The sequence below is a fragment of the Neltuma alba genome, unplaced genomic scaffold (genome assembly GCF_004799145.2).
Source record: "Neltuma alba isolate B1F8T4 unplaced genomic scaffold, ASM479914v2 tig00010541_pilon, whole genome shotgun sequence".
Lineage (NCBI taxonomy): Eukaryota > Viridiplantae > Streptophyta > Magnoliopsida > Fabales > Fabaceae > Neltuma > Neltuma alba.
The window spans coordinates 9,449-80,985 of record NW_021635411.1 but is presented as its reverse complement, the minus strand read 5'-3'; the positions used below and the strand labels follow the sequence as shown (position 1 = coordinate 80,985).

Below are 71,537 nucleotides of genomic sequence, written 5' to 3'. Positions count from 1 at the left end.
GAGAAGGGAGATTAGATCTTAGTCGTTGGATCAAACTTGTTTCATAAGTTCCTCCGAATTTACTTGGCCCACGTTTCTCTGGCTTTCTTTATGACCTTTTGGAGCTTAGAAAATTCTTCTGTTTGCTCCATAAATTCCCTTTAATTCTAGAGAATATCTATGAATTTTCTTAGGCCATAACACTTCTTTTAAGCCTTGCGTAAAAATTCATTTACTAAAATGGGTAAAACTGGCTTTTAATTTATTAAAGCCACTCCACTGGCCTTTTGGTTGCGGAACTAGTTTTATAAATAGTACAACCTTTCAATCATTTATCCTCATTTTTGTATGTATTTTTGAGGTCTCTTGCTATTTTAAATAATTACTCAAACGGTATGCTTTTTACCGGTCATAACCATAAATTCCATTTAAGCTGCCTCAGGGGTATTTTCATCTTTTCTCTTCACAAAAGAGCCTTAGAATATTATTTCCCATTTTCTGGGATTTTCTTGGAATTCTCTGTATACTGGTCCATTTTTACCCCTGTTGCTCATAACTTTCTGAATTTACGATTTAGTCCCTACTTAGACTTAGCTTCATAATCCTCTCTTTGAGGTTTCTAACTTAACCTTTGGCCTCTATCTAGCCTCTTTTCTCTCTCTAGGCCTTCGAGACTTTACTGGAGCCTCTAACTTGATTATACTTGAGCCCCTGAAAACTTTCACTTTACAGTTTAGTCCCTGAAACTACTTTGACTTCCTTTCTCATCTTTGGGACTTCTGCTCAAAAGGAGTCTAGTAGCCTATCCAATTCAGGCTATTTCTAGTACTTTTAGGCCCAAAAGTTTGGATGTTACACCTAATCGAGGGGATTTGAACTTGCCAAGTGTCACTCCTCAAATAGAGAGGATCTTGACTTTTGGTAATTATTTCATTTAGATTTTGTTAATTATGAAAGATTAAGTAACACTTGACACATGGCATAGTATTAAAGGGTATGTCATAGCATTAATGGATGGTAGTTGGGATATTTTGGCTTGAAGAGAAAGCTATTCCTCCTCCTAATTCATATTCATTTCGTCCAAGAGGGAAAAGGAGAGAAAGAGTGATCTTCAAGTGTAAACAAGAGAAAGCTTGTACCTTTGACCATACTACCAAAGATTCAAGGTTAGTTCTTGGTTCTAGATGGGATCTTGCTTGGTTTTCTTTCTTTCTATGGCTGAAAAATATGTTTCTTCTCTCCTTTGGTGGCTGGCCAAACTAGATGTTTAGAGGGGAAGGAAGTTTTGTTCATCACACTTGCTAAGACACATCAAAACATGTTAGTCCCTAGTGTTTGCAAGTAGTTATAGGTTGTTTTAAAGCATTTTTCATGGTTGTTTCTTTGAGTATTCTTTTCGGCCAAGTTGATGACTAAACCCTAGGATGAGTTTTTCAATGTTTTAAGGCTTCCATGATGCTTAAAATGAGCAATGGTGTAGAGTAAACCAAAAGGAACAAGTGTTGGAAGCTTTAAAACAAAGTTGTAAATTTTTGGGTCAAAACCCTCTTTGGTTTGGTCAAGGGTAGCTGAAAGAAGGAGATTTATTTTCCTAGATCTAAGCACATATTTGGAATCTACATGAAAAACCATATAGAAATAAGTCAAGAAGTGATTTTTAGGGTTAAAGAGAAACAAGTCCAAAAATGATGAACAAAGGAGGGAGCTTTATGGATCAAGAATCATTTTTTATTTATGTTCTTGTTTTTTCTTGGTTGGTTAATGATTCTTGCTGCCCTTTTTGATGGATTGCATTGTTAGGGTTTGATATTTGTTAAGGAAAAGAGGAGAAGGAAAGAAAGCTAAAACTTTTGGAGCAAGGTAGCAAGTTAAACCTAGCTACTAATACTAACTTAGCATTATTGATTATTGCATGATTAATTGCCATTATGTGGTTGGACTTTCTTGATTATAATGTGGCTGCTCTTTGTACTTTCTTGCTTTGGCCTTTGCATGTCTGAGTTTGCCAAATGATAAGCATGCTAGTTCACCAATAGTAGTTAATATAATTATGCATGTTGATGATGCTTGTTGGTGTTATAGTTGGTTAATTTGCTATTGGGATTTCAATGAAATCTCATTTCCCAAATGCAATCTAACATTTTAGGGCCTGAATTCTCTAAGGGAAAGCTGCAGATTGAAGGTTAAATTTGTGTGAAATCATTTTGGTTATGTACATATTATACTAACAGTGCTGTAAGCACACTAATACTGTCTAGTTCACAGGACTTTTTGATTAGCTCCCAAACGTTTTTAGTCACGAAATTTGGCATGATGAAAGATAACGTCCTGAGCTTCAATTTTATAGCTAATACGTTAAAAATGGATGAGTATACGATTTTTAATGATTTTCGAAGTTAAAGATCAGAATCTGGGAAAAAGGGTTTTTGGCAAATGGACAGTGTTGCATTTCTCAAAAAGCCTGACACTTTTTCATAAGGAATTGGATAATGAGATTATTTTTCCTTGAAAGAGGACTTAAATATATTTAAGTAGAATTTTGAACCACCCCAATTGAATTTTTGTGGAATAAGTTATGAATTTTTGAAGTTGGGCCAGAAAAACTGAATTTTTACCCTATGAACAGTAAAAACCCAAAATTTAGCGTTTTTGTGGTAAAAAGTGAGCCCAAGACCATCCAATGTGGTCTAAAATGGTTTTAAAAGGAACCTAAGTCAATATAATAGTAAGGTGTGACATGCTTCAACCTCTAACCATTAACTTGAAATTTCTCCCCATCTTTTCCTTTTAGCTCCACTACTCCATGACCATAAACTCCCATGACGGTAAATAGACCAGACCATCTAGATTTTAGCTTCCCAAGAAAGAGTCTTAGCTTGGAATTGTGCAATAGAACTTGTTGACCTGACTGCAAAGCTGTGATAAGGATTTTCTTATCATGAAGCCTCTTGGTCTTCTCTTTATAGAGTCTTGAACTTTCATAGGCATTAAATTAGAATTCTTTAAGTTCATTTAGCTATAAGAGTCACTTCTCACCAATAGCCTTATCATTAAAATTCATCTTTTTGATAGCCTAATAATCACTATGTTTGAGTTTAATAGGGAAATTGCATGCTTTTTTGAAGATCAGTCTGTATGGTGACATACCAATAGGTGTTTTGCATGTCATTTGGCATGCCTATAAAACGTCATAAAGCTTAGTAGACTAATCCTTTCTTGTGTGTCCTACTGTTTTTCCAATATCTTTTTGTTTTCTCTATTAGAGATCTCCACTTATTCGTTGGTTTGAGGATGATAAGCAAAGCAATCTTATATTTAACACAATACATCTTTAATAGAGCTCTGAATTTATTGTTGCAAAAATGGCTTCCCCATCACTGATTATGGCTCTTGGGGTTCCAAACCAAGTGAAAATATTCTTTTTCAAAATTTGACAACCACCTTTACATTATTAGTTAGGGAGACAATGGCTTCAACTCACTTTGACACATAATCTACTGCCATTAAAATGTATTGATTATTGAAGAACTTAGGGAATGGTCCTATGAAGTCAATCCCCTAAACATCGAATAATTCCACTTCAAGCATATTATTTAGGGGCATCTCATTTCATCTCGATATATTGCCCACTTGTTGACAATGGTCACAAGTTAACACAAACTCATAGGTATCTTTAAACAACATAGGCTAGAAAAATCCAAATTGCGAGACCTTTACAGTAGTCTTGTTACCCCCAAAGTAACCTCCATATTCAGACAGATGGTAATATCTCAAAATTTCTTCTTGTTCACATTTTAAAACATAGCTTCTCAGTAGTTGGTCAGCACAATGATGAAACAAAAATAGTTCTTCCCAATGGTAGAGCTTGACATCATATAGGAATTTTCTCCCCTAATAGTGATTTAAATCTTGGGGAATAATGCCACAAATAATAAAAATGACAATCTTAGCATACCAAGGCACTGCAATGTCAATTATGGCAAAGAGTTACTAGCAAGGAAAGTCTCATTAGTCACTTAGTTAGTTTTATTTTAGCATCTGTACTCAATCGTGAGAGATGGTTAGCTACTTGATTTTTAGTGCCCTTTCATCAACAATTTCAAGATCAAATTCTTGCAAGAGAAGCACCCATCTAATCAACCGTGCTTTAGACTCCTTCTTGCTAAAAAGATACTTTAGTGCTGCATGATCAGTGTAAACAATCACTTTAGCTCCCACCAAGTAAGAGCAAAACTTGTTAAAGGCAAAAACCACTGCAAGTAATTCTTTTTTAGTAGTGGTGTAGTTCTCTTGAGCATCATCAAGTGTTCTACTTGCGTAATAAATAGGGTGAAAGACCTTATCTTTTTTCTATCCAAGAATAGCCCCACCACATAGTCACTAGCATCACACATAACAATAAATGACAAACTCCAATTAGGGGCCATCATAATAGGGGTAGTGATAAGCCTTCTCTTTAACTCTTCAAAAGCCTCACAACAAGTATCATCAAACTTCAATTCCATATCTTTCTCAAGTAAAGCACGTAGTGGCTTGGTGATTTTGGAGAAGCCCTTGATGAAGCAGCAATAACAACCAGCGTGTCTTAGGAAGCTTCTCACGCCCTTAACATTTGTAGGTTGAGGAAGTTGTTCAATTACAAAAATCTTTGCTTTGTCAACTTCTAATCCATTCTTGGACAATTGGTGGCCTAACACAATACCCTCTTTCACCATCAAGTGACATTTTTCTCAATTGAGGACAAGGTTGGTTTATTCACACTGCTTTAAGATACTTACGAGATTAGTTAGACATTCATCAAATGAATAACTAAAAATTGTGAAGTCATCCATAAGGACTTTCATAATGTGCTCAATCATATCGGCAAAAATGGCTATTATATAACGTTGAAAGGTAGTTGGTGTGTTAAACAAGCCAAACGTATACATTTGAAAGCAAAAGTCCCATAGGGACAAGTGAAAGTTGTCTTCTCCTGATCTTTTGGAGCAATGGCAATCTGATTATAGTCAGAATACCTATCAAGAAAGCAAAAGAATTCCCTTCTAACAAGCTTATCTAACATCTGATCAATAAATGAAAGGGGAAAGTGATCTTTCCTAGTTGTAGCATTTAATTTCCAGTTATCTATACATACCCTCCATCCAGTAACAGTGCGAGTAGGAATTAGCTCATTACAAGTGTTAGCCACTACAGTCATACCACCCTTTTTAGGGATGTATTGGATTGGGCTCACCCAAGAGCTGTCTGAGATAGGATAAATGATTCTCACATCAAGCCACTTGAGAATTTCCTTCTTTACCACTTCCTTCATAATTTGATTGAGTCTTCTTTAGTGTTCAATAGAGGCTTTACAATTGTCTTCTTACAAAATCTTATGCATACAAGCAGAGGACTAATACCCTTGATATCTACAATTGTTTATCCAGTGGCCTTTTTATAAGCCTTAAGAACTTCGGCTAATTGCTTTTCTTGTTGAATAGTAAGATCTAAAGAGACAATCACCGATAGAGTGTTGTTAGAGCCCAAGTAGACATACTACGAATGAGAAGGTGGAGCTTTAAGCTCAAGAGTCAAAGGCTGTTCAGGAGATAGTACCAAAGTTGGCCTATCTAAGGCAGATAGGTCCAAATACTCAAAATGTGCCCAGCTCTTAGGGTAAGAAGACGAAGCATTTATTAATGCCAATATCTCTACTACTTCTATATCTTCTATATCAAGACCCCATAGTATAGTGTTAAGGGCATCCTTGAACATTGACTTGTTAAAGTCATCTTGCACAATTTGATCAATAATGTCTATGTCTATAAGGAACACTGTTCATGTTGGCTTGGGGCTTTCAGTAAGTGGTGCATGTTGAATCTCACATGCTCATCATTAACCCTCAAGTTTAATTCTCCTTTTTTGACATTGATAAGGATTATAGTGGTTGCTAAAAATGGTCTCCTAAGCAGTAAAGGCATTTCCTTATCAGCTTCAAAGTCAATAACAATAAAGTCAGTAGGGAATATGAATTTGTTAACCTTAACCAATACATTCTCAATGATTCCCTAAGGGTAGGACATGCTCTTATCAGCCAATTGTAATATAACAATGGTAGTTCTAGCTTCACCCAACTCTAACTTGTTAAAAACTGAGAGTGGCATCAGATTCACACTAGCTCCAAGATCATATAAAGCTTGCCCCAAAAACCTATTTCCAATGTGACAAGAAATAGAGAAACTACCAGGATCTTTCAACTTAGGAGGGATTTGCTTCATAACATTAGTGAAACTCTAAGTGATAGCTACTGCTTCATACTCAGTAAACCTCCTCTTCTTTGAAAGCATATATTTCATAAATTTAGCATACTTTGGCATTTGTTCTAATGCTTCCACCAAAGGTATGTTAAGGTGCAGTTGCTTGAATATTTTGAGGAATTTCTTGAATTGACTATCCTCTTATTGCTTCTTAAGTCTTTGAGGGAAAGGTCATAGTGGCACATATTTGGGAGGAGAGGTATGAGTTTTCCTCTTCTTTTCCTTTGCTATATCAAAGGTCACATGCTTGTCTTTAACCATATCTGTTATGTCCTCTTCAGCTTGCTTTCTCTTCTTGTTGTCATCTTCAACAATGTGTTCTTCATTCCTTTCTTCACCCATGTCAAGATTAATCATTACCTCATTCCTAACTTCTTTGTTAGCTCGCTAGAACTAAGCATGTCAAGTAAGACCTTTCCACTTCTCAAAGTGATTGCTTTCTTCTTTGCCATCCCTCTTAAGATTAGGAATGGTGTCATTTGGAAGGCTATTCCTTGCAAGAAAATTCATCTGTGATGCTAACTGACCCATTTGAACTTTAAGATTATTAATAGTGGTTTCATCAAGAGAAAATATGGCTTTGTTCTCATCCATTGCAGACTCTTGATTAGCCAACAACTGAGCAAATATTTTCTTAATTTTAGACTCTTCTTTGTGATGCTATTGTTACTATGGTTGTTGCTAGCCAAAAAAACTTGTATTAAACTTGTATTAACTCAAATTGTCTTGGTCCATTTAGGTTAGAAAGCTAATCAATAATTTATTTCATTGTTTAGCAAATTATTTAATTTAATTAATTTCATTCACCAGCTTATAAGAGGGCAGTTCAGTTTAAGATTGAGTCACCAAAACCTAACAGGTCTCAAAAATAATACTCATTAGTTTCAGCCTTTTAGAGGGAGCTTCTTTGTGTTTGGTAGTTATGTTTAGATTCTTCCTCTCCGTCACCATCTTCTTCATCTTCTTCTTGGTTAACAATGTCGAAGGAAACCCTCATAATTACAGAGAAGCATTGGAAAAGTCACTATTGTTTTTTCCAGGTCAGGAGGCTACCCTATAAACTAGCAAATCACTTGGCACTCCAACTCTGGTCTCTCTGATGGTTGCCTTGCCCATGTATGTTTTTTTTTGGGGGTAATTAATTTGGAAGTCCTTATAGTTTTATTCAATTTTGAATTAAGTCCTTGAGTTTCTTTTTCTTTTTATTGGGTCCTTTAAGTTTGTTCTGTATTAAGTATGTTAATCCCTACTGTTAAAAAAAAACTAAACTGTTAAAACTTTCGTTAAAAAGCACCGCAAGCATCTTCTCCATCTAAAACAACTCGTTCTATCTCCTTCCTCGATAACCTTTTCTCTCCTCTCTCTACATTTGCCTACCTTATTAAGCTGATCCCTTCTCACACCCCAACACATACACATATACATTAGTACCCCGTATTGTCCATCATTGAATATGACAACCCCCATCCTTCCCCTCTCTCCCCTCTCTTGTGCCCATAGTCTCCCTTTGCCATGTCCTCATCTCTCTATTTCCTCTTTTCTCTTTCCTATCTCTCTTATCTTCCATCTGTTGCTGAGCTTTCTTGACATAACCTCAAAAGCCAGCAACGACTTCTCCTTGCTTGATGACATAGAATGTCGACCAAGTGACCTTTCTCTCTCAACTTTAAATTTTCCATTTTTGATGAGGTGACCCCACCCCTGGCTACTCCTGTTCAACTTTGCCTTCTAGAATCCTCAAGATTTCCAACACATTTGGTCGGAGGCTAGGATGTGATTAAGTACATTGTAAAGACGCAAGACTTTCACCTATAAGGGTTCAACTTGCAGCTGATCAAAAACTAGCCAATGTGATAAAAGCATTAAAGAATGATAGAGTAATTTATTGGTAAAAGTTATCTTAAGAGAAAACTGAAGCAAATTATCAGCTTAGCTTTCATCATGGGGAACAAATAAAAGTTGATTGATAAGAGGATAATATGGCCGAAGAGGAGGGATGTTTAAATTCGAGTGAGAAGGATGTTATCAGGGGACATCAGCTTAATACGTAGACAAATGCAGAGAGAGAATAAAGGTTACTGGGGAAGGAGATAGAAAGAGTTGTTTCAGATGGGGAAGACGTTTGTAGTGCCTTTTAACTGAAGTTTTGACATCGCTTTTTTATTTAACAGGGATTAATGCATGTAACAGAACAAACTTAAAGGACCCAATAAAAATAAAAAAAAGCTCAAGGCCTTGATTCCAAATTGAATAAAACTAGAAGGACCTCCAAATTAATTATCTTTTTTTTTTTTTGCCAGCAATCCATGTATGTTATTCTTTCCTATATATGTTTTTCAAAATTAATTTGGGTTATATGCATATTGTATGGGTCAACTGGTCAAACTAATGAATCAATTATTTAGTCCTAGATTAGTGTGATCAAGAGTTTTAAATGGGTCAAATAATAGATTGAATTTTATATTTTTCTTTTGCTTTATTAAGCTTAGAATACTCATCAAGTGATGAGCACCAAGTGCTCAGCATTCATTACTTGATGAACAATCTAAATAGTCTAGATTTGATCTGAACATTTCAAATTTAATATTTTTCATTAATTATTTTTAAATAAAAAATTATTTTGTTTTAAAAAAATGACATCTGAGATATTATCTTTATTTTTTATTCTATACCGATTAAAATAATTATTTTAAAAAAGTAAAAATAAAAAAGAAAATAAATCTGAACCATTCGGATCAAATTTGGATGATCCAAATCTAATGAGTTTGAAGTGCTCATCACTTTTTATAAGCACCCAAACTCATTCCGTAAAATCAGTACTATAACATTCTTATTAACTAAAGAACAAGTTTTATGTTTAATAATTGTATATTTTTAAAATAAAATACACCAACTTTTGAAAGCATTGCTGAACTTGTACTATTATTTTTATTCTTATCAAAATGCGCACAAATGTTTCCTCACAAAAAAAGGAAAATTACATTGACCAATTTTGCTGAAATTATATAACTTTTTTGGAACAGTTTTGAGGTATTTTTGTTATTCTGTATATTTACTCATTTGGGAGAAAATATGCATTCAGAATAGAGCAGCTTTCCTCGTTTTTATGCCTTCCACTTTTTGATTGGCTATGAATATTTTGAATAAAATAGCTAAACTAAACAGTCAACAGACTAATGGGCATGTTGGCCAGAGGTCATTCATTTACCCGTTAAAGGAGACAAACCGAGGACAAAGCAATGCAGTAACAAGGATAAAATAATAACAATAACAATGTATATATTGTGATATTTTTCGTGGTATATTAATTAGAAAAAAATTGCTAAAAAAATCCCCTATTTGAATTATTTATAACTTAAAGGTATCTAAGTTTGAAATTTGTTTAATGACACATAAGCAACTCATTTTCATACTCAGTAAGCACAACTCTTCTTCAGTTGTATATAATATATCCTCAACCATGTACAAAACAGAAAAGTCAAAATATTTTCATACAACTAAAGATTTGCATACAATTAAAAAAAAAAAAGTTACACCTAATGAAGATGAGTTATATCCGTTCAATTCAAGTCATTTTTACATAAGCAAAATTCAAGTAGGGACTTTTCCTCAATCTTCCATTTAATTGATTGAATTTTTCCATAAACAAGTAATAGGGGTATTTGGGTAGAAACAAAACCATTATTTTAAAAGCGCTTTTATGATATACGAAATAAATATATAGAAGAGTTTGTCTCGATTTGTGAAAAATGCTTCTGAGAAGTACTTTTTGATTACCTAAACACCCCCTAAGTCTCATGTCCTTTTCCTCTTGTCAATAGACATCTCATGTCTTTGCCTGCGTTGTTAAATTGTTCTGCTTTCACATATACTTTCTTTCATTAGAAAAGTAATTCTTAAATCTGTATAGTTTTACTACCTCCTATCTTTAATATAAAAGTTAGTTTGACATTCAGTTTATTCCTAAATATAAGACCCCAATCCATTTTGTCTCTCATATTATCCATTTTTTCAAAATAGTCTTTGTAGTAGTTGTACATGTTGTTTTATCAAATAGTAATTATAACTGACATACATGATTAGCAAGGGTATTTTAGGAAAGACAATACATATTTATTACAAATAACTAACTTAATTAATTTTATTAATATACTCAAATTAGTTAACTAGCTATTGTATTAAAGATTGGAGGTATTATATAATTTCAATCACATTTTAATATCTTTTTCTATTTATTTGTTCTCACAGTTTTCTTAATTATAAACATTAGTCCATATTCTCATAATGTGTTAATTAAAATTGATGTGAAATGTTAATTAAGTGACATATAAGTTATCATAAAAATACAAAGTAAAAAAGAAATTTTTAAAAAAAATAAAATTATTAAATAAAATTTATTTATTATTGACATAAAACCCTCTCTTGCATCTAGTTGACTTTGATTTTATTTAGATCCATATAGAAAAAATTAATTTAGGTATATATTAAGTGAAAATCTCGTCATCAACTACTGTAGTCCTTTATCTTACAAATTAATAAATTATTAGTATAGAGACTAATATCTATAATTGAAGAAACTATAAGACCTAATAATTAAAAAAAAATACAGGGGCTCAATTAAAATTAGATAAAATTATAAGGACTAATTAATTAATTTTTCTTAATAAATATTACTGTTAATTTAATTTTAAGCCTTTTATACTCTTCATGAATTTGACATTAAAATAGAATGAAGGGCAGAATAATTTGATTCATGTAATTTTAATGAAATTAAAATAAATATAATTAATTTCCTCTAAATCAAACAAGAAAATTAAGAAACTTGTAAGTGAACAAAACAATACTTTGATATTTGGTAGGTGGATTTAACAGGTATGATGTTGGAAATAATGGACTCGTTTGGAATGACTTATAAGTAATTTTTTAATCGTGATTTATGGTATGCAAGGTAAACATGTGAAAAAAATTTTGTTTTGACTTACATAAAATCTATTTATAAATAATTTTAATCATGATCTTAAACAAGGGCAACGTCAAATTCAACTTTCCAATGGCATTCACGGCTACCATGTTATCAGGGAGCACAATTAAACACGGCTGGAGAATGGGCTCCCAAATACAAGAGGCCACTGACTACCTCCTAAAGTGTGCCACTGCTCCTGCTCCTGGTGGACTCCACATAGGCGTCGGTCACCGGAATGGACCACAAATGTCGGGAAAGGCTTGAAGATATGAACAAGGTTCGAACCGTGTATTGGGTCTGGCATGTGATAAACCGGGTTTAGAGGCGGCCAGGGAAACCGGCTGATCCAACATATTCAAAGATTTTATTTAGGACCGCCAAAAAAGTGTTCAAATTTGCTTTGAGATATCAAGGTTCTTATAATAGTTCACTTGGATCTGCTGTTTGCCCATTTTATTGCTCATATAATGGTTACAAGATAATTAATTAATTAATACTGTTCCAATAATTATGTTTTCCAGATTCTAATATTTTCAGATATTTTCAAAGAAAAATGAGTGTTTCTTTTATATGCCATGTTTCACGTTTATCCTCTTTAGAGAATTGTTTACCATGTTAAACTTGATGGTCCTCGTAAATTAATGAATGAAAAAAAGTTGTACAGTTAACATCACATAATGCCTTATTTAATGTACATTGTAATTTGGTCTGAAAGTTTTTTCGGCTAACAAATAAGTTTTGCAAAGAGTATGATTTTTAATATTTTTCTTTTTGATTTACGATGAGCTATTGTGGGGGAGTTGCATCGCTTTTTAGGACAACAAATGCTATTTATTATAATAAATTAATTAAGAATTTTGGAGCTGATGACTATCTTGAACCAGATATCTTTAGTTAGGACAACAAGTATGCTGGTGCACATTGCTTCTCTCAAGGGTAAATATTTTTAGTCAAGAGTAATATAGTATACTCCTTCCTGTAAAATATGGTAGAAAGTTTTTTTTAACATGTTTCTATTTATAATTGAAAAGACATTAATTAATAGCCTATTCGAATTTTTGTAATACTTCCTCTAATACTAAATGTAAGAGTTAGTAGATGGATTTATTTTAATCCTAATTATAAAATCTCAATTCATTTTATCTTCCAAATTTATAATTTTTTTCCTTAAGCTCGCCCCGTTAATTATACATATTAAGGAGAATTTTCATCAACAGAGTAACAATTTCCATGCAAATGATCAGAAGTGATACTTTAAGAAAACTAACAAACAGTTTATTTATAAATAACTAACTTAGTTAATTTTCTTAATCCTTACAAATTTATTAACTAGTTTTATATTTAGTATTGGAGGGACTATCATTTTTTATTTTTACCTTTATTAATTATGGGTAATCTCAGTGTATTAATTATGGGTTTGCTCATTCTTTCTCTCACTCTCTCTCCATGAAAATTTTTTTAAAAAAAATAATTTATATATTTTTATATACTTATTGTTTTAAAACAATTTTAACCCACTTTTTAGTATTCCCTCCTGTCCTTTTTATAAAATCCTATTAACTAAATTATGCTGTTTAAAAAAGTGTTAAAATTAGTTAAAAGTAACAAATATGTAAAAATTAATCCTTGCTCTTTTTTCAAGTATGTCCTTATTTAATGAGGGAGCATATAAGAGAGAGAAATACCAGTAATGACATAAAGGATGAAAGAGAATCAAATATGAGAAAAAGATTAGGAGAGAGAATAGAAAATTAATTATAGATAAAATTGATAAAAACACATTTAATGTTCAAACAATCTTTAATAAGATTTTATAAAAAGAAACAAAAAAAAATTCAAATTTTGAGATCTTATAAATAAGACCGGAGGGAGTATAGGTAATTCAGTTGTTTAATTTGTATCATACAAAGGAGTAATTTTTCAATGATGAATGTATTTGTATAACATATATGCCTTGGTTTATGTGAGTTACTAGTTTTAAATGTTAATGCAGAGAGCAATGTTAAATCATGATGAGAACTTTGATCAATACTGGCTAGAAGCTGAGAATTTTGTGTGCAAGATTTTGCCCAACTCTCCCAATTCAACCACCCAATATACAAAAGGTAAGGACAAAATTTACAAGAAGATGTATTAGAAAACTAATAAATGACTTGAATGCTTCTTTATTTATTTTGTACCTTGGTGAAATTGTAATTAATTAAAGATACATTTGGTGTTGGGGAGGAGGGCTAATGTTTCAAGCTTCCTCAGAGCAATCTTCAATATGTGGCATCTCTAACATTCTTGCTCACAACCTATTCCAAGTACATGTCATTCGAAAAGCATATGTTTGAGTATCTCTTGGACACTCCAAACACCTTAAGAAGTCTGGCAAAGAGACAAGGAAGTTCTTGATTTCAAATTTCATATAGTTGGAAGAGAATTTAGTCTCATCCAATCCAAGACTCAAAAAGAGTATAGTAGAAATCGTTTGAAATGGATATTGTTGAGATTTTTGACTCTTATTTACTACCTCTGATCCCTAATACATGAGCTAATTAAAAATTAAATTTGATTCTAAATATAAGATCCAATTCACTTTGTCTCAAGGATTTATCCATTTTGTCTCCAAGTAATCCCTATAATGACTATATGTACTCTTCCGGTTCTTAATATAAGACCTATTTAACTAATTTGATTAGATTAAGGAAGTTAGGTAAATTAGTTAATTAGAACAAATGTGACATATTTTTCTTAAAATACCATAATCATCTTTCTTAATACCCCCTCTTCCTCTTCTACTTGATTATGGTTGAGGGAGTATCCCTAGGGTAATTTAGAGAAAATTGATAAATATGAGAAATGGGTCTTATATTTAGGACCAAAACTAACTCAACAATTAGGTCCTATATTAAGGACCCGAGGAGTATATATGTTAAGGAGTTTTCATTAAAGGGTACTTTCAATGCACATGATTAATAAGAGTATTTTAGGAAAAACAATATTTATCTATTACAAATAACTAGCTTAACTAATTTTTTTAATATCCTCAAATTTCACTTAATTTCACTTTCTTAACACAATTTTTGTTAAATATTTGTAGGTGGACTACATTTTGGGAGACAATCCTTTGAGGATGTCCTATATGGTAGGGTATGGTCCTTATTTTCCAATGAGGATTCACCATAGAGGATCTTCATTGCCTTCTCTAGCAACTCACCCTAAAAAATTAGGATGTAAAGGTGGCTTTCGACCATTCTTCTACTCATGAACTCTAACCCTAACATATTGGTTTAGATCAAAGCACCAATTCTTTGATGATCGCAAAGATTATAATCACTCAGAACCTACTGTACTTGCACTAATGGTACTATTGTTGGACCTCTTACATACTTTGCCATTGCAAATTTGTAGCTAAGTCTAGACATACCTTCATTAGAAGTTGGCCTATATGTGCCAACCCACCTAAGAAAAACAATGGGAGGAACTAAACCCCTCGTCCGTGGGTTCAACTAGCGAAGGGATTGGACTCTCTCACCAAAAGGAAGGGGTTCGATCTTGGGGAGTCCCACTTTGTTGTGGCTCCAATCGCGAAGCTGGGGGAGGCATCACCACAGCATAGTGAAGCTGGGAGATTCCTACTTATTGAGCCAAAAAAAAAGGGCTTGCTTATCAATCTTCTGTGCCCATAGGGACAGGCCCTAGTGGATCAAGCGTTAGATGCTCTGCCCTGGATTATGGGTGAGCCCAACCCCTTTCCTAAAATTTTGTTATAAAGAAAAAGAATGGGAGGAACTAAATTTAATTGGGTGTTTGAGTTTGCAATTTATAGTATATTCATGAGCTACAACCCAAATATAAGTCTTGGACAAGTCATAAAACCTCAATCCTGAACTCTAAGACTTGTAGTTTATCTTAGTTTGAAAGATCTGAGTTTGGTTCTTGATGAACTCTCAACTCAATCATTGATATAGGCTATGTTTGGATTGTCATCAGAGAAGCTAAAAGCACCTAGGAAAGGGTGTAACTGAGGTTGCTGGCTTATTTAAGTAAAAATGATTGTTTGGATGTGTTGCTTTTGGAACTAACTTATAAGCAAAAGTTGCTTATTTTCAGACGCTACCTGCTCCAGCTTTTCCATCGTTCAAAATGAAATTTACCGTTAAATGAACATTAATAGGTATTTAATTTCTCTCACCTATCATTTCTACCAACCCTCTTCGAAGTCTCAGAACATTCAACCGAGCAACAGGGAGGCTCCTCTTGCTCTACATTCGGCCTTCTATCCATCACTCTCGGTACTCTCTCGCCGTCTCCATCCGTGGGTCTCCGTCTATCGCTGTTGCTTGTGTCTCCATCCGTTACTCTCTCTGGTGTCTCCATCCGTAGGTCTCAGTGGCTGTTCTCCCTCTATCACTGTTGCGACAGATCTGTGTCATTTTCCTTACCATCATCGCGTGTGTGTGCAAAGAATCGCCGCTGTCTTCCTCCGCCGCTCAAGGTACCGTGGTTGCTTTTCTTTTCTTTTCCCTGTTTGACTTTAGATCCTCCATTCTCCTTGTCTGTGCTGACTGTGGCTGAAGGAGGCGAGGTTTTTTTTTTCCTTTCTCCTCTAGTTATAGCTACTGTTGTGTGTGCAAAGAATCATCTTCTGTTTTTTTTCCTTCTCCTGCGGACGTTCTATTTTGACCAAAGCATATGATAGTTTGGCAAGTGCTGGTGTGCCCTTATCGAAGTGAACCAGTAAAGTGCATGACTTCTCCATTTCTGATCTCCAATTTTTACGCGCAATTCAGATACTTGCTTTCACTCATTGATATATCTTGAACTCATTTCAATCTACTGCTTCTCCTCTCGATTGCATCTGAGAATTCTCAAACAATAATTAGGGAAGAAAGTGAAGGAATTAAAATGAGTGTGCCATGTTCTGAACTTTGGGGGGGAATACAAAGATGGTAATCAAGGATATGTGGATATATTTAGCTAGGATATGTGGATGTATTCCGGCTTGGTTGAAGCTTTTGATTCACACGGTTATATTTGGATATGTGGATATATTTAGCATGTATGAACAATCTGAATATTGAAAAAAGAAATCATTCACATGATTGATTATACTGCTTGATTATATTGAAAGTTTGGCAAATCTATTGTGTTTTGTGATTCTGTGTTTTCTGTTATCCGTACTCAGTCATGACCAATTTTAATTTTTTTATGGTTTTTCCAGCTACATTGAGCATTGAGTTTGAAATTTTGATCCAAACATGAATTTAGAGCTCTGCCAATTTTTAGTGACGTTTATTCCGTTTCAATCCATCGCCTATGTTGAGTTGAATCTGTTATGGTCTTGTTTAAGCTGAAAATTCTAGTATTAAGGTTAGCATACCCCAAGTTTGCTTGAATTAAGGCAGTTTTGGTGATAAATTGATTTACATATATTGTGGGTTTATACTGCTTGATTATACTGTTTGATTCTTGGCTAATTATGGGTTTGATATATATGTAATTTCAACAAGAACTATAAGTAATGATAAAGGCAAAGCACATTGGGACATGAGCACCACAGGTGTTTTTCTCAAAATATGTGTTGACCAGATTTATAGCAAACTTTGTCAAAGATCTTCATTTACAAAACAAGGTTGGGACAACATTCATAAAACTTTCAATGAAAAGATAAGGAGAGGATATGAAAGAAAGCAACTGAAAAATAGGTTAGATAACTTGAGAAAAGAGTGGAAGACATTTAATAAACTAATTGCTAAGGAGACCAGTATAGGGTGGGACCCTGAAAGGAACACAGTGGTGGCATCTGATGAGTGGTGGGACAGGAAATTATGGGTATGAACTAGCTTGTGTTAATTTAGAAGCAGTATTATACTTTTGGAATATATTTAACTTTGGTTTACTTTTAAGTTTGCAGGAAAATCCAGCATATGAAAAGTTTAGGCACCATTGGTTAAGGTTTCGCACTAAATTGGAAACTATATTCAAGGACATTATGCCATCAGGAGATGATATGTAGGCACCATCTTGGACCGGGCCTGAGCCACAGAGGGCTGATTAGCCAAATGACTACCAACCAACAATGGATTGGCAAGAAGGTTTAGGGGATAGTGAAGACGACACTTCTACGCCGTGTAGGAGTTTCAGACTATTTGGATGGCATCAATTTAACTACAAACACATCGAACATTGCACCCACTGTACCTAGTGCTTTAGGGAGTCAAGGAAAGAGGAAGAGAGGTGAAGGGTTGGACAAGTACAAGAAGCAAAAAATGCCAGCGACAAGAAGAATAGCAAATTCAGTGAGTTCAATTGAGAAGGCTTCAATTAGTTAAGCAGAGGAAATAAACAAAATCTCCAACAATGATAACACTACTGAGCTTACCACTGATCTACTGAGTATGCCTAAAATTGTCAGTGACACTCATCTATGTGTCGTCTGTTGTAATCTGCTGGCAAACAAGACATTCAGGGACATATATGCTGGTTTAAGAGAAAATCGGGAGGTATTAGTAGCTTGGTTGAAGCACAATGCTGCAAACCCGCTGCCATATGCTGTACCCAAGAATCCTTGAGTTGTGCCTAGTGACTTATTATGATTTTTGTTTATCTATCTTAATGTATTTGGTTATTGTGTTTCATGACAATGTGTTTAATGATTATGTGTGTTTCATGACTTTGTTTAATGTTGTGTGTTTCATGACTACGTTTAATGTTGTGTTTCATGACTATGTATAATTATTATGTTACAATTTAATGGCTATTTATCACTTATCTTTTCTCTTCTTTTTTTGTGAAAATAGTACTCACATTTAGTATTTAACTACTCACAGGTAACATAATCCATGTCTAATTCAACGAATGGTTGGGGCGAAGGTTGGGACGACGAACGGTCTCAATTACTTCCCACCTTACATGAACACACAACAAAATTATCACAATTAAGTGTGTTAATGGGTCAGTATGTGACACCTTTTCTATGCAAACAGCCATGCAAAACTAGTGAACAAACAGGTTATTTATGGGTTCAAGAACTTTTGGACGAGCATGAAGGATGGTCTAAGGAAATGTTTCGAATGGAAACAAAGATATTCCATCGGTTATGTTCTAAATTGGTTGAACATGGGTTGAAAAATTCTAAGTACATAGGTGTCCAGGAATCTGTTTCCATGTTCTTGAATACAATTGCGTATGGTCAGTGTAATAGGATGATTTAAGAAAGGTTCAGCGTTTAGGAGAAACTGTTAGTCGGCATTTTCATAGAGTGTTGGATGCTTGCCTCAATTTATCTTCAGAAAATATCAAGCCTATTGATCCTGCATTCTCCTATTGCCACCCAAAAATAGCAAATGATCCATGATACTTCCCATTTTTTAAGGATGCAATCGGCGCAATTGATGGCACCCATATAAAATGTCAAGTTAGTCAAGCTAGGCAAGACAAATATATTGGGAGGAAGGGATTTCCAAGTCAAAATGTCATGGCCGTATGTGATTGGGATATGTGCTTCACGTTTGTGTTGGCGGGTTGGGAAGGTAGTGCACATGATACTCGTGTCTTTTAATCTGCTATTTCAACTCCATCCATGAATTTCCCTCATCAACCTGAAGGTATATTTTTGTAAATTTCAAATCAATTATTTTAAAATTAAGCTTCAATTGCATTATTTTCACCTCAACATAATTGAGTCATGATTTTCTAGGCAAATTTTATTTGGTTGATGCCGGTTGTTCATCACAAGTGAGATACCTTGGCCTGTACAGACGTGAGCACTATCACCTTCTAGACTTTAATCGTCAGCCAAGATTTAGAAATGAGAATGAGGCCTTCAATTATCATCATTCAAGTTTGAGATGCATTATTGAAAGAACTTTTGGGGTTTGGAAGAATAGGGTTGCAATCTTAAGAGACATGCCCAGATTCAAGTTTCAAGCACAAGTTCGCCTAGTTTGTGCAACAATGGTTGTCCATAATTTTATCAGGCAAAATTCTCCAACTAATGACCGCTTTATACAAGCTGAACATGGAAGTATAATAGATGAAGACCAAGGTTCAAAAAACCGGACCAGACCGGCCGGTTTAGACCGAAAACCGGTGAATCGGTTCCTGGTCCAGTCTGGTTTAGCTTATGAACCATTCTTGCAATCAACCAGAAAGAACTGGGATGGACCGGAAAAAATCGGTACAAACCAGGAAAATCGTTAGGTCAGATGGGTCGCCAGTTCCTTTTTTTCTATCACTTCTTTTCCACTCTCACCAATCGCTGGAGAAGCCATGAAGCGTCTGATGTTGGTCGAAGAAGCTGTAAATACTAAATACTGGACACTGCTGAGATACATGGTAAGAGCAGAGAAAATCATGGAGAGAGACTCAGAAATTTGTTTTGAAGTCTGCTGTGTGCATGCTTCTTTGATTCTACCCGTGGGAGACTATGAAGAGGAAGCCGGAAGACAATGGAGGGGGATGAGATATGTATAAAGAAAGAAAAATGACACCGGAAAAGAGCATGAGAGAGGCAGAAAGCAATTGAGAAAGAGGAGTAATGATGAGTGTTTTCAAGAAGCAAGTCTGCCATGTCCATTGTTGAAGGAGAAGAGAGAGAAGGAAAGAAAAAGCTGACTTGTTATGACTTATGCGTGTTATGGTGGGAAATGGCAGTAGTATCACGTGGGAAAGAGAAGAAAGGGATAAAATAATTTTAAAAAAAGGATTTTAATAGGTAAAGAGAAAAGAAGAAAAGATAAAATAGAATAAAAAAATATAAAAAATTTCATATATTTTTATTCATTTTAATTAAATTATACTATTTTAATAATTACCGATCTGATCCCGATTAAACCCGATCTAACCCACTAACCCTCAAACCACTACATTAACTGGTTTAGTGTCTGGTCCGGTTTTTTGTTCCTTGATGAAGACAATAATCATCTAGCCGGTGAGGCATCCTTGTCAAGTTTAACATCTACTACACAAATGAATCGTGTTCGTGACTCAATTAGAGACCAAATTATGCAAAGCTTACAATCTAATTAGTTATGTCATTTTATTTACTTTAATTAGAGACCAAATGAATTTTAATTTGATTTATTTACATGTTTGTCCATTAAGTACGATCTAATTACTTATGTAATTTTATTTACTCTAATTAGAGACGAAATGAATTTTAAGTTATGCTCATGTTTGTCCATTATATATATTTAATTAATTATCTATAATGTGTTTTTAAATTTTTCTTGGTAACATATATTTTTATTTTATAATCTCACAAATCAATTATTTTTATTTTATCTTAATAATTTTAGATTTTTTTTAACAATTATCATATTAAAAATATCAAACACTACTATTCAATATAGTATATGCCCTTTTCAGTCATTTTACAACTGAACTAACTTTTCTATTCATCCAAACAACTTTTACCTTTTTCAACTGACTTTTTAAAAGCATCTATCCAAACATACCATAACTAACTTCAGTTAGAAAAGTCAGTTAGACTATAAGTCAGTTTTTCCCAACGCCAATCCAGACATACCCATAATGTTCTTCTTACTTGTAATTAAGGATCATGTAACGATCAAGTCAATTACCTCATGTTTGCTACTCCCAATAAAATTCACTGACAACTATGAAATCTTATGCCAGTATAAGCACCAGTATAGAAAGACATTTTTACACCAATTAAAAAGATTTTCTAACACTGGCTGTATAAACCAGTATGGATACAACTAATATAGAAAGTATTGGACTTTTTAAACTGGTTCTACAACCAATGTAGAAAATCACAATTGTACACTGGTTGTTATCACAATCGGTGTGGAAATCTGTTAATATTTTTTAAAAAAATTATTCTAAGACTAATAATAAATTTTAATTTATTAGTAAGAAGGATGCTCTATACTAGTCTCTTAAATCCTTATTACAAAGCTATTGGTTTTTCCGTAATTAACAAATCCAAGTATTCCAAAGGCCCTTATATATCCCTATATCAACCCTTTGTGATATGTGGATTTGTTGTAAAAGGCTAATAATTTGACGATGGGTGGTTTGGAGATCACTTCAACATACTTCTTACTAAATTATGATTTTTCTTCCAGTTTCAGGAAAGATAACAATTTTAATTTTTTTGAAAAAATAATTGTTAGGTAATAACAATATATATATTGGTTGCTGTTTATAATTATGCTCAAAATAAGTTGAAACATTCTAATAGTTGGACATACATTTATTGAATAAAAACTTTTCGATCGATCATCATCCTCTTCTACAATATAGATAACAAACCAATTAAAATTAATACACACACACTAACAACAGAACAAAATTAACCCCAACATATTAATCAGTATAGTATATATACAGTATCAATAGGGAAAGAGGCCTAAAAAAATGCTTGACTGATCGAGTAGTTGTTAAATATATATTGTTGATTCTTTCACACATTTTGGCATATCTGTGCTCTAAGGTATATGATGTTTGGCTTGTTGCAACCTAGGAAAGCGATATAACTTGTACTCCTGAGTGGGCATATGTATATGCCCGAAAGGTTGAGGAATGACCCGTTATGATCCTCCACGTTACAAGCGTGCACACAAAGTACTACCTCTTTTTAATATAAAATTTACTTAATTAATTTGGAGAGATTAAGAAAATTAGTTTAGTTAATTATTTGTAATAAATAGATGTTGTTTTTCCTAAAATATCATTGCTAATAATATGTATTAGTTAAAACTACCATTTGATAAAATCTTTAACATGTACAAGTATTAAAAGGACTACTTTTAAAAAAAAATATAAAAGACAAAAAAAGATTAGGGGTTTTATATTTAGAAGTAAATTATATTAAGTATCATAGCAACAACATTTCCTAACAAGCCACAAAGAAACAAACTATGTACGTATCACCAATATATGTCTAAACATATCAGAGCAGCAAACACATATACATCCAAGCCAATTTTGAGGAAACTTGTTATTGGGGAAAATGACAAAAAAAAAGTTAGTAATTGCAATATTACAATTAGGTACCTAAGAGGTCAAAATCTCAAGAGAAGAAGCTATACTTGATCTGATATTTTGTAAATATAGTCAAATGACTAAAATATCCTTATATCTTTTTTCAAAAACAAAAACAAAAGCTATCAAACTTGTTATTTCCGGTACATTTCTTGGCATTTGTTATTCAACACTTATCTTTGCCAGTTCACAATTTATTAATAAATAATTCATCATTGCCAATACACTTTTTTTTTATTCAACACTTGTCATTGCTAATTCACAACTTATTAATAAACCCTTTGATATAAGGGTATTTTTGTTATTTAACTATATTTACAAAATAACATATCAAACATCACTTCCTTTCCTAAAATTTTGATATCTTAACTGCCTAAATTAGAATATTGTAATTTTTAACTTCTTTTTATGTCATTTTTTCTTACTATTGTTATTTAGGAGTTTGTCTCTTAATAATCATGTTCGGCAAAATCTGTTCTTTTCTAATATGGGTAGCTTGTGAATATTCTATTAAAATTTTTTATCTATAATTAAATAAGTCTATCTCTTTTCTATTGTAGATAAGTTGTGGTGATTTCATTTATTTTCTTTAATTATGATATGTGTGTTAGAAGTTTAAGGTTTGCTCTTTCTATCATAGTTATTAATTAGTGCTATATACTTCAACAAGAGCACATTTGATGCTTATCACAATGATGAGCATAGAGTTCTCATCTTAATGTGAATTATTCAGATTGATTTTGAATGCTCCATATTGAATTTAGATTTTTTTATATATTTTAAATAATTTTTATTTTAATATATATATAATTCAAAATAAAGATTATCTTAATGCCATTAGGTGACGAGGCCTTTGCCTCTATAATACTCAATTGATTATATTATTTGAAAAAGCTAAGTTTTCTGCATATAATTAGCAAGTAACAATATGGAAGGCAAGAGAAAATTTTAAAATAAAAGTTTTTATTTATATTTTAATTTGCATGAGATAATAAATTCTTTTTTGGAGGGGAAAGGTTTAGGTGAGTTGGGTTCTAGGGCTCACCAGGGTCAAAGCATACCTTCAGGTTCAAAGAATACTTACAAAGGTACTTACAAATTAACTACCAATAAAGTCTTTATATTGGCAACAGGATTCAAACTCATAATCTTATGGGTTATAAACTAACTCCTTATCAACTGGACCAACTCTTATTTTTATGAGATAATAAATTCTAAGTATAAACTGTAGTCCTCTTCTTCTTCCCCCTATTTTTCTACAATTGGAGAGGTTTCTATTCTGTTTTGAAAACTTCTATTTTAATCCAATTTTCCATTAACATTCTTAGAAATATTTGTTTGATAAAATTGGGGATAAATCCCCATTTGAAAAATTAATTGTAGAATGGGACCTAAACTTTTAAGGTCCTTTTATAGAATTAAAAAGGAAAAGAAAAACTACAATACCATTAATAAAATACAATTAGAATCAAACATATGCAACTGAAAATAAAAAATGTGCAATTGGAGATTAAGGATATACAATTAGGATGACTAATATGAAATTTGGTTCTATATACAACTTGGCATATGCAATATGTAATTAGGATCAAACATATGTAATTGGAGATCAAAGACATGTAATTAGGATCAATGATATACAATTAGATCTTATATGTAACTAGGCATATGCAATATGCAATTAGGATTAAACATATGCAACTAGGGCTCAAGGATATGCAATTAGGATGAGTGATATACCATTAGGTCTATGTAATATGCAATTAGGATCAAGCATAAACAACTGAAAATTAAGAATATGCAATTAGGTCCTATATGTAATTAGGCATCATCAATATGTGATTATGATCAAGTATATGTAACTTAGAATCAAGGATATGTAATTATGATCAGTGATATGCATTAGGGATCAATGATATGCAATTAAATCCTATATGTAATGAGGCATATGCAATATACAATAAGAATAGCATATGCAACTGGGGTTCAAGGATATACAATTAGGATGAGTGATATATAATTAGGTCCTATATGTAACTAGGCATATGCAATATGCAATTAAGATTAAGTATATGCAACTGGAGACTAAGAATATGCAATTAGTTCCTATATGTAACTAGGCATATATACAATATGCAATTAGGATTAAGCATATGCAACTGGAGATTTAGAATATGCAATTAGGATTAGTAATATGTAATTAGGATCAATAATATGTAATTAGGTCTTATATACAACGAGACATATGCAATATACAATTAGGATCAAGCATATACAATTGGGGTTCAAGGGTATGCAATTAGTTTCTATATGCAACTAGGCATATGAATATGTAATTAGGATCTAGCATATGCAATTGAAAATCCAGGATATGCAATTAGGATTAGTAATATGCAATTAGATTTTATATGCAACTAAGCACATGCTACATGCAATTATAATCAAATATATGCAACTTGGAATTAAGGATATGCAATTCAGGTTATTTGGTCTTTTACCCCCAAACTCATTGTCATCTAAGATTAGGTCTCATTCTATAATTAACTTTTCAAATAGGAATTTATCCCCAATTTTTCCTATTTGTTTTGTCACAATGAATATATTTTTAAGTAAAGTACAATATCTCTATCTTTAGATGGAAGGAAAAAAAATAGGGAAAATATAAGAAAAGGAATAAGTTTTCTCTTATTTGGATAGGAGGGAAGAGTGAGGCAAGGAGGAGCGAGAGAGAAAATAATCGAATAATCTCATATTCTACTTTTGATTCAAGTTTTTTTTTAATTTTATTTATTGCTACTTTATAATTCTTTTGCATTTGGAATTTCCAATATGTCACATCCTAGATTTTGGGCCTAGAAATACTGAAATTAGGCTGAATTGGGAGGCTACTAAATCCCTTATGGCAGGAGTCCCAGAGATTCCCTAGAAGGATAGAGGGATTTCTAGAGACTAGATCGCAAAGAGAAAGCATTCTAGGACTGAGAAAATAGAAAGTTAGAGACTCAAAAGAAGTCTCGAGGCCCAAGAATAAGAAATAGATATGAATATAGACCAATAGTTATGTTGGAGGCCTCAATGAGGTGAATTTTAAGGTTAAGCCAACTAGGGGCAAAACTGTAATTTCGTAAAGTTTTAGGCTAGTAAGGGCAAAAATAGAAATTATGCCCGAAAATCTTAGAAAAATCCTAGAAAATGGGAAATGATAGGTTAAGGTCCGAACACTTCAGAAAAATTCCAAAAAATAGGAATAAGGTTCAGAAGCTTGTATGAGGCTAAAAATGACGAAAATGCCCCTAGAAGGAATTTGTGGAATTCCCTGGGTTTTGACTGATTTTGAATATTATTGAAAATGAATTATTTAAAGTATAGGGAGGCCTCAGATAATTGGAAGAAAATGGGGGGGGGAATACTTGAGGAATTATCACAGGTTTTAAAAATAATTCCGTCCCCAGAAAGAGAAGAGATTGGCTTTAATGGAATTTAAAGCTTATTTACATACTGTCCAGGAAAAGTCAAAGTCAAATGTTTAAAGGTTGACTTTTGACTTAAGAAAAATTAGAGGAATTCCATGTAATGAATAAATAGTATTGGTATCCAGAGATAGATTCTCGGAGTTGTGAACTGGTAGAAAGAATTCGGTCAAAATCACTTCGACATAAATATCATTAATTATTTTAATTATTTTAATGGAAGAACAAGGAAAGAGCATCACTCTATCTTTAGGCATGTTATATAATGCCATGTGCATTTATTTGAGGAAAGAAAATAGTACCAGAACATGTCCTAGTGATCCCGGGTAAGTCAGGGCCAAAAAAAGTACCTTATACGGTACAGAATGGCAAGATAGGTGGAGGAATACCTAAGGGTTGTATTTTGCATGAATTTATATCAAATTTCTCCCTATTTTAATGCCTTAATGATAAAAGAAAATGGAAGAGACAAGTATACGGTTTGGTGGGAAAAGAAGGTTTTGCGTGTACAGTCGGATGCAAGACACGTGTATAGTTGGATTAAAAGCATATGGATTGATGATGTAAGCATGATGTCATTTTGATGAGGTAAACATGATGTCATAAGACACTTGTCACCATAAGATTAAGCCACACATTTTTTTGCGGCGAATATAATTATTGCCGGTTATTGGTGATTAATTAATTAATTTTTTTTGCCATCAACTAATTAATTTAGTTAATTATTTTTTCCATCGATTAATTGATTAACTAAATTTATAAGAAATGTCGTGCGTTGGTCAATGACAATACTTTAGAATTGGAAAATACTTTAGAATTTTGTCTCCATCTCTTATCGAAATAACTTCAACAAATTCCTTTACAATAATTCAGTAAGGACAATTTAAGCTTGCGTGTACGTATCCCGTTCCACCCATCGCAATGATTCTCTAAATTATTCAAAGATAATAAAAATGCAAGAATGAAAAAAGCAAGAAAAAGTGTTCTATATTCAGTAGAATAAGAAAAAAGGCACCTTTCTTCAATTTTTTAAAAAACCTTGTTTGACACTTTAAAATGTGTATAGAATTTTATGATTATTTAATATATTGTTTTATTGAATGGACCTGATATATTAATCGAATTATTTACTCATAATTAGCTCAAGCGTGTAAAAATTACTCATGTAAAAATATTAAAATATTCATTGTCATGGACATATCCTCTTCTCATAATGAGATAATAAACTAATTAGTAATAAGAGTGAAATGAACCATCTAAAATTGGCCAGGGGATTAAAAAATGCGGACTGTTAATACTTATTTTATTAGATCAGCATGAATAAGTGGCAATAATTTTGCTTAAAAAATCTTTTTGATTAATTCTACACAAATCCTTAATATAAGAGCGGGTTTGATTTTGATACTAGATATAATATCTCAATCAGCTTTGTCTCTTAAATTTATAATATGTTTTCATAGTATCCTTATTGATTACATATATTAATAAGATTTTTATCCAACAATAGTCATCATAAAAGCACAACATAATATTAATTATTATTTTTTCAGGGAATTAATTATTACTTCCTACATCTCTTATTATAAGAAATAACTATCAACATTACACGGTTTAGTTAAATTTAGTTAAAAGCATTAAATTTGTAACATATATACTATCTCCCATCCTTAATATAAGAACTAGTTTGACACTCAATTTGATCCAAACATAAGACTTCAATTTGCTTTATCTTTCATATTTATCTATATTTTTTCAAAATAATCCTTGTAGTAGTTGCATATGTTAAATATTTTATCAAATGGTAGTTTTAGCTAATACACATTATTAGCAAGGACATTTTAGGGAAGACAAAAATTATTTATTAGCACTAACTAATTTAACTAATTTGTTTAATTTCCTCAAAATTAGTTAGTAAGTTCTTATATTAATGACCGAAAGTAGTACATATTTTTCTAATTATATCATTGTTTGTAAAGACAGTATATGAGAGATGATAAGTAAAGAATACAAAGAGATAATAAATGATGTATATTTAATGTGGGTAAAAGTGAGAAGACAAGATTAAAATTTCATACAAAGAAAATTTGTTTCTTATTTAAGGACATCATTATTATAGGATTGTTAATACCTAATTTTATTGTAGAATTGTTAATACCTAATTTTATTAGATCCGCATGAATAAGTCACAATAATTTTACTAAAAAAATAATTTTGATTAATTCTACATCAAATCCTTAATATAAAAGCGAGGTTTGAATTTGGTTCTTTTCTATCAGATATGGCAGGACTGGTTGTAGGGGAGTGCTAAAAGATAAAGAAGGATGATGGATCATGGGTTTTAGTTGTAAACTGATTGTCGTATCTCTAGCGATTGCAAAGCTGATCGGATTCATCCATGGTCTCAACTTTTGCTGGACGAAAGGTTACAAATAGTTTGTTCTACATATAGACAGTGTTGGAGCCCTTTTCCTTTTGCATAGAGGCAGTGAGGCAGCTCATCCTTTCAAGGACATCATTGATAAAGCCAAGCTTTTGGGTCATAGGGACTGGTTAATTGTTCCATCTCATGTATCGAGGGAATCTTTGGTTATTGCTGACCAATTAGCAAAACGGTCTCATTCTTTAGAGGGTAATTTTTGTATCTTAAATTATCCTCCTCTCGATCTAGAGGGGATGGCTGATAGAGGAAACTAGGGTTGGGGTCGGGTCATTTAGTTGTGGTTGTTTTCAGTTTCTATTAAAAAAAATTACATATATTAAGAGGGTTTCTATCCAAGAATAGTCATGATAAAATATGGTATTTTAAGAAAATTAATTCATATTTGTTATAAATAACTAAATCAATTTTTTAAATTTATTTAAAATAATTAAGTAACTCTTATATTAAGAATCAGAGGAAGCATGGATCATTTGTGTGGGCAAAAAAAAAAAAGAGTAATTTGTAGCTAAAATGTACCCCCTTTGTTTCTTTTGAGTAAAAACTGAATACCATTAACACAACAAGAAAGAAAAAAACTACAATACTACAACAAATAAGGATTAGCTTCCTTTATCACCATTCGTCTCAACTAGAGGAAAGATGAAGTGTTATCAGAGATGCAATAATTTCTTGGAGGAATTACAATCAAGTCCCGTAAAAGAGAAATAATTATCAAAAGGTCCCAATAACAATTTCAACAGCCTATAATGACAAGTCTTACAGTGAGAATGACAACCTTTGTGATTTGTTTTTCAATTATTTTCCTTGCTTAGAATCTCATTTTAATTCTCCCTAATTTCTTTCAAGACCATGGGACATGTTGGCAAGATGGTCCGTAATAGAGTTGTCAACTCTAGGGGTATAATTTAGGAAAAATTACAAATAAAGACCCCTCAATATATAAAATGGCAATAAGGGACTCTGAATTTGAAAAATTGCTGCAAAGGACTCGGTCCCAATTTGCGATTATGAAATGTTGATTAAAAGACAAAAATACCCACCGGCTTCACATATCCTCTTATGCTCCGTCCTCACAAACCCATATCCTTCTCTCCTCTCTTCTGCTTTGTCCTTCTCTTTCAACTAAGCATTTGAAGTAATACATCAAATAGATTTCATTTGTGTTTGTGCTGAGTTGTGGGAGGGTAGGATGTTTTTTTTTTTAGCTCTTTCAATCAAGCAAGCGAAGCACCCGCCTGGGTCCCAACGTTTTTTATCTTTAAAGTTAGAAAGGGATGAACAAATAATCAATCAGCCCAACGAGAAGCATAAAAGTTGAAATGCAAGCCTTTCGAGTATAAGCTAAAAACTCTTAACATCCTTGTTGCAGGGTTTGAAGAGGATGCATTTTGAGAAACAGGTGAGTGAAGCCTAGCCTACCAATAACACCCCTTTATTCAGATGATTATATGTTATCAAATGATAATTAGATGTTACTTTATCTATGAATGCAGTTATTAGATGATTGCCTGGACTTGATATTGTCAAGAAATGTTCAAAATTAGCTTTGATGTCATCGATGTTAGATGATTATCTGGACTTGTTATTTTCTGTTAGAGACTTATAATTTTCTATTCTAGACTTATAATTTTCTATTTTAGACTTATAATTTTCTATTTCGGACTTGTTATTTTCTGTTGCAAACTTGTAATTTCCTATATCAGAGTTGTGATTTTTCATTTCAAGATTATTATTTTTTATTGTAGACTTTTTATTTCCTATTGAAGACTTGTTATTTCCTATTGTAGACTTGTTATTTCTTATTACGGATTTGTAATTCCATATTGTAGACTTGTAATTCTTATCATAAACTTGTTATTTCTTATTGTAGAGTTGTAATTTTCTATTACAAACTTGTCATTTCCTATTGCAGACTTTTAATAACAAGTGTTGATTTAATGCCAATGAGATGCCAATGACAAGTTTATTAAGATGAATAACAAGTTTAGTAACACAAGTGACAAGTTCTAATACGCATTTGATAAGAATTTAAGTTTGTGCATTAAAATGACAATTTTCACATTCTTGGATGAATGACAACTTCAGTAAGGCTAATGACAGCTTTAATAAGTCGAATGACAACTTCTGATAATCTACTCATACAAATTTGAGCTTAAACTGTTAAAATGATAGAATTTTCATATTTCTTTACGAAATGACAAGTTCAATTAGTCAAATAACAACTTCTAATAAGGTTTTCATACAAATTTGAGATTCCTTGTTAGAATGATTGAATTTCTACATTTATTTACGAAATGACAAGTTAAGTAAGGCCAATGACAATTTCTGATAAGCTACTCATACAAATTTGAGATTTTTTGTTAAAATAGCTGAATTTCCACATTTATTTATAAAATGACAAGTTTAGTTAGGCCAATGACAAGTTAAGTAAGGCCAATGACAAGTTCTTATAAGGTTTTGATACAATTTTAAATTTCTCTGTTGAAATCAGAATGTGTAGATTTCCTTGATAGTAAGCACTTCTGAGATAGGATTCATAACAAGTTCAATTAGGCCAATGACAAGTTAAGTATGACCAATAACAAGTTCCGATAAGGTTTTCATATAATTTTAATTTCTCTGTTGAAATGAGTAAATAAGAAAAAAGAAGAGATCCTGTAATGTGAGGGGGAGAAAGAAGCAAAACTAAAATCAAGGAAACCAAAACCAAGGGGAAAAAAAACACCATCATAGGTGCCCAAGCCCCTCCACTTTGGTTCTTTCCCCATGGTTGCTAAAAAAATATTGTTCATCATCGTCTTCATGGTCGCAGATCTAGGATGCCCTAACCTCATATCATTCTTCCCAACCTAGCTGCATCCATCGAAGGGCGGGCCCAATCTTGCAATCAAAACCCCATTCGAGCTTCTGTGCTTGAGCAACACTATGAAGGGGTCGGTCCAATTTTCCCAACCAAACTGCACATGTGCTTTCCCTTCTTTTTGTTCCATGTCAATATTTTGTCTAATGGGAGAAGGCCTGCGTCCAAGCTCTTCAACATGTGCGTGAAATTGATAGTTCCACCCACCCCTTGAGTTCATCTTTGCTTTGCTTGTCACAATGGAACTTAGAGCGGACAAGTAGTTGGATGCAGTGACAGAGCAATGGGGATCTATACTTTGTCATCGATCCAATTTTTACCAGAATTTCTCATCTATAAATCCCCATAACTCTAGCCCCCATTGAGCACCACCCTTCCATTAATCTTCCCAGTTAAAAAATCTCTCTCCTTAGTCGATAAAATCGCTCCACCATGCTCCCTAAACTAAATCCCCACTAACTCACACACCCCACGTAGAGCCTTGAGGTCACTGGAAGAGAGAAAGAAATGAGGTGATCGAAGAAAGAGAAGGAGGGGGAAGAGAGAACTTCTGGATTGGACCGCAGTGGGAAAGAGAAGAAGATAATGTGATGGAAGAAAGAGAAGAAGGGCAATTTAGTCTTTTTTTTTTACATTTCATAATTTATATTTGAGACTCATCTCTCACAGCAATTTTGTGAATTGAAATACCTAAATTACAATTTTATATTTCGAAGGTCTTAATTTGTAATTTTCCCTATAATTTAAAACAACCTACCAATTTCTATGAAATAAATTTCTAACTTTATTTATAAGCTTCTAAAAAGGTGTGCCGAGTCATCCCTATTTAACAAGTTAATAACCTCAATACAATCAGAGAAACTAAAAACCTACCTGTAAGTCTTAGACCAACATAAGTATAGTCCATGTATAAGCCCAATTAATTCTGCAGCAACATGAGGAATCTTGGTAATTTTGCAGCTAAAACTGCATATCCAGTTATTATCTTTATCCTTTGTAACTCATCTGTAACCACTATGTCCTCCATTTAAAACCCCCTTTGTCTCTCTTTAACTTTAACGGTTGCCTGTAAAAGTACAACATAATATTAATTGTTATTTTTTTGCTAACAAATAAATTATTACTTTGTTTGTCCTTTGTTATAAAAGACAACTATCAAAATTACAGGATTTGAAATGTTAGTTAGATTTAGTTAAAACTTAAAAATATTAAATGTGTAAGATATATATATTTTTAATTATACTTTTGTTTGGCATAAAATTTCAGATAAAGCGTATTTATTTCTTATATTTATGATCACTATTATAATAGATATTGTTTCTTATAAAAAGAAATAGAGAAGAAATGCCACTTTTTAACTATACACTTATCTTCATTAATATTAAAAGTTTCAGATAATATTGACTAATTATTTAAAATTTTTGGCAAAAAAATTTAACATAGTACTATTAATTATATTTCTTCAATTTACGTATTAAAACATGATCGAAAGAAATAAAAAAGATTTATTCAAAAACTTCTTAATGAAATGGACGCACATGGCGGTCGGAGAAGCAAGCCAGAGCAAGATTGCAGCGTTCTTCGTTCCCACCAAACGGGCCAACCGGCTTCATTGGCTTCCCAAGTTTCATCGTCTTCTTTCATTCTCTGCAGTTTTCTCTGTAACTGAACATGGACGCCACAAAGGAAGAATTTCTCAAGGAATTTGGCCAGGATTACGGGTACCCCAATGGTCCCAAGAGCATTGATGAACTTCGAGCCACTGAATTCAAGAGATTACAAGGTCAATAAGTTTATCTCAGTGGACAATTTCAATTTAAAAAAGATAGGAAAGTGGGAAAGAAATTCACTTTTCTTTGACCTTTTTGACCTTGGGTATAGTGTTGGGTTTAGTCTGGTTCTGCTCAAGGTATGCAGTTTGTTAAGTGGCAGTTATTATTAGTTGAACGGGGTTGATGGTAGAAGCGGTGTTTACTGAGGTTTCCCAGTCGAAAAATAGAAGAACAAAAGAAAAAAGTAACTGAAACATATTCTGTGAAACATTTCTAACAATGGCGATAGACTAAAATTCAACGAACCTCCTTCCTTTTGATTGCAAGACTATATTCAGTTTGAAGGAAGCTATTCTTCATGTCCGATATGTATGTAGAATTGTTATTGTGAACAGTTTGTATTAAGATGACTTTAATTGCCAATGAAATATGTGCTTAAACTGTGTAAGCGGCAAAAAGTGTGATGTCTGTATCAGGTAAAGGGTTTTCTGTAATGCTCACGATTTAACTGTTTTTTGGTTGTGTAAATTATTCCGTTGCAATTTTAACTTTTAGATCTTGTATACTTGGATCATGCTGGAGCAACTTTATACTCGGATGAGCAGATGGAATTGGTTTTCAAAGACCTTACCGGCAACGTATATGGAAACCCTCGTATCCTGATATGACAGTGATAACATTAAGATAGGTGCATCTTTATACTGGCTTATTTTGGGCCATGTAAATAACTTCAAGTATTTCGTTTGAGCTTGTTATCCTTGACATAATTCTATTTGCAGCATGTATGATTTTCCTTTTCCTTTCACACACGTGTAAATATGTATATATATTCAGTTTACGGTGCTTATGTTGAAGAAATATCTAGTTTTGTCCGATCTTCAACACAGGAATCAAGGACTTAGGTCCTGCGTGCCTTTTGCTTGCCAGTTGCGACCAGTCTGTACTTTGTTGGATGTTTCAGCACCAGCAGTTTGATTTGTTTTCAAAAAAGATCTGCTTGCCCCGGATTGCTAAATGACAGATTTTTAAGAGAATTAGTGCTATTTCATGTGATGTTACTTTGAATAGTTTCATTTGGAAAGGCCTTTGTTTGCCTTTCAATGTTACCAGTCATGCCACTTGTAATTCAAATGCCTGTTCAGCATTTTTAGCTTGAAACGAAAGTCCAAAAATTTGAATTTAGAAGCATATGTGTTCTTTGGGATGTTGCAGGCACTCTTCTGTCTGTAGCAACTATTATACTTTGAATGGTTTCGTTCAGAAAGGCCTCTGTTTGCCTTTCAATATTACCAGTTACTTATAATTCAAATGCCTGTTCAGTATTTTTAGCTTGAAGTTAAAACCCAAAAATTTGAATTTAAAAGCATAACTGTGTTCCTCCGGATGCTGCAAGCACTAGTCTGTCTGTAGCGACTATTTTAGCAATTAAGGTAAATCTGGCTTGTGGAAGAACTAAAGTAGGAACCCTGCCAATTTTCTGATGATCACTTGTATTGGGGTCTTGCTTATGATAAGCAAATTGCATCTATCCGATGCTTGTTGTAACTGACATGGTAGTAGAAACTGAAGAGGAATGAAACAATGTCTAAGTACTACATCCTAAATCCTCATTTCATGTGATGATATCTCATTTATGCTTTCATCAAGGAATATTGCTTTTGGGACTCAGAGGGTTTTTCTTGATATATATTCAGATTAAATTGGAGGTTTTTTTTTTTTTTTTGGGCATTAGTATAATATTTGGTGTTTTAGATACTTTCTTTTGAGTAATCCTCCTCATTATTTTACTCTTCTTTTTGTATTCAATTGAGTAAGTCTTCTACGTGAAAAGAAATCCTGTTCATATAAATTGTATTCTTACTTGTGGGAGTAACTTATTGTACTGGCAGTTTGGGTCTTCTTTATTAAGTAAAATTCCTTAATCTCCACACTAGATAGCCAAAGTGACTCCAGTTCTGCTACATTGGAGATTGTGAAAGAAGCTCGTCAGCAGGTACATTGAGTTGTCTTAACACATGAGCTACCTGTTGTAAAAGTCAATAAGCTTAGTTTAAAAACAGCTTTTGTGCTAAGAGGTCTTTAGGATCAGTGAATATTATGTCTTAAATTCAGTCCTGCCTATCTAGTAGATGGTGAATGAAATACCAACTTAAATTTGCCTGATCGATGATTGAATTTTCTTCATTTTTCATGAGCAACATGCTACTGTGGATGGCCTTCTTAAATTGCCTTTGTTAACAAACCTTGAAGGGTGGGCCATGTTACCACTAGTTGCTAACCAGGCTACTACTATTAATGTTTTTCATTCTTTTTATTATTTGTAGAGAGAATCAACATATCTAAAAAATTTATATTCGGCTTGAATTATTGTACTGTGTGCCGTACAGGTCCTTGACTACTGCAAAGCATCTCCAAAAGACTATAAATGTATATTTACCTCTGGGGCTACAGCAGCATTGAAGCTGATTGGCGAGGCTTTTCCATGGAGTTGTAAGAGCCATTTCATGTATACAATGGAGAATCACAATAGTGTTCTTGGAATAAGAGAGTATCCTTTCTGATGAGTAAATTATTCAAGACTACAAATGTGGTGACATTATGAATATCAAACTATAACACATTGGCACTTCATATGGTATTGATGCCATTTTAACTGTAATTATATCTATTTTCAATTAACCATTTTGTAATACCAGTTAATCAGTTGTTAAATGAGCAATTAGGTCAAATATAGTTAATCCTGTTGGTATTTACTCCTTTATGAGTTGTGGATCCAAGAACAGATCTTGTGAGATACGGTCAAATATTTATTTAGCATTAATTCTTTGTTGTTCTCATTTCTTTCCTGCTTTGAAGAGGAGATTGTTGGCTTGTTGTACCTTAAATTGAATTGTCTTTAACACAAGGACACACCCTTGGTACTTGAGCGTGTAATGTTGACTCACACTATGTTGTAATGAAAAGAAATGGAATCATGAAAAAAAAAAAAAAAGTATGTTTAAATGTGTAACATTTTAGATTGCATAATGTATAAGACTTGGTATCTAGTGATTAAATGTCATCTGAGATTTTTTGTTTTCCTTTTAATGCGGTTGTAGGTTAAGTTGACTTTATCAACATCTAAAGAACCATATTTATGTTGCAATTTTTTTGTTTTTATTTTGATGATGATTATCAACATCCCATGCACTTAACTAGTGTTAGATATGCTCTGAATCAAGGAGCTGCAGCCACTGCAGTAGATATTGAAGAGGACATGCATCCATGTGTATCTGGAGATACAATTTCCATAAGGATATCACCACACCAAGTACAAAGGAGAAAAGCAGCGGGATTGCAAGATCAAAAGCCTACTGGTAACTTTTGAAGTCATATGTTATTCTTGGGGTTTTGGACTTTCTTTATGATATCTGGTTATTCATTTCCCCCCACAATGCAGGTGATGTGTATAATTTGTTTGCCTTCCCCTCAGAGTGCAATTTCTCAGGGTTGAGATATAGCCTTGACTTGGTTAAGATTATCAAGGAAGATTCAAGAAGGATTCTGGGAGGTTCTTCAGCTTGCAAGTAATATGCTACATTGTTTGTCTTATTCACTCCTTTTGTCTATGTATTGCTTTACATCTGTCATTTAAATAACACGTAAAATGACATGGTGCTGTTTATATTTTTAGTTACAGTGTCCATCATATAGAACGTATTAGGACAATAAAACTGATTGTCAAATTCATGTTGTTATGCAAGTTCCCTTTTGCTTCTGGTGTCCTAACTGAGTTTTTTCTTGATGTTTAAATGAAATGTATGATAAAAAGAGACCAAGGAAACTTTTCCTATGTCAATCCATGGTTTATTCTCTCGTTTAGAAGCTTAAATTGTTTTTAGATTCTTATTTCCAGAACACTTGCCTGTTATATATGTATTGATCAGCTTTTAGGATTTTGATATTACTTTTATCTGGATTACCGGGATATGTCACCAAAGAGTCCTTTACACTTATCTTTGTTTTTGCCTTTTGTTTTATTTATTGTTTATTGTATTTGCTTTTGCTTTCTTGCAATATTTTATTTGGCTTGTAATGCAATGGTGATTCCTACAACGAATAGAAATATCTTGGGTGGAAGTAAAGCTGATATATTTGATTTATCTTAGGGGAATTGTTGCTGCTTTTGAATATTTTGTTTGCCTATGAAAAGATTCCATATAGACAGACACGTTAATTTTACATTGGATTAGATCATGCTATTTTGCTGTTCTCTCTTTTTCTCTATTCCTACTGGTCTTACATCATTGGTGGCTACGTTATTCTGTGTGACATCTTCAGAGCATTGATGGTAGACATTTGTTTGTATATTGTTTTTGTAGAAATGGTGGCCAGTGGATTGTCCTGATTGATGCTGCAAAAGGATGTGCTACTAGACCTCCTGATTTATCCAAGTATCCTGCAGATTTTGTTGTTATCTCCTTTTACAAGGTAGTTTGCGAAAGTTGAACTCATTTTGATTGATCATCAATGACTACGAAAAATTGACGTTTTACCTTGTGGTTTTTTATTAAGATGTTTGGCTATCCCACTGGGCTTGGAGCTCTCATTGTTCAGAATGGTAAGAAACTTAAATTAAAAAAAAAAATTGTATATTTTATTTTTGGCTTAAATTAAACAAGATGCTAAATTAGTCATGATATTGATGGAAATTTCATACTTGCTATATTAGACTAATTTCACGAATGTTTGTCTTGTAATGATTGTCTTCATTATTCCTTTTTTTAATCACAGATGCGGCCAAGTTACTGAAGAAATCTTACTTCAGTGGAGGTTTGTGGCGTGGTGGCTTGATGTCTATCTGTGGTTAATGCTCAAATCAGTCATTTATCCTGTCCCCATTGTAGGTACAGTTGCTGCATCAATTGCCGACATTGATTTTATTAAGAGAAGGGAAGCTATTGAGGATCTGTTTGAGGATGGCACTGTTTCGTTCTTGGGCATAGCATCTATTCACCATGGCTTCAAGATCCTGAGTTCTCTAACGTTATCAGCAATATCACGGTATGCAGAAGAGCATGCATGCATACATACATACATACATACATGTGTGTGTATAAAGATATAAACAAGCCTATGTTCCTACTTAGAAGCACAGATATGATATTGTCCTCTGGTATCTTATCTCCGTCTATTTGAATTTTGTTGGCATTTTTTCTCAGTTTGGTATTGCTTATAATTTGCAAAATCCGCTTTTTTAAAATATTAATAAAAGTTAAGAGAAGGAATTATGCTGATGACATTTGTAGCTTTGTGAAGGTGTTTATGCATCGTTTCTTCTGTTTGAAAGACAAGCACAATTAGTATATAACATGCTTGTAATTTTTAATGTTCAAACACATAAGAAAATATTGAAAATTCAAACAAAATACAATGAAATGCCATTGAATCACTTACTTGTTTTAACTTCTAATACTAACTTTAGAGACAGCATTCTGCAATACCAAACTACACCTCCGTTCGCACAGAAATTTTTGTTGTGAAACCTGATTGACTGTTAAGATAAGAAATAGCAAAGGTGATCCAAAATACTTTGCTAGCCAAATTGGCTGAAGGTTATTGCCAAAGATCATTTCACTCCAAATTTTAAGCTGTTAAGTAAAAGTTACATGAATAACTTGATTATAATGTCTAACATACATGAAAGCCCTATGGCATGAAGTTTAGACAAAGTGAAGGCTTTTTACACCTTGTGCTGAAACTCTATTTTGATTAAGTAAGTAAGAGGTACGAAGGGTTAAACACCGGACCTTTTTGGATCCAGAGGCATTCATTTCATGCCAAATACTATTTCAAGTAAAAAGCTTAAGGTGCTAGGTGAAGGCCCACGACCCATCTTCATGATTAAAATTCTGTATGTTCTGTTACCCAAAAGAAAATATCCGTAGGTTCTGAGTAATACGAAGCCTTTTTGTCTTTTAGGCATACAATGTCTCTGGCCTTGTATACAAGGAAAAAGCTTTTGGCCCTCAGGCATGGGAATGGATCCAGAGCGTGCATGGTCTATGGATCTCATAAATCAAGGGTATGTTACTGTACAATTTGGTTGTTGTCCAATGCTCGGTTTTATATGATAGCTTTTTTTTCTTGTGGTTTGGAAGTTCTGTGACTTATGCTGTTTTTATTTTTTTTCTTTTGGTGGTTTGAAAGTCTTGCGACTTATGGAGGTTGTGAATTTCACAGTTGGAAGTTACCAACCTCAATGCATCTGTTTAGGTGGTTGCAACCTCCCACTGCATTGCTGTAAACATTGTACAACATTATGAATCTAATTCAATTTCTGGAGTACTTTAACAACTTTGGTTTTCAATAATAAATTGCCATACATAGCCGATGGTGAAGCTACACTCCCGTATTCAACTAATGTTGGAAAACCTGTCCTTGCATTTCTTTTTATCAATGTGATTTACTTATGGTTTCTTCCTTGGAATTGTCCATTGCTTCTTAAATACATCCCCATTGGCATGTTCTGTCTCCACCTCTGCCTTGCCATTGTCCTTGCTGCCCTCTGTACCTCCCTCACGGTCTGCTGATTTGCCAAGGGCAAAATGATCTAAGGTCTGGCTTCCACAGAAGTCAGGAGACTTCCATGGGGTATAGGATGGAACCAAGTTTAATGAATTTTGATGGAAGTCTGGTTCCTTGGAAGTGGGCTTGCGGCACAGTAGACAAGTGCTTTTTTTGACTTTGATCCTGAGTTCCATTTCCACCCTTCCCATTATATGCCAAACGGGCATAAAGTGCAATGTGGAGGATCCATAGCTCTGAGGGTAAAAGCATGATTTCAAAACTAATTCATAACCATGTTTCAGCTGTCATTTCTCCCTGGGCATCTTCATCCTTTTAGTCCAATGTCTGTTATTCCCTTGTAATCATTACTCAATATTATCTATCCCCTTTTTTCTTACTTGCTTTAAACAGGGCATGAGAGTCATTTTCTATACTCAAAATTACCTTTTCATTCACTTTCTATTTTTTGTACCTACATGACTCCTTACTTTTCCATTTGACCTTCCAATGTTGACATCTTCCTATGGTTTTTCTTCTCTTCTGTTTTCCTCCCTAAGCAAAACCTTTCATTATTTCTTAGGTTGTTGTTACCATTCTGACCATCATTCCAGGTCTTCTACATTCATAGGACTGAATGCATATAAAAAGAGATAAAGAGAATGGATAATGGATGTAAGGATACAAGTTGGATCCTCTATATTTATGAATTTCACTTTTTTTTGGGGGGGGGGGGGGGGAGGGACCACTAAGAATGTTACTATGTTCAGGGTGCACCTCCCTTCTTTACACCATGATCACTTTTCGTTCTATCTTCGACCAAAAGCATTATATGTATCTATTTTTGTGAATGTAGAGGACCAGGATAGTAAACAAACATAAAAAAGACAGCTTGTTTCGATGGTTTCACTGCTCCCTTTCTCCCTAAAGTCTGCTCGTTGGGCTTTGTGTCTTTGACCTTTGGCAAGATGGCATCTTGACTTCTCAAAAGTTGGTCTGGATAAGCATAAATATGGCACTTGATGCTTGTGTTCCTGCCTCTTTGTTATTTGAATTTTATAATGTTTTCTTTATTAATATTTATTATTGCAATGATGGCGATGTTGGTGAGTTGTTTTTTGTTTTCTTGATTATCATTATATTTAGTTTATTCTAAAAATAAAGTCTTGTAAGTTGGAACTAAAAAATTAATATGTTGACTTGTATTCTTTTGAAATAAGTAAACATTAAAATTGTTTTAGTGAGTTTCACTTATTATATGGGTTGGTAATGTATTATAAAATATTAATTTTTATTAATTATAAAAATATTATACTCTATATATTTATTGCTTCATATAAATATTTTGTGGTTCCCACGCCTTATATTTTTAAAGATTGGTGTTTCCTGTACCCGTATTAATTTTTATACCTTCAACGTAGAAGCTGGATAATTCGCCAAGAAATTTATCAAGGTTGTTTTTCTCTTTTTGGTTCTGTATCTCACAATATAAGCAGCTGTTCCCTCATAGTTCCTTTTGACCCATTAATAAGCGTTATCTGTGCACTTGATTGTCATTTTAGCGGGTAGAAACCATAACTTATGTAGCTGATTGGCTTTAGATTTAGATCATAATTTCCTCTAACTTGTAAAGCTTTTCAAACAACAGGCAATGATTGATTTTCTTACTATGATAAAAGAAAATAAACAGTCCACATGCAGAATTCTCCTATCTTGTTACTCTTATTTATCTTAATTTTCTTGAAATTAGTACTGTTAGAATTTGTGCTGTGGAAAGCTGTACAAGATCTTATATTCCTTTTATTATTGTTGTTGTTGGCGTCGTCATCATTGTTGGTTTTTCTCTATAAGTGGAGCTAGCTTGATCCAGTTATTTTTCCTAATCCAGGAATTGTGTGATGAAATGGGTCCAATTGTCTCATTCAACTTGAAGAGACCTGATGGTTCTTGGTATGGATACCGAGAAGTGGAAAAGCTGGCATCTCTATCAGGAATTCAGCTACGGGTACAACTGAGGATTTTCTTCATGTTGTTAACCTGTCTTTTTGAAAGATCATCTTTTCCCTCTATCATGATAAGACTTAACTTTTTCTATTCGCTTGTCCTGATCTAGCATCTTGCTACAATGCTGATTGTATATCTGTATCTGCTATCTGTTTAGACAGGATGCTTCTGCAATCCAGGTGCCTGTGCAAAATACCTTGGGTTGTCTCACGTGGATCTGCTTTCTAATACTGAGGTTGCTGCTTGTTAATGTTATTTTCCAGCTATTGACATCATTGGTTTGTCTAAGTTTCATTTGTTTATATCCTTGGAATGATAGTTAGATTTACAAATACAGGCAGGCCATGTTTGCTGGGACAATCATGATATAATTAATGGAAAACCTACTGGAGCTGTAAGAGTATCCTTTGGTTACATGTCAACATATGAAGATGCCAAGGTTTGAACTCTTCTTGTCATCTTATCTTTTATTCAACATACGAAGAGGATCCTTTGATTCAGGATTCTGAGTTAATCGAGTCTTGTTGGGTTAGCTAACATTTAATAACTATGTCATGCTCATAACAAAGTTAAAATGAAGTGAGAGAAATCTCATTTTCATGAACTTGTAGCTTGGCTTGGGTTCTTGGTTCATGTGTCAATATTTGATGATTCTTGAATGCATTTCCAACAATTTTAGGTCACCATTCTTTGTAATCTAATTCTTGTGTTCCTTTTTTTCAGAAATTTATTGATTTTGTAGCAGGTTCCTTTATTTCACCTGAAAGTCACTTTGGCCACACAAAACAATTGAAAGGTCTGTGCTCTTTAATCAGTAAATTTTAAGTTAAATCATAGACATCCTTCCATCTAGAGGGCTTAGTGTTTTAAATTTTTTATTTCTCGTATTGCTGCTCATATCCTTTGGCCCTAAAAGACAGGAATAAACTTGCATTAGATGCAAAATAAAAGTGCACACATATATGAAGCTAATTTGTAGGCTTGCATATGCCAACCAAGATAGATTTTTCAGCCAGTGATTTGAACTTATGCACAAACGTTTACTTCATGCAGGCTTTGACCATTGTTCCTTGTCTTCTGGTTTTTCTCTTCAATCTATTACTATATATCCAATAAAATCCTGTGGTGGTTTCAGCTCGGGAAGTTGGCCTCTTAGCAACAATGGTAATCATTTACTTTTCAAATGTTATCGTCTTATTAGTTTGAGTCATATCTAGTTATTGTCAACTTTTATAATAAGGTTTAAGAACAGAGAATACAGTAGGTTGCAATTGCTGCTTTTAGCTCAACCAGAAACACGAGTGGTAAACTTATCTCTCATTGGGAAAGTTCACTTTATTGTACCAAACTTTCTTCTGATCTTTTCCCTACCATGTGGTCAATTCATCGTTATGGATTTGAAGCCCATTTATATAACTGGTCCTTTGGGAAGGATTTGTTCTTTTTTATCATATCATTGGTCACAACTCTGTTTCTGTTGAGATGGGAATGTTCTCATATTTCCCCCTTCTCCATTTCTGTGGTCTTCTTTATTCTATAAAATTTCTCACCTTCTAGTTCGAATATTCTAATTTATTACAAATAATCAATCAAGATTTCTCCTTTAAAATAAAAAATGTCATTAATGTACATTCTCACCTGCAATTATTATAATTACAGATATGTATTACCTGGTCTGAAGAAAGTTAGATACTCATTTCTGAAAATTTTAAGCAGGCCTGAAATATGATCGGGAGTGGATTCTTAAAAGCCTTAGTGGTGAAATTCTTACACAGAAGAAGGTAAAACTATTATTTGATTCTTGAATCCTTCAGTGTGTGTAATTTAATGTATGGATGCACATTTCAGAGATTGGACTTGGTTTTGTCGTTGCTTATGGTGGTGGATGTTGATTAATTATTTTTTCCTAGTAAAACAATTATTATTTTCTTCTTTCTCATTTCAACGTAATGAAATGAATTCTCATCGGTGAACTCTCTTCTGCATCCTTTTCAGTTTTTATCTTGTGATGTTGATTGTATTGTTTACGTGACAAGCCCACAATATGATCATTTTAATTTCTGATAAGTTTGCAATTTAATTTCTGATCCACTGAACCATGTTTCACCTATCTATTAAAAGGGAATGACAACAAAACTGAAAGCAGTGAATTTTTCTGGGACCAAATGTAACTGTTGTCCTTTAAAAAAAAAAAAAAACCAGGGCAATGGTGATTGATGAGGCTTGATACCCTGCCAAGAAAATAGATGGATTGGAGAAAAGCTAGAGAGAATCTAATAGACCTACGATGCTTCACATTAAATGCTCTTGTCTCTATTTATATGTGTCTAGTTTGGCTGGTCTTGTCTTTTCACTCTTGTAATAAACAGTGTTCTAAGAAGATCCGATGTTTCCTGGCAGAATCGTTCCAGGCAATGCTATAATGCCTCTTACGAATGTTTTTTTCCCCAAGTTCTAACCTGCCTCTAAATGCTTCAGAAGAGAAAAATTAAAATGCATAAAAAGTGTGAAGAAATATTCTTGAAATGCATTGAAATGTTGCAAAATGCATTAAACACAATAAGAAATCTCTGAAACTTGTCAAAATATTTTAGAATTGTCAAGGGTAAGTATATATTATGATACATTTTAATGCCCGATATTTGTCAGTAATTCTGGTATATTTAAAATGTAAATTGAATAATCTGTTTACAATATTTTGCACTATCCTTGTCCTGTTTTTTTATAGAAAGTTGTATTCCTTGTTGTATTGTAAATATCTCCTATTGATTAGATTCGGGTTTTAAGGCAAGATTGAATATTGTTTTTTGCGCAAGTCATACGTTGTCACAGGTGCTAGCCAATTCTAGCTATCTGTCTATCTTATTAGTGGTACTTTATAGTGAGATTTTGATTTGTTATGTGTTGATTTTGTAGGTTCCTCAAATGTGTTTTATAAGCACCTATGTTGACCTCAGTCGAGGAATCTTGTTTGTGGAGTCCCCACACTGCAAAGAAAGACTACAGATCAAGCTTGATTCTGATGTGGACATCGGTGGCAGAGAAGATGTTGGTTTGTATGGTCAGAGGTATATGGTTGCATATTTGTGTCCACTATAATTTTATCTTTATATTTCCTTGATATACACCGAGTTCTTGTGGATAGTATTGGGTGATTTTAGTTGGTAATTATACGGGGAAAACCTGAAAATTGTAGACTAACTTTCATTTAAGGATGGAGGCGGTGGATGGTTGAAACAAAGGGCATTGTGAAATGAATCCTATTTTGTTGCTCTGTTGTGCTTGTCAAGAGGCATCCACAGGAATCTCTTCTTCTTTTCTGTTTTTCGCCCTTTTTTGTTTTCTGGGGATCTTTGTTAGCAGCATGAGCTTTGGGGTATTCTTGTTATGTGTAGGGGTGTTTTTATCAGCAGATATATGTATTTCTATTCCTATCTCTTGCAAAATGTGATTATGATATTACAATACGCCTTCCTAGTATTTTGATGTGGTCTCCTTTACATTGTAATATAAAAAGAAAATGATCTGATAGTTTTACTTTTTGAGCAAGTATAGCGGAATTCTACTTCGGTTGGCCAACTAAATCCTTTATAAATATTGGAGCACCATGGAATCATGTAGGCTAGTCACATTACTTTAGTGATAATTGATCAGAGCCCCCCCCCCCCCCCCCAAAAAAAACCGGGGGAAAAAAAACTCCTTTTCATGAATAACTTTTCTGTTGGTATAACCAACAATTCCTCTTGCGATGCATAGAGTTTAATTGAATCTCTCAGTCTGTCCCTAACACATGGAATTATCTTCCATGTGAAATTGACCTTTCTCCTTAATTCGTTATTCTTTTTAATGATTATGGTTCAGTTATCATTGTTTCTTCTGAATTAAATTTTTTTCCCCTTCTGGCTTGTTACCATATGAGATTTTACGTTTGTGTAAACGAATCTTTCAAAATTAAAATCGCAAATGCCCTGATTAGTAAGCAGTAGACATGCCCTTTTATTTTTTTACCTCACGCTTGGAATAATTGTTGTGTCCTTCAGGTACATAGTCCATAGTTACGATGAAGACGTCAATGCTTGGTTTAGCAAAGCCATTGGTAAACCATGTGCTCTGTTACGCAATTCTAGTTCTGACCATGATCTAATATTGAACGAGTCCAAAGACGCAGTTACATGTAGAGATGCAAAGAGCAAGCTCAACTTCGCCAATGAAGCACAGTTCTTGCTTGTGTCAGAGGAAAGTGTACTTGACCTCAACAACAGATTAAGTCCCTGTATGCCCTTGTATTCATTTTCTCATGATATGCAATTCCTTCCACGGGAATAGTCAATTTCTTCTAAATATGCAGTAGTTACTTTTACTCTTTCTAGGGAACCTTAAATATTCTGTCCATTATATCAAGGAAGATCATAAACTAGTTCATGACAAGCAATGGCTTATTGGATCGTTGATTAAGCTATTTATTGGGTTGCAAAGGGGATTTCATGTATTAAACAAGGGCTTGATTAATTGTGATGAAATTCCTTTTGGATACAACAACTTTCCATTTCAAAATTTCCACTATTTTTCAATATAGAATCTGGACCAATTATAATTGATGTCACTAGATGTACAGAAGAGCCCATGCGGAGAAGACATGCAAGTTACTCCAAGCAGATTTCGACCAAACCTGGTGGTATCTGGAGGCAGGCCATATGATGAAGATGGATGGAGAAGCCTTAGAATTGGGAACCATTATTTCAGAGTAAGTTCTCTAACCTTGAATTCCTTTAAGACTTGTTTGCGGTGCCATTTGAAACTCTTGGTGCACATTGGAAAAACTTCCGTATGAATTATTTCCAATGATATGATGAACTTAAAATGATAGTAGGGTTTTACATTATCATTGAGTTGATTTCTGAGCTATTTTTGTGTGCCCTGGTTCCATTCCGTTCCAAATTTATTTTAATTTTCTCTTTTGCAGAAGATTATCAGTCATCATAATATTCTATGAAAACTGTCCTAACTACAGAATATAAAGAATGATAACTGTTAGGATTTAAATACAACTTAACATCTTTGGCATGACGTACTGTAATTAAATATAACAAAGATCTTATGCAACCGGTTCGTGAAGAATCAAAATGATTACAACATAACCCTTGTTGGGTCATGTTATGATTGGAGAATCTGATAATATTGCTAGAAAAAAAACTACATATACATTTTTGTATGGACTTTTTTTTTTTTTTTTTGGGTACAAACATTTTACTTGGCCTCTTGGGATCCATCATATGTTAAGCTGTATATTGTTTGGTGGCTCAGAGAATCTCTATCCTTTATAAAGGAGACGAGATATGTAATCCTTACTGTATTCTGCATATCATCACTTTACGTTTACCTTATTATTATTATTCTATTCACAGACGCGAAGAATATTTCCCTCCTTAAAATCACTTTTTCCATTTTATTTTCTTTGGTATTCTTTTGGATTGGCTTGCATTGTGATGCTTAATAAGGACGTAACTGTTTTCTCTGATTCTGATATTTTCTTCCTCTGCTCTCCAGTCATTAGGGGGATGCAACCGTTGCCAGATGATCAATTTTTCACAGAAAAATGGACAAGTTCATAAGTCAAACGAACCCTTAGCAACCTTAGCATCATACAGGAGGGCAAAGGTTAGCCAATGATATCATAATTTATTGATTACTATCTTGCATCTTTATTTCAATTCTGTACTTAATGGTTAAACATGTTTGGTTTCCCATTGGAAACTATAGGAACTATTGTTTTGATAGAAGCAGGTAACTACTTTCTTTCACCAAAATTATGTTTTTGTTGGGCTTTAACGTGAAATTAAACACGCTAGAGTAGGAATGCTCAAACCTCTGATGTGCAATTTTTTGTTTTTACTGAACCTTCTTTACATTGTAATGAGCCTATTAACTTGGACAAACGGAGCATTGGGTCTGCTCTGTTTGTTCCCCTTCCCTTATATGGCTTCGTTCTAGTTCTGATTTTACACAATGAAACAGGGGAAGATCTTGTTTGGAATTTTGCTTAGATATGAACCTAGTGATGAAGGGGAACAACAATGTGATTCACGGCTTCATGTGGGACAGCATGTTCATCCAGATCCTGTTTAGTTGGTCGGCGGTTTTGATCAAAAGAAGGAAATATTTGAGTATGAAGCCTATACACACAATAATCCAATAACAACACCATAAGAGAAAAGTGACTGGAAGATCCCAGTGGCTGGGGTATTTTGTGTTGTATATCATTGACAACAAGGATATGAGTATATAAACACGGATCCTTTCCAATGTAGGAGAATATTTCAATTATTACTATATATAGAAATCAGAAGAAGCTGCTCATGATGTCGGTTTGGCTTCAAATAATACTTGTAATTTTCATTTTAAAAATATTTTTTGTTTACGTGTTTTAAATTTACTCAGTATTTATACTTGTGCGACAAATAAATTATTCATAATTGTAAGTCCTACAGTGTCCCCCCCCCCCCAAATCCACCAACCATGATGCCTTATTTATTTAAGTTAAATTATATCATTACAAATCATTGTGAAAAGGAGATGGGAAGAGTTGCTGCATCAAGCCGGAGGATATTCATAACTTTGCTAATTTTGTCCTTTGGTAAAAAGAAAAAAAGACACCTAACACTATTGACGGAAGGATTTGCCAGCGGTATTTTGATGAAAGGATTTGTCAGCAGTGTAGATGGAACCATATCTGCAACTCCTATCCTGCAAATCTCAAACTAAATCATATCAGTTCAAATGCAGAATATGAATTAAAAATTTAACGACATCAGAATTTGAATATGAACTAAAATTATCCTTCTGATAACAACTCTATACGGAGACCGATCTTGGTGATGGGATTTATTTAATTATAGAAAAGACAAGATACATTCATCTCATTTTCCACAACAGAATTTTACAGTAAAAAAAACAATAGGAGACTGTCCATCACCTATAAGTTAAGAGGCAAGCATATAAAATGATATAGAAAGACACATATCATCGTTATCACTTCTTCAATGAAAAGAAAAACGGCCCGTGAAAGCAACCCGCACATAGGTAAAAACAAGGCACTGATGAAGGACGAAATTATAAAGCTCCACCAAAACGCGATTAACCTACAAAGCGCATCCCGAATAGCCCCCAAAATCCAAATCTAAGTGAGTGCTTACCAATGCTTTTGTGCAATGAATTCCCCCTGCAGGTGATTCTATGGAAAAGTGCCGCAAAGAATATGATGTTGGATTTTCCGACTAACAGTATTTTGTATGGGACTAGAAGGAAAATATTCTTATTTGCCGAGTTGTCCGTTTAAGCCTGATATTATAGCCCATGTAGCTTTTTCCCATCGTCTTCCTGCTCGCCATGTTGTGACTGTCGTTCCGTTTTCTCACCCACCTTGTTGACAGGTGGGAAAAAAAAAAAAAGAATTCAAGTAAATACTGTTGGAATATTTTTAAAATGAAGAAATGTATTTTTTTGAAAAGTCATATCCTTATGTAAATTTATTCAATTAATAAATTTATATGAGAGGTTATGTTTTCATATAAATTAATAAATTTATTTGAAGGGTTGTGATCTCATATAAATTAATATATTTATAATGAAGGGTTGTGTTTTCATATAAATTATTCTCTCCGGTTCTAAATATAAGACCCATTTTGTAGTGTAAATTACACTATAAAATGAGTATTATATTTAGAACCGGATGGAGTAATATATTTATATGAAGGGTTATGTAGGAAATTAAAACACTAAAAGACCTTAAATATTAAATATATTGTATTTATTTAAATTATGTTAGTTCATGAACCAACATATAGTTGTGACTTTTCATTTAATAAAGTATTATTTCAAAATGTATCTCTTCAAGGTATCATTCAATGGTCTATATAAATCCCTTACCATCACTTCATTTGGGACAACACAACACAAACACAAAGGTCAAACTTATTGTCTTTTTTTTTAGTACACATAGAGATAGAGTCAAATTATCACTTCGTAAAAGTTATTGTTGTCTTTGCTTGAATCTTGAAAGTACAATCCATATTCAAAGGTCTTTGTTGTATTCTGAAGGAAATTGGCTAGACATCCCAACTTGCACCCTATAAAATAGCTTTAGGTAGGGGGCGGATTAAATTTAAAAGAAAATACTGCCCATGCCTTGAAAATATCATGCACCACTTTCTTCTTTATTTCTTCTTCTTGTAGTCTTCAGAAAACCATTCCCTCCCAACAAAAACAAGATCCTGAAATTAGAAATGGAAAAATTGGTAGAATACCATTACCAGGATTTAAGCAAGAAAATTTTTTTGAATGAAGATCATGGTTAGAAGATGAAGCAAGTATTATTGACAAAGTAGATAGGGTACAGAGGACTCAGGAGCTGCGACTTGCGAGCGACTACCTGGAGCAAGGCAACCGAGGGAGCAAGACCATTACGCAAATTAAATTATTACAAGTTGAATCACCAAAATAGCCTTTAGAGTAATTATGAAAATTAAACCAGAATAAATAAATAAAATGATAAAAATTACATATCATCTGCCAAATAATTTAAGCAATTTGATGTGGCATGTATTCGGTCATATTTAACGGTCATGTTATGGTAGAGCGTTAAATGTCAAAATATGATAGTTAAAGATATGATTTTTAAATTTTTAAAGATGAGAGGATTATGTGTAGGGGAGTAAAAATTAAGAGGGTTGTGAATATTTTGGCCATAAAATTATAAAAAGTTAAGATACATCTAACATCTCGAAATAGGATTGTTTAATGGACGGGATGAGATCGGGATCAGAACAGGCCTGTCCTGTGTCCCGTCTTGTCCCAGAACGTCCCTTTTTTTCTTTTAAAAAAATATTTTTGTTCTATGATTAGACCTATTGTAACGGATTTTGGTTGTTTTTCTCATTCTATTTTTAGTTCTTTAGCCCTTTTGAAAGCCTTTTTTTTTTTGGGCTTAGTTCTCTTAAAGAAAAGTTCAAATAAATAATAATCATTAAGATAATAACTTCAAAATTTATTTTCACAATTCCAAATATCATAAGCAACCATAAAAACTCTAAATAAATAATAACTATTCAAGTACATATATTTTGAAAGCTATAAATATAAACATTTTGTATTGCACATGCCTTAAATATTTTGTATTTTTAACATTTAATAATTATAATATGATAAAAAATAAAAAATATTACTTTCCGGATAGGACCGGGACGGGATCCCATCTTGTGTCCCATTCTATCCCGGTCCTATTTTTTGTCCCTTCCCGGAAAAACTTTGGGACGGGTCCATTTAGTCCCACTATGGTTGGGACTGGGACAGACTTATTTGAATACCCCTACCCCGAAATATTTTTTGATGTATTCAGCAGCTTGAAATATTTTTTATTTGCATCCAATACTCTAAAATATTTTTTTTATCTTGTTGTTGGATACACAAAAAAATATTTTTTGATACTAGAGACAACTCAAAAAACTATTTTGAGGTGTTGATGTAAAAAAAAAATTTCACAATACTAAACGGTACTTAAAAAATATTACAAAATGTTAGATATATCATAGAATATTTCGGGGTGGTGTCAGTTGCCTTAATCAAATCATATAAACCACGCAGTCAATAAATAAAGAGACAATTATAATGAGGTTGGCCGAAAAGGAAATTTAGAGAAAATTTTGAATAGGTTTCGCTTTTCCTGTCGTCCCTCGTTCTACCTTCCATCGCTCTCTTTCGTTCTTTAGTCTGTCGCTGGTGTGCCAGTACTAGTGCGCCGTCCTCTTCGGGGAAGCTAGGTGAGAGATGTCTAGAGGTTGAGCAGGAAGATTCTGGTACTGGGTAAGATTAGCATTAGCATGCTCTTAGCCTGGCTTCGATCAGGACCCAGCAAGCTACAAGATTTTCACAAAGCCCGCCATCTCTTATTCTCTTCTACTACAGCTACTACAACATCCTCGCTTCCACCTCCCATAACAGTTGATATTTTGAAAGAATGCAAGACCTTGATCCAAGCCAAGCTCTTGCATCAACAAGTCTTAGTTCAGGGTCTCCTCCACTTTCTCAGCAACCTTATTGGCACCTACATAGCTTGCAATTCCACTTTCCATGCTGTTTTGCTTCTCGAGCGGCTCGAACCCTGCTCATTCCATGTTTTCTGGTGGAATCAATTGATAAGGGCTGCAATTCATTGTGGATTTCCTGATCATGTTTTGGGAATTTACCGTCGGATGAGGAGACTGGGTTGGATGCCTGACCATTATACCTATCCATTTGTTTTCAAAGCTTGTGGTGAGCTCATGTCATTCCATCGTGGTGCTTCGCTTCATGCCAGCGTGTATCGAGCAGGGTTCGAGTCGAATGTTTTTGTTTGTAATGCAGTGGTTGCAATGTATGGGCGTTGTGGTGAGCAACATCATGCACGTAAGATGTTCGATGAATTGTGTTACAGAGGTATTCAGGACTTGGTTTCTTGGAATTCTATTGTTTCTGCTTACGCCCAGGGTCAAGATTTCAATAATGCACTTAAATTGTTTGACAAAATGTCTAATGATCATTGGATATTCCCCGATGCTGTGAGCCTCGTTAATATACTTCCTGCATGTGCTTCAATGGGTGCATCATCGGAAGGTAAACAAATTCACGGGTTTGCTATTAGAAGTGGATTGGTTGATGATGTCTTTGTGGGTAATGCTATGGTTGACATGTATGCCAAGTGTGGTAAGATGGACGAAGCAAGCAAGGTTTTTGAGAGGATGAAGGCCAAGGATGTCGTTTCTTGGAATGCCATGGTTACAGGGTATTCTCAGATTGGTAAATTTGAAGATGCTCTATCTTTGTTTGAGAGGATGCGAGCAGAAAATATTAATTTAGATGTTGTGACTTGGACTGCTGTTATAGCAGGATATGCTCAAAGAGGACTTGGTCATGATGCCCTGAATGTATTTCGGCAGATGTGCAGTTGTGGGTCACAGCCAAATGTGGTCACTCTCGTGTCTTTACTTTCAGGTTGTGCATCTATTGGAGCTTTGCTTCATGGGAAAGAAACCCATTGTTTTGCAATCAAGTCTATCCTCAATGTAGAAGGACATGATCCAGGGGATGATCTGATGGTAATTAATAGTCTGATTGACACGTATTCTAAATGCAAAATAGACAAAACTGCTCGTATAATGTTTGATTCTATATCTCCAGAAGATAGAGATGTGGTTACTTGGACAGTGATGATCGGAGGGTATGCCCAACATGGTGATGCCAACCAGGCACTACAACTTTTTTCTGAAATGTTTAAAGTGGATAAATCTATAAAGCCTAATGACTTTACTTTATCTTGTGCTCTAATGGCTTGTGCTCGTTTGGCAGCATTAAGGTTTGGCAGGCAAATCCATGCTTATGTGTTGAGGAATCATTATGACTCTGTTGTTCTTTTTGTGGCCAACTGTCTCATAGACATGTATTCTAAATCTGGAGATGTAGATGCTGCTCGCATTGTTTTTGACAGCATGGAGGAGAAGAATTCTGTATCATGGACATCTTTAATGACAGGATATGGTATGCATGGACGAGGTGAAGATGCTCTCTTAGTTTTCGATGAGATGAGAAAAAAAGGTCAAGTGGTTGACGGCGTAACAATTCTTGTGGTGCTTTATGCTTGTAGTCATTCGGGAATGGTGGATCATGGAATCAATTATTTTTATAGAATGACCAATGATTTTGGGGTTGTTCCTGGAGAGGAGCATTATGCTTGCATGGTTGATCTCTTGGGTCGTGCTGGTCGGTTGGGCGAGGCTATGAAACTTATTCAGAGTATGCCCATAGAACCAACCCATGTAGTGTGGGTGGCCTTGCTTGGTGCATGTCGGATACATTCAAATGTGGAACTTGGAGAATTTGCCGCAGATCAATTGGTGAAATTGGAGTCAGAGAATGATGGGTCATATACATTACTTTCTAACATATACGCTAATGCTAGACGTTGGAAAGATGTGGCTAGGATTAGAAGTTTAATGAAACATACAGGGATGAAGAAAAGACCTGGTTGCAGTTGGGTCCAAGGAAAGAAGGGCACAGCAACCTTCTTTGTTGGGGACAGGTCTCATTACCAATCTCAGCAGATATATGAAACTCTCTATGACTTGATTCAACGAATCAAAGTACTTGGATATGTACCTCAAACAAGCTTTGCTCTTCATGATGTGGATGACGAAGAAAAAGGTGACCTTCTTTTTGAACATAGCGAAAAATTGGCACTTGCTTATGGCATCTTAACATCACCTCCTGGGGCAACTATTCGAATAAACAAGAACTTACGCATCTGTGGTGATTGCCATAGTGCTCTAACTTACATATCTAGAATTATTGAACATGAAATCATTCTAAGAGACTCAAGCCGTTTTCATCATTTCAAGAAGGGAAACTGCTCATGTAAGGGCTACTGGTGACAATAAGTAAAGCAAAATATTTTCTTGCAAAATACTGCAACAAAAGAGGGGAGAGGAATAAATGGCTAGGTGGGTACAGAGCATGAGCAAGGAAGCAAAAGAAGAAATGATGCGAATTCCATATTGGCTTTCCATAAATCAGGTTCTCTCTCACCAACTTGTCGAATACCACCTCGCTTACGAGCCTCTTTTATTGCCCACAAGATCCTCTCTCTCTTTCTCACACACACACACACACACACACACACACACACACACACACACACAGAGTGACTGTTCTAACATTAACATCTGGCAAAGTTAGTTATTCTTGGATAATATCTTTTCTTTATCTTTATCTTCTGCCAGGTGCATTTTACCCTCCTTAAACTTATTTTTAACCTGTGTTTTCCAGCTCGTTTGGACATAAGTGAGGCCCACTCCCCATTGGGCTCACTGTGGTTAACATTTTGAAACCAAATCGGTAGTTAACCAAGTAATGCTAGAAACCATTTACAGAAGTTGACAATTAGTATTTTCATCCTTGTTTTTTTGGGCCTTTAATGAGTATTTAATTTTTTTATAGATTGCTTTCAGCTTGCGAGCTCTTGCTGTACAAGACTTTTGTGATCCCCTGATTTTTATTTGAAAGGTCATCGGAATTGTATTTGTCAAGTAACAAAATGTAGTGCAATTTAGTAGACATTGCCTTGTTTGGTTGCTAGAATCATGACCCAATGAAAGTGAGGAAACTTGCTCATCTCCCAAATAATTTTCATATATCTGAAAGTTAAATTGTAATTTTTTTACTATCGGATAATTAAATTGTAGTCTAGAAACTTGCTCATCGCCCAAATAGGAACCTTTAGTTTTGAGCCTTGGCACACAGCTAAAGCATCAATGGTAAAATCAACTTAAAATAAAATGACTCATTACGTAGCAGCTTGGCATATGCCTTAATCCCATTGAAGTAATTAAATTTATTTGGTTCTTTTTTGGGTATTTTCATATTTCGTTTTTATTTAAATGAAACAATTTATTAATCAGAAATATGTTTTAACAATAAACTCATATCACTATAAATTAATTAATAATTCAAGAAAGCTAATTTGGTCCCAGAAAATTTAGGAAAGTCATGTTACTTTTGAAGTTGGAAAAAATAATTTCTTTTAATGCAAAATCAAGAGCATTACGTCGTGATATTGATAAGATTTTTTAACGTTTTAATATTATAGCATAAGAATTAATAATTTTAAGATAAAACTACAATTTCTTAACAATATAATAATATTTGTGTTGTTTAAATTTGATCTGTCATTATAATTTAGAGTAAAATATATTAACTAGCCTTTTGTTCTACTTGAATTATATAAACCTCCTTCCAATTTTGAAAATGTATATAAACCTCCCTTAAAATTAAAATGTATGTTGCACAAGTCTCTCTTATACTTTTGAGACTCCATTTCCGTCTATTGAAATGTTAGTTGACTATTAAGTTTGACTTTTAAACTTTTATTTTGACCAAAATATTCCTTTTCAACATTAGTGTTATTTAAACATTTATATCTATATAAAAAAATATTTTTTGATACAACGAAAAATAACTATAATACGTGTATTTTCAAAATTTTTAATGTCATAAAATTTATTAATTTTAATTATTTTATAGAATTATATAATTTTAATTCTTCATGGAACCTTGAAACTCAAGGTTTCTTTTAAATGGCTAGAACATATTTTAAATGCTTATTTTTTTCATCATATAATATAAATTATGTGAGTTTGAAAAATCATATAAATCATTTAAATCTACAATCTAACTTTTTTTTTAAAAAAATTGTTGCAAACATTTATAACTTATTTAATTTGATCAATTATATATATATATTCATTTTAAGAATTCATCACATTTCTATAATTCTATTCAATTTTTTTTATGTTTACAAGTTACATAATTTTCTGTCTCAATATGATAAAAACATTAAACAAAAAATAATTTGTAAAAATAAACAATAAAATTAAAGTAAAGGAAAAAATCTTAAATTGTTCAAAATTGTTCCAGCCAAAATTTAGGGATTTAGTATTATGAGGGGTAAGTTAATAAACAATAAGTATCTCAAGATAAATTTAATTAAAAAATATTTTTTAAAAATATTTTTAACGGAGTTAACGGTTTGGACTTAAGTGTATGTTTTCAAAATAGGAAAAAAATTCGTATAATAAAGACAAAATGTAAGAGAGGTTTGAATATTTTACTCTATAATTTACTGTTCATTAGATTTTGAATGCTGGGAAGATAAAAGCGAAATAAGACAAATTTCTCATGATAAACAATAAAAAAGATGAGTGAAAAAAATGCGTCATTTAATATTTTTAATCAATATTTAATTTCTATATGCACAAAAATATTAAGAATAATTTAAATATACCATTTAAAGAAACAACAATGAAAATTTTATTAAAACCCCTCATTATCTTAGCGGATGTTTGGAAGTCCCAAAAAACACTTTGAAAAAAAAAACTTTCATGCAAATCAAGATAAAATTTCTCTTTCATATTTACTTCATATATGGTAAAATTATTTTTAAAATTTTTCATCCAAATACCCTTTAATCGAATCTCTTACTAGTCAAAAAAAGTAATTAACACAAGTTTTTTACTTCTTAAAAAGGGAGTACAATACTTCATCAAAACTTAATTTTAATATTTTTAAGATTTTAGTCCATGAAACAATAATGTTTCATTGATTTGTACAGCACACTTTATGAAAATTAATCATATCTGATTAAAAAAAAAAAGAAGACAAAACTAGATACCCACCGGTCCTAGATAACCATATCCTTTTCGGATTAGTTAACATGTTTGGTATAACTTTGTCTTTAACTTCTTATAAAAGAGTTTATTTTAGGTACTATTGAATTTTAATTTTAATAGTTCTGATTGCTCAATATAAGATGAATTTTTATGTTATCATCGGATGTAACTTTAGTAAACAACAAGTTAAATTCTTAAATTTAACTATTGAGTGAGTATAATTTTTCAAAAGTACAAATATAAGGATAATTAATCACATCTACAAAATATAATATTTTTAGCGTATTATCTCATTTATACTCTAATCAATCCAAATATTCTATAAACTTCAGATGAAATAATTATTGTTTTGTCCTTCAAACAAACAGATGCCGTTGTTAATTATTTGAATAAAGATAGTTGCGTACCAAAACTCAGAGCATTACTGATGGCTTCAATATATATTTAGATTGATTTTTTTTGTGTGCCATTCTATCTATATTTATCCTTTCCTAATATATCATATCTTATTTATTGTCATATATAATATGATTCATCAAATCTAAATGTGTCTACACACCCTCCCAACCTCTTCTTGAGTGCTAAAAGTTTCTCAAAGAACAGAAAATTAAGGTTTCTAAGGCCTAGGTAAGGCATATAGTTTTGGATTCTATTTTGAGATTTTTCGTATATAATATTTATCCTTTTTTTCATAACTAAACAATTCATATATGCAAAACGTAACATGAAAAATTCGAGAGGGTTGGATCACCTTGTTTTCTTACTGTTTTATCCGTCAAACTTGCTTAATTTCCATAGTGTCGTTTATGTTTACCAATTTTATGGTGTGGTCCTTTTGACACCTCCCTTCCTTTAATCATTAGGTGCGATGTGTGTGTGTGTGTACTTGCGTACTACTAAGAAATAAATAAGTATGAAGTTGCTGTAAGCATGTATATACAGGTTCTCTTAATTGGGTAATTAAATAAGTACTAGGGCCTGTTTGTTTACCTATTCTGAAAACAGTTTTTTGTTTTTAAAAACAAAAAAATAAAAAATCCTGTTTGACAATTTATAGAAATTTGTTTTAAAAAACTAAAAATAGGAAACAACTTTTAGATGTTCTTTAAATTTTTGTTTTGGGTTTTCTATTTCCCAACAGAAAACTTTTCTCCGCCCGACTCTTCGTCTTTGCTCCCTCGTTGCTCCCTCGACGCCATTGGAGGCCAAGAGTGCAGGAGTGCTCACTAACTCCTCACCCTTGTGCTTGCCTTCTCCTCACCCTCAAGTCTCGGTGCTCAGTGCTCGTCGTATTCTCCGCTCGGTGGTTGTTGTCTCCAATCTCTTTCATCTTCCCTCCTCAGTCCTAAATCGGTGAATCATTAGCCTCTACTTTCTCATTGTCTGATTATTTTAGTGGGTCTTTGTCTAAAACTTGATCTACATCATTTAATGGATTTTTGTGTAGCATTTGAGGTCTAAATATGAATGCCTCTAGAGCAAGATTGTACTTACTAAAAAGGATTACGATGATCCCACCACTGAATTGAAGTTTCAGGGCAGCAAAACAAAAACAAATAAAATAAGATAAAAAAAACAGAGTCAGGAATATGCAGGTCAACCGCCGGGGTCTATCCATAGAATAGATGAGCTGACCAATCATAGATTGATTTTTTACAGTCCAAAGGCCTATCGTCGATATTGTTGTTATTATTAATAGTGGGGAAGGAATGAGTGGTATTTGGTGGGAGTTATTTGTAGTGAAGCTAGGAATGTGGGGAAAGAATACGCAGGGGAGGGCTTAGTTTTGGGGGATGATCAGTTAAGTATGTGTACAAGCGAGTGTGGGTTGAGAGGGCCAAGTCAATAGCGAAGGGAAAGGTCAAGTTACGTATATTAAAAGTATTTGAATGTTTGCTTATACACATTTTGACCTCCACTCGATATGAAGGAATTAAGGATTGAAGCTTCATTCACGAAAGAGGATGGAATCCCACAACTAGAAAGAAGGATCTTTGACTTTGGTTCGGCTTCGTTTCCCTCCAGCTCTTGCGTATTTGCATTGCTTTGATCACCAAAACTAGAAAGAGATTGGATTCCCCTCTTTATCCATAACTTCAAGTTAGTGGGCAATGCCATATTGTGATTCGCTAAGTCGATTCATCTTTCTGGCATTAGTCTTCGAGTACGATCTTTTTTCCTGGGGTTTACTTTTGCTTTCTTGCTTTGGGTTGTCAAATAGAGAGCGAACAGTATTTCATTGTTGTGTGGCTGGATACACTGATGGCTTGGCAGCAATAAGAAGTAACTGTTGAGATGAAATTCAAAGGTTGCATGTTGAACTATTTTTATAGTTGAGAGCAAATTGAATATATTGAACGGATACTATTGAGATTTTTCGTCAATTGTTATGTATAGTTTATTCCCTCCCTCAAGCAATACAATCAAAACGGGTCCTACATGGCAGACGGACCACATTCTTGGTATGAGTATAGGCACTGTCTACCCCACAGCGAAAGGGTCCTAAATGCTGACAAAGTTATTGCATAGGGGTTCTGTAATTCTCAAGCTTTATGGCAAGCATGTGATCATAAGTTAAAAAAGAAATGAATATATGACTATAAAGGAAAACGAAGTATTGAATTCTCTGATAGAAAAAAAAAGAAAGAACCTAGATCTATGCAAATGGGAGAAGCAATTCAAGCATGGGCTGAGGCATCTAAAGCTAGAGCTGAAGCTTAACTTGCTAAAGCTGAGAGGTGGAGGTCAAGAAGTGAAGCTAGTGTTGGAACCCCATCATCTATTAGTTGTTCTATTAGTGATTGTGTTGTTGTGTTTAATGAGATGGACCTCCCTAATGATATTTATGTCAAGGCAATGAAACAATTTACCCTCTCTGTTAATAGGGAGTTGTTTATGGCTGTGCCCATGGAGAGGAAGAAGGCATGGTTGGAAAGCTTATAAAGATATACTACTTGTAGTTTTATATTTAGTAATAAGCTATGTTTAGTAGTAATCTTACGTTAACATGAACTATTTTAGGGATATTTTTATTGTTAGTTTATATGAACTATCTGTATTTGACAATTTAACATCAATTTTCAATCATATACCTGATTCAGTTTTTGTATTTTACAATTGATTGATTTTATATGCACAATGATTATAGATTAATTTTATGTACAGTGAATGTATATGCTTTTTCTTAATTATAATAGATTTTGTTTAGTTAATAGAAAATTTTGTGTTATTTATTTGTCATTCTATTCTATTTTTATTAAATTAGTTTTTTTTACTAGCTTTATTAAATTAGTTTATATTATAATAAGTTATTAAGTGGTTAATTTTACACATTTAAGTTGATTTTAAAAATAATTTTTAAAATTAATCATCTAAACAATTTTTTATATTTTATTGTTTTTAAAAATTATTTTTAAAAACAATCAACCAAACATGTTTTTGTGTTTTTTGTTCTTAAAATTTCTTTTCAAAAACAGTTTTTAAAAAATGTTTTGAAAACAAAAAACAAAAAACAAATCCAAACAGGCCCGAAGTTTCTCCATGTTCCTGTTTTTTAGTTTTTATATTTTTGACACACATATATAATACAATTTCTTTTATGGCGCAGCTAGATTGCAATTTCAACCATCATGGCCGATTCACGACCAGTCAAAAGGACTAAAACCACTACTTCTGAGGAAACTTCTAGTAAGTGCATCCCTGTCTTCCGATTTCAAGAAAACCCACCAGAAGTTTTATTCTTAAGTCATTGCAAATTAAGCGGTGATTTAGAATCTCTCTATAGACAAGGTATGGTAGCATATTTTACAGACTTCGAATATTGTGAGAAAGGGTTGGATATAGTACGTGTGGCTGCTCAAAACGGACAACCAAAATCAATGTATGCTTTCGCCATGATTGTTCTGATGAGCAACGACGCAACAAGAATAGGATTTTTGAGGACACAAGAACTTGATGAGGCTTTGGGACACTTGAGACTTTTAAGGAATCAAACGTGTGTCCTTAGGTGTAGGAATGAAGTTGCAGAATTTGTTCGATACTTAACGTGGAGCAATATGCGTTCTGATCTTGTGATGGCAATAAGAGAGCATCTATGTAAGAATATTCCATGCACAAATACATGGAGACCTAGAATTGGAAGTTGGTGCTTTATGTTTTGAAGATGATGATGAAAATGATCCAAACATGTGTGAGAGTTGCAGATGGGATCACGAAGTGGAAGAATTCTCCAATATGATATAGATTCAATGTGTGTGTTTGTGAACATTAATTCCCTTTTATCTCAAGATATATAATTTTTAGTAAGCTGATAATTTTTTCTAATCTCGAATCAGTCATGGATCACAAGTAAATTTAATTTATTAAAGTCGAACACTCATCACATTTAATTGGTTTCAAATTTGAGCGACCGCACTAACTGAGTAATAAGCCAATAACTTCGAAGGAATGAGATTTATTTAAGAGAATATTAAAAATAATAATCATTTATAGAAACCAAAATTAAAATGTAAATATTATAAATTAATTAATAGTTTAAGGCAAGTAATGTTGGTCCCAGAAAATTGAGGAATGTTGCTTTTGAAATTAAAAAAAAATACATTTTTTAGTGGAAGATCAAAAGCATTACCTCGTGATATTGATAATATTTTTTAATAAGATTTTAATATTATAGGATAAGAAATAACTTTTTTGAGATAAAACAACATATTTCTTAAAGATATAATAATATACGTTTATTTATTTAAATTTGATCTGTCATATTATAGTCTATTATATTGTTGGATTTATATTTCGAATGTTGACAAGATAAAAATGAAATAAAATTCTGGAAAAAAAAAGAGGCAAACGTTTCATGATGAATAATAAAAAGATGAGTGAAAAAATATTTCATTTAAAATTTTATCTATATTTAATTTTTATATACATAAAAATTAGAGTAAAATACATTAACCATCCTCCTATTTTATTTAAATGGGATACAGAAACCTTTCTTTTATTTTTGGTCATTTACACAAACTTCACTTGTTACCCAAACCTCTCTTATATAATTAAAACTATAGGTTTCAATCCCTTGAGTTTCTTTCTATTTAAAATATTAGTTCTTATATTTTAATAAAAAAAATAGTGGATCATTTTATTCTTTGACGGACCAAAATCTATGGTGTGAAACTAAAATCAAAACCAAAATGAAGACAAATCATAAGGATCAAATATTGTATTAAACTTTTTTCTCTTGGAAAAGGAGTAAAATACTCAATAGCAACTTTTAATTTGAATATTTTAAAATTTTAGTTTATGAAACAAAAATGTTTCATTGATTTGTACTGAGTGCAAACTTTATAAAATTAATAATACTCATTCTGATTTTTTTAAGGAAAAAAAATGCCAACCAATTTTAAATAATCATATCTTCCGACACAAAAAGAAAATCATACATATCTACTTTTGACTAATCTAAATCGAGTTACAATATTCGGTATAATATGAAAGAGTTTATTTTAGATACTATTAAATCTTAATTAATAGTATTGGTTGCTCAATATGAAATGCAAGTGATTTGCAGGCTATGAATCTTAATAGACAGCACTGATGATTCCTTTGATTGGCGTTCTATGATATCTGAGCTTCATGTATAACCATTGAAGAATACTATACTATACATATCTCTTTCTATACATATTTGTGTGCCCACAAACTTGAAAGAAGCGGTTTGGCTATCAAAGACAATACCCTGCGAGGGAGAACAAGATTATTTGGTTAGAAGTGATCAATTGTTAGGATTTAGTTTAGCGAGAATTATAATGAAATCTCAAGTAAGAAGTATAACTAATAAAATGTCTAAGTGACAACAGAACAGCCTACAATGACAAATTTCATAATAGTAAATAATAAATACTCACTTATTATTATGACTTACTAATAATTATGTTTTTTTACTTGGAATCTCATTGTAATTTTTGTTTTAGTTTTTAAAGAAAAAGCTACGATTGATATTCCACTACATCCTTTGGATTAGTGAAATTTCTCCAACCATTAGATGAAAGCAATGGCTATGATCACATACATTCGAGAAGGCAGCTGAGGAGGTGCATTTGATCCCCGTGGGAGCACATTCTATGCTCAACATCTTGATGATGAGCAGGAAGTGCTCACCTTAATTTGGACCAACTAGGTCAATTTTGAACGGTCCATATTGAATTTAAATTTTTCATGTACTTTAATTAATTTTTAGTTGTAATAAATACTGAATTTAAAAAATTATTTTATAACTAGAACTCTTCAAAAAAATAAATTTATCATTAAAAATTGCATATTAAAAACTATAAATCGAAACCATTTATATCAGTTTTTTTAATAGAATTTATGTCCGATTTATATCAAATTTTGAATAGTATAAATTGCATTATGATAATCACAAGCAACCCTTCTAGTCTTCACCAATCAAACCAATTTATTCCTCATGTTGAAGTTTGTCCAGATTTGTGTCCGCCATGTGTGGCAGACGCATGTTGGGTCATTTGTTGGACTTCGAACACTGATACATGATTAACACATATAATGTTAACCTTCATTAGTTGGTACCTTACTATTTCAACATAAGAGACTCACTTCAAATTAGTCACAGAGAGCACTTCGTAACAACAACACTTGCGAATCATGTTCTATCATGCTTGTGCATGTTTTCTAATGAAGAAACCATGAAATCATATTCAACAAAGACTACTAATTAGGATGTGAAACGGTATTGCATATATACTTCTGGGCTTAATGAACATGTCTGGTATTGCTCATGATTTTTGATGAAGATGCCATGAACTCTATACAATGAGAACTATTACTCAGGACCTTACAGACTAAACAAACCATCTTCAGATACTAATGCATGTTTCATGGAGCCTAGCTAAACATCATAGTGGAGGGAACAGGAAATTGCGCTCCTGAACCAACGTGCAATGGAGATGTGATGGTTGGACTAGTGAACCCCTCACCTCCTAAGCCCACCTTGAAGTACTGGATCAAGTACAGCATTCTCGAGTTCTGCAACCAGAAAAAAGACATACCCATAAGATTCATACACAAAAACACGTATGACGAAATCGTGTTGATCACACTAGAAAACATCTTTTACCGCAGTTAAAAAAAGACTTTTTATAGCGGTTTTGGAGATATAGTAAATATTGTCAACGTAAAAAGAATAGACTTTCATGGCAGTTATTGACCGTTGTGAAAAATTAACTTTTCACGGCAGTTTTTAAGCTATAACCATCACAGAAAGTATTAAATAAATAGCGTTTATGGGACTCCCTTTCACAGCAATTATACATATAACTGCCGTGAAAAGTTTAAGCTTTTTTTTAATGTAAATTTTTTTATTTGTATATAGCCTTCCTACAATACCAAACCAAACAGATCAATTCCAGCCAGCAAAATAGACTAGAAGAATGCAAAATCAATTCAAAGCTAAAACACGATTTCCTTTAAACTAAAATTCAATGAATTTAATGCTAAAACTCAAATCTAACACTATGATAACTAAAGCTTCCAATCCTTAGGGTATGTTTGGATTGCAGTTCCAAACTGTAGTTGTGCCTTGGAATCTGTGAAACTGAGGTTGCAAACTGAGTTAGACCAAAACTGTTGTTTGGCTGGGCTAACTTTTCCAACCAACTTCTGGCTTTCAACCTCAGTTAGACTCAACGAAGAAAAATCTAACTTTTCAAACTGTAGTTTCAAACGGTGATTACTAAAAATGAGCATCCCAGATTTACCCTCACATTTTTCTCTCTGCCTCATCTCCTTCGTTAGCATAATAAGTTTTTATTTAGACCAAATAAATTTTAATTTATATTCATGTTTGTCTATTATGTATATTTAATTAATTATCTACAATGTGTTTTCAACTTTTTCTTCATAACAAATATTTTTATTTCATAATTTCACAATTAAACTATTTATATTTTATCATAATAATTTTATATGTTTTTTTAACCTATTATCACATTAAAAACATAAAAAATTAAAAACTATTATTTAATAAGTTCATGCCCTTTTTAGTCATTTTACAACTAAACTAACTTTTTCATTCATTATCCAAACAACTTTCAGCTTTTTCAACTGACTTTTCAAAAGCACCTATCCAAACATACTCTAACTGACTTTTACTCTAACTTCAGTTACAAAAGTCAGTTGAGCTAGAAGTCAATTTTGCCCAACGCCAATCCAAACATACCCTTATTCAACTAGACCTCATAATCAACAACTTAACCCATCCATACTTTAACTAAATCTAGTAAACAATAAACAAAAAAACTTATATTGAACTATCAGTACCAAAATTTTGAACTTCAAAATATTTATTAACCCAAATTCTCAAGTAATGTTCTTAACAAAGCATCCCTTATTAAGTTAATTTCATCGGGTTTTTATTTCACACTATCTCGAAATGCCTGTAAATTAAAAGGAACAAAGTCATCAATCAGCTGGATAAAAAATGTGAAAGAATTGAAGAATTATAGTGTACGTAACTTCTATTTACCTCATCTAATTTCTAGTAACCCTTGTCTTAATGATATCATCCATATAGCAAATCACATAATATTTGCATTCAACACCCCTAGATGACAACGATATAACAAAATGAAAAAAAAGAACTGAATATTTAACTTTGATTATTTAAAAAATTTATAAACATGAAACTTAGCTTAGAACAATATACTTGTGGGAGAATGCATGTTAGTGGTGGTTTTTTCTTCTTGGTCACTATGTTGAAACGTTGAAAAGCACTATCAACAATTAGAAAAATGATATTATAACACGTTTTCGTAAACTTCATATGCAATAAATTTATAAACACAAACTCACATCTCAATGACATCCTTGGTTTTGTCTTGTGGCGCTCCATAGAGGAAACCAAACCAGCAGAGGTCGTTATCATAGTGGGCAAGAACAAGAAGAGTCTAATGATAACTACAAAATACAAATCATGTTAATTATAATTCCATATATATAATCTGTATATGTCCCAAATACAATAGTATACTTATCTTTCAACGTACAATGCAAAATATATTTTCTTCTTAGTCTGGGTCATTGTGGTCATCATGTTGACTGACTTGGCTTCTGGACTATTTGATGTTTCCTGCACTTTTTTGAGAACACATGAAGCCATATGTGCCCTCATTTCCTTTCTCCATGCAAATGCAACTAAATTGTTTATTATTCAAATAAGAAAAAAGTTAGGACATGGCATGCATAAGTATAACATAACATAAGAAAATGATATTGTAACTTATAAAATGACTAGCTGCATGAAGACTGCATCTAGCTACTTAAAGTTGAGGAATTCAACTAGGTTGTTCTTGTCAATGGTGAAATCATATGTTAACTCTAAACCCACAAGCCCTTGTGGCATTTTGAAACTTAGTAGCTGCTCCATTTCTTACACCATGGAATGAAGCAATGCTAAACTTCCAAATCTAATTGCAACGTCGGCATCAAGGACATTAAGGATAGGAACTTTGTTCTTTGTCACCTTTTTCATTATTATCTTCTTTATTGTTGCTACTAGTTTTCTAATAAGTTTTTTTGGCTACAAAATGAAACTTTTTTTAGCCTGGGCCAATAATCTAACCTCATCAATAGGGTTGGGAACTGGTGTGCCACCTTGACTATTATAGACTTTATCCACCATTACCCTTATTTGATCATTTGGAATTTTGTTTTTTTTTGTTTTTACCGTGGATTGTTGTGCCTTTGAGTACTTGACCACCAACGACAAGACAGTCCTGATGAACTATCTATCCACTTTCACGACCACCTTCCAAGTGTCCGCAGATAGAGCAATCTCGTCGAGCCCATCATATTGCAAGGTCATGTCGAGTTATAATATAGCGCAACAAGAGATTCTGATATCGAACTATCACATCTCGGATTTTGGGCCCACAATTACTGAAATTAGGTTGAATTGGGAGGCTACTAGACCCCTTATGATAGGAGTCCCAAAGATTCTCTAAAAGGATAAAGGGATTTCTAGGGACTAAATCGCAAAGAGAAAGCTTTCTGGGATTGAGAAAAGAGAAAGTTAGATATTCAGAAAAAGTCTCGAGGCCAAAGAATAAGAAATAGAGATGAATATATACCAATAGTTATGTTGGAGGCCTCAATGAGGTGAATTTTGAGATTAAGCCAACCAGGGGCAAAACTGTAATTTCATAAAGTTTTGGGCTAGTAAGGGCAAAAATGGAAATTATGTCTAAAAATCTCAGAAAAATCCCAGAAAATAGAAAATGATAGGTTAAGGCCTGAACACTTTAGAAAAATTTCAAAACAATAGGAATAAGGTTCAGAGGCTTGTATGAGGCTAAAAATGACAAAAATACCCCTAGAAGGAATTTGTGGAATTCCCAGGGTTTTGATTGATTTTGAATATTATTAAAAATGAATTATTTAAAGTATAGGGAGGCCTCAGATAATTGGAAGAAAATGGGGGGAATACTTGAGAATTATCACAGGTTTTAAAAATAATTCCGTCCCCAGAAAGCGAAGAGATTGACTTTAATGGAATTTAAAGCCTATTTACATACTATCCAGGGAAAGTCAAAGTTAAATGTCTAGAGGTTGACTTTTGACTTAAGAAAAATTAGAGGAATTCTCTGTGATGAATAAATAGTATTGGTACCCGGAGATAGATTCTCAGAGTTGTGGATCGGTAGAAAGAATTCGGTCAAGATCACTTCGAAATAAATATCATTAATTATTTTAATTATTTTAATGGAAGAACAAGGAAAGAGGATCACTCTATCTTTGAGCATGTTATATAATGCCATGTGAATTTATTTGAGGAGAGAAAATGGTACCAGAACATGTCCCAGTGGTCCCGGGTAAGTCAGCGCCCGAAAAAGTACCCTATACGGTGCAGAATGGCAAGATAGGTGGAGGAATACCTAAGGGTTGTATTTTGCCCAAATTTATATTAATTTCCTCTCTATTTTAATGCCTTAATGATGAAGGAAAATGGAAGAGACAAGTGTACGGTTTGATGGGAAAAGAAGGTATTACGTGTACGGCTGGATGCAAGACACGTGTACGGTCAGATGCAAGACATGTGTACGGTTGGATTAAAAGCATGTGGATTGATGATGTAAACATGATGTCATCATGATGAGGTAAGCATGATATCATAGGACACTTGTCACCATAAGATTAAAAGAGAAAATGGACGATCCAGATCAAGCCACACATTTTTAAGATCAACGGCCCATATTCAGTCTTATTTTCTATAAATACCCCCTCCCCTCCCTCTCATTTCGTCCAAGCTCATGGAAACCTTGGGGAAGCTCTGGAAAAATGGTTTCTAGAGAGAGAAAGAAGAGGGAGAAAGAAAGGCCAAGCGGTCTCATGCAACATCAAGCTCTAAAGCAAGGTATGTTTATGGTTTTTGATGTAGTTTTCACTACTCTTGTTGTTGTTGAGCTTGGTTATGGATTTTAATGATTTTTGGGAGCTTGAAACCTTTAGGGGAGGTGCTGCATGAAATTGTTAAGTGTGAGGGAGGATGAAATTGATGTTAGAATAATGTTTAAAGGCTTGAAAGGAACATGAATCAAGTGGGTTTATGCTGAAATTGGTTGAATTTTATGATTATGTAACTTGAGAAAATATTTCGTCCATACCTGGTTCTTATGCATAGGATTTGATTTTGATGATTTTGATGTGTTTAAAAAGAAAAATTGTGTAGGGATAAGATGAAAGAATGAAGTTGGAAGCATGGGAATTAAAACTGGAAATTAAGTGGTAGATTTCGGTTTTGACCTAAAACTAGGGGAAGGAGTTGGATTTTGATGAATCTAAGCTCATATTTGGATTCTTTGGGAAAAATTGTGTAGGATTGGCTTAAGGGAACAATTTTTACAAAGCTAAAACACTACATTATAAATTAAGCAAAAAGGGATTAAGTTTAAGGACACAAGTCTTCCATATTGTGTAATTCTTGGTCCTAATGAGTAATGGGACCCTTGTGACTGTGATTAGAAACTTGAAGGCATCCAAGAGAAGGTTTAGACATGATTGAGCGAGCAACTTTAATGGTTGGAAACAAAAAAGGAGTAAGAAGAAAATTTAAGGACACAAGGTGACAAACTTGACCTTACTGTTATGTGCTTGGTATTTGCTTGCATGTATGACATGTTTCTATATTATATGATTTTATGAACTCATGTGTGTTGTGATTGTGAATGTGTTTGAAATATGTCATAGGCCTATATATTTTATAATAAATGCATGATGATTTCTAAATATGTCATTATCTTATAAATATATTAAGTTGCAAGCATGTTATAAATGTCAGGCTTGCCATGTATGTTTGAATGGTTATTGTTTGCTACTGAGATTCTCTCGAATCTCACCCCTCCTTTAGGTCAAGTATGATGGACAATGATTGCATGAAGGAGAGCATGAGAAGGAAGGAGAAGAAAGTGGAGAATTATTCATGTTAATGATTGAAGCTATTGGTTAATGTATAATTCTCCTATTGTGTAAATTATGTATATGAATGCCAATGATATAATGTATTTGTTTAGAATGTTTATGACATGAATGAAAAGGTATATGAATGAATGAGAATCCATAAGGCTAGTTGTTGCATGTTCGAATGAGGAGAGAATTAAAGTAAGAATTGTTTAATGAATAAAACGTAGGTGCTGAAGTAGTCAATGTCCAACTCTAGTTTGACCTATCAAATGAAAGAGTCAAGCCATAAATTTTGGCAGACATGTTGCACACATCCCAAGCTTTAAAATGATAGGTAGAACACCTCAATTGGATGTGTACCCAAAGAGATATGAATTTCCAAAATTGAGGCACGGAATTTGAAATTTCCCGATTTTACCAAATGAATAGTAACCGAAGTAATTATGTTGAAATTTTAAATCCACAGGCTTGTGTCGAGATCTGCTTGAACCATAACAATTACGAGTGCATACTCTGAGAAGTTAAAGGAAGGATATTTCATGAACCATGGAGTGAAATGTCTGTGGAAGTGACGAGTTATGCAAGTGTTATACAGCAGTGGAAAGTGAAGAGGATGAAGGAAATAGGCTAAAGTATACTTTCCTTTAACTTTACATAAAGTTTCATTTTGATTCATTAACTTTAAAAAATATATTTTTAATCTTTTAATCCTAAAATTGTTAGTTTTAAATAATAATTTTTTCGTAACAATCATTATTGTTTTAAATATTAAACTTAATATGTTAACATTTAGTATTGTTTTATTAGCATTCAAGAGTTCAATATTATCTTTTTTGTTAACAGTTTTAGGGTTAGAGAACCAAAAGTTTACGTTTTAAAGTTAAAGGACCAAAATAAAATCTTGTATAAAATTAAAGGACTAAAAATATACTTTGGCTAGAAAAATAAATGCAAAAAGTTTCCGCACGTAACAACATTTGAGGAAGCAGTGGGACAGCTTGCAGCCACAGCCCATGGGGGTCCCCGCTTGCCAACTCACGTGTGATTGAGTCAATGAAACATGAGGCCGAACATACGGAGAGGAAGCACGGAGCCCAACACTCTTGAGCATCAAATGCCAAATGAAGCCATAGCCGCTACCGTTCACATAAACAGTAAATATGAACAGTAAAGTGTGAGGGAAGCTGCTTAGGGAAGGTGAGGCTGTTTTATCCAAATACTACAAATAATAAAAGTAATCCCAAATATTACACCGTGAGAATTATTTACGTATGTTGCACTTTTTAGAAACTCGTTCAGGCTACGATGAACTTTCACTCTGACACCTATCTTTTTAAAGTAAAAAAGTGGAACTCTAAGCTTCTCTCTTTTATTTTTGTTGAATTTCATTTGCTTCGGCAACCCTCCTACCTTTTGAACCTTGGAGCAAATTACAATTAATTTCCCCATCCTTTCATATAATTGTAATTTTTAAAAATAATTACCAAATTTAAAAGAAAAATAAATCTCTAAATAAATGACTATCCATTCACTGAAATGATGATCAATTCCCCCACCCCGTCCAGAAATCATCCGCTACTTTTAGCATACCGTGATTTCTGTTTTCGTATTTTTTTCATTTTGATAATTATTTATATGTTTTCTGTTTTTTAGATTTATCCCTTCCCAATATATCATATCATATCTATCTTCTTGAGATGTACATATATAGATAGATACATAGATATATGATTTATCCTTTCCTTTGGCAATATATACACACACACACCCACACCCCTTGTTGAGTGATCCAAATTTTCTCACAGAACAGAACCAATCTTTCAATTAAAGAGGCTTCTAAGGCACAATTAGCGAGACTTCTAACGCACAGGTAAAGCATACAGTTTTGGTAAGCTATTTTAAGATCTTTCGTATATAATGTTTATTTAATTTCTTTTTGTTTTTTAATCATAACCAAACAATTCATATATACAAAACGTAATACGCGACAACATAGGGTGTAGGAAGATGAATATTAAAAGAGCTGAATCATGAACAATATAAACAAGTTCTTATATCATCATCGATATATTTTGGAACTTTCTGTATGAAAAGAACAAATCATACTAGCCAATTAATTGAGCTGTCTGATTTAAACTAGAATGAATCTGAAAAATTGTTTATTCCGTGTATAGCAAGACTCATCAAGATCTGCTGATTCAAGCTTATATTATATGCATTCCTTTTGTAAATTTAATGTTTTAGTTCGGTCCTGTGTTCTTGTTTAATTTCTCACTCTCTAAAACTTCTTCCTTAAGAATCTATCAAGTTACTATATTTTGATTTAAATATTAAGTGTTATTATGATAATATATATGTGCATTATTTAGTTTTTATATTTTTCTTTCCTTTTTTTAAAAATATTTTTGACATATATATTATAATTTTTTCTGGTTCAGCTAGATTGCAATTCCAATGACTATGGTTGATTTACCACCGCTTAAAAGGATT

The 71,537-nt window shown here is 33.1% G+C and overlaps 2 protein-coding genes and 1 pseudogene across 4 annotated transcripts; all 3 read left to right on the top strand.

Annotated features, from left to right (window-relative positions):
- The first annotated feature begins 11,310 nt into the window (after positions 1–11,310).
- LOC114756893 (endoglucanase 9-like) lies at positions 11,311–14,634 on the top strand (annotated as a pseudogene).
- A 17,939-nt stretch (positions 14,635–32,573) lies between these two features.
- LOC114756894 (molybdenum cofactor sulfurase) lies at positions 32,574–47,527 on the top strand. 3 transcript variants are annotated; one of them, XM_028945850.1, is made up of 22 exons: positions 32,678–32,789; positions 33,334–33,432; positions 34,713–34,771; positions 35,166–35,326; positions 35,983–36,134; positions 36,218–36,344; positions 37,140–37,248; positions 37,333–37,378; positions 37,552–37,590; positions 37,665–37,821; positions 38,740–38,842; positions 41,213–41,329; positions 41,486–41,563; positions 41,666–41,767; positions 42,052–42,124; positions 42,382–42,492; positions 43,045–43,109; positions 44,245–44,396; positions 45,369–45,601; positions 45,936–46,072; positions 46,876–46,986; positions 47,344–47,527. In XM_028945850.1, exons 1-22 carry the CDS (start codon positions 32,678–32,680, stop codon positions 47,452–47,454), a joined length of 2,454 nt encoding a protein of 817 aa, XP_028801683.1. In that variant the 3' UTR covers positions 47,455–47,527. The 3 variants fall into 3 exon arrangements, with proteins under 3 accessions (XP_028801684.1, XP_028801685.1, XP_028801683.1); XM_028945851.1 differs by lacking the exons at positions 46,876–46,986; positions 47,344–47,527 and having other exon boundaries at positions 32,574–32,789; positions 45,944–45,969; XM_028945852.1 differs by lacking the exons at positions 46,876–46,986; positions 47,344–47,527 and having other exon boundaries at positions 32,574–32,789; positions 45,947–45,958.
- Positions 47,528–51,123: 3,596 nt separating this feature from the next.
- LOC114756895 (pentatricopeptide repeat-containing protein At5g16860-like) lies at positions 51,124–54,248 on the top strand. Its single transcript, XM_028945854.1, has one exon. The coding sequence runs from the start codon at positions 51,204–51,206 to the stop codon at positions 53,784–53,786; it is 2,583 nt and encodes an 860-aa protein (XP_028801687.1). The 5' UTR covers positions 51,124–51,203; the 3' UTR covers positions 53,787–54,248.
- The last annotated feature ends 17,289 nt before the right edge of the window (positions 54,249–71,537 follow it).

Bases quoted from the DNA above. Each gene is read 5' to 3' on its own strand.
- LOC114756894 (XM_028945850.1), top strand. From the start codon at position 32,678: ATGGACGCCACAAAGGAAGAATTTCTCAAGGAATTTGGCCAGGATTAC. The intron at 37,249-37,332 runs GTAGTTTGCGAA...TTTTTTATTAAG, and splicing joins TTGTTATCTCCTTTTACAAG to ATGTTTGGCTATCCCACTGG. The intron at 46,987-47,343 runs GTTAGCCAATGA...ACAATGAAACAG, and splicing joins CATCATACAGGAGGGCAAAG to GGGAAGATCTTGTTTGGAAT.
- LOC114756895 (XM_028945854.1), top strand. From the start codon at position 51,204: ATGCTCTTAGCCTGGCTTCGATCAGGACCCAGCAAGCTACAAGATTTT.